Source organism: Chiroxiphia lanceolata, chromosome Z (genome assembly GCF_009829145.1).
Source record: "Chiroxiphia lanceolata isolate bChiLan1 chromosome Z, bChiLan1.pri, whole genome shotgun sequence".
NCBI lineage: Eukaryota > Metazoa > Chordata > Aves > Passeriformes > Pipridae > Chiroxiphia > Chiroxiphia lanceolata.
This window is the reverse complement of record NC_045671.1, coordinates 52,161,990-52,234,078: the sequence shown is the minus strand read 5'-3', so window position 1 is coordinate 52,234,078 and position 72,089 is coordinate 52,161,990. Positions and strand designations below refer to the sequence as shown.

At 38.5% G+C, this 72,089-nt stretch overlaps 1 long non-coding RNA gene across 1 annotated transcript; it reads left to right on the top strand.

Annotated features, from left to right (window-relative positions):
- Positions 1-13,067: 13,067 nt before the first annotated feature.
- Positions 13,068-63,561, top strand: LOC116780203. Its single transcript, XR_004354374.1, has 8 exons — positions 13,068-13,118; positions 14,574-14,653; positions 16,189-16,333; positions 17,747-17,848; positions 39,789-40,089; positions 45,342-45,429; positions 49,479-49,633; positions 61,806-63,561. It is a non-coding gene; the product is annotated as an uncharacterized LOC116780203 (long non-coding RNA).
- The last annotated feature ends 8,528 nt before the right edge of the window (positions 63,562-72,089 follow it).

The window sequence follows — 72,089 nt, the reverse complement described above, 5'->3', positions numbered from 1 at the left end:
TTCTGTCTAGTCAAGGACCTTGTGAAGCACCTCTCTTTTTATTCAGAATCATTGCTCATCTTCCTTACTGACCAAAAAAAAAAAAAAAAAGAAGATAGCTAAAATATAATGCATACCTCTGCAATATTTCTGTTCCAGAAAGCAGCTGTTTTATTGCTGACATGGAGGAGTGATTTTACAAAGTTATATGGCACTTGTATATGTCTTAATTTAGCATTTTTACACTGTAATTAAAATTCAGCCCTGGTAAAAAAAGAGAGGGAGAAGCATGATCTGACCACCCAGCTTGGAATGAAATGTTGGAGCCATTTCTGTAAGAGGCAATCCACAATAGTGAGGGTTTGATTTTCCACTATTAGTGTACTCTTACGTGCAACGGGAGCAAGCTGCCAACAAAGGTCTTTGCAGAATAGCAGTATACCAATAATGCAGTGAGAGAAATGGACAGCTATCAAATTCTCCATGTGTCATTTCATGAAGGCTGAGAATAAACCTTTCCCCTCCACTGTATTATTAGGTGCACAATGATGCTCGGAAAATCAGAGAGCACTTCAGGTCTGGGCTCTTCTTCCTCTCCCTGGACTCAGTTATTTAGAAATAAATAAGGACAGGCAGATCATAAAATGGCTGTCAAGGTTTTATAATTGGTTTTAGTGTCTGGGGGGCCAGACACTTTAAGGGAACACTAACTTACACATTAAATTAAGTCAATAGATATTTACTGTCTGTAGTAAATGTTGAATCAGAATTTAATTTTGATTTCTATAGTCTTTTCCTCTCTGATCTCTTTTTTGCTGGTCTCTTGGGCCATCTATATCTTCCCATTCCTGAGGAAGACTGCCCTTCTTGCCCCCTAACGTGACCCTAGGAGTGAGAAGACCCACTGGCTTTCTGTTTGGTGCTGAATATATTGTTTTACTGTTATGAAAACATGGAAAGGTCTTGCTTTGCTACCAGACTCACTATCTCACATTGTCAAATTCAGAGAAACAATCTCACCATCTTTATATCCACCACAAAGAATTGAGCATTGATTGGGCTCCTGAGTGTCCTTGTGCACTTAGGTATCATTAAAATTTTGCAGTCTAAAGGTATTCAGAGCCTTTAGTGATCAGGAATAAAGAAAGCATTTTGTGGTTAAAACTCTTTCTACAAATACAAAATTACCAGCTAAATTAATTTGTGAGTGATATTTAATAATTCCATAGTCCCTTTGCTCTTGGTTTACAATTTGTCACATTACTTTATAACTGTTCGCAAAAGCAACAAAAGGTATTGTAACAAGGATTCATTTGGGCAAATTAAATCTGCAGCGGGATTTCAAACGCAGGCATTTGTCCTCTGGGATTAGACATCAGCAGCTTGTGGAATTATTTCTGACGTTTCATCCATCATACACTCAGAATAACTAAACAAGTTGGTGCAGCTCTCTCCCTGCTCAAAGAACAACTTTCACAGAACCTTCCCAACCTATTAGTGTCAGGAAATTGTACTTGGAAAGTTCAGAGAAAAAAAAGTCTTCCTCAAGTTAAAGGTAGAGATGTTATTGCACGTCAATAATGTGCATTGGGAGGTCTACTCATAAACAGATCTTCAACTGGTGTAAAGCGGAATGACATAACAGGTGTAGGTATATTGATTTTGTTCAGAATTTTCACCATAGGAATGACTGGATTTTTAACTGTGAGAATCCAGACTTGCTCTTCTAAAAATAACACAAAACTGGTATTAGGTACCACGTGAGGAGGACTTTTTCTTTTCCTCTTCTTTGTTTGAAAAAGTGAATTTTAAAGCATAAAATTTTCAGCATAACCTCTCACAATCTGTGATTTTCAGCCTTCTCTTGAATCTCCTGGTTCATGCTTTGGTGTCCAAAATTTTAATTTCAGCCATCTCATTCGAGGCCAAGCATAGTTAAACTAGATCAATTATATTATGTAAATACCACAGCATGAGTGAACAAAAACTGTGGGCTACCTTATTATTAAGGGATAATAGCCTTTTAATCTATATTAAAAAAAAAAGACAAAAAGGAAAGACAAAGAGAAGTTTTCGAGTAGACCTTATATTTGCTTCCCATTCTTGAGAGACCTCCAAGGACATTTTGCATTACAGGAGTTTTCTTGACGTAACATGGTCTCACACTGAATTCTACAATGAAACACCTAAATTAATAGAAAAGGTAAAACCATCAAAAGCAATCTTTTAGAAACATAAGTTCAGAAATGTAAGTGCATAATCAGATAAATGAAAAGAAAGTTTTGAAAAGGATTGCAGAGGAGTAACAGGAGATACTGCTGGCCTGCTTCTTACTTCATTGTTGTTTTCCTTCAGTAAAAGTTCTATCAGCTGGGGATAGTTACTCGCTTTGAAGCTGGTCTAGTTTCTCTGAAATAATTTTCTTTATTCCCAGAACTCCACAATGCCAGCACAAACATACATCAAGCAGTCCCATGCAAATATATGAGAAAAGATAGGCTTTCCTGTTTACCCACGAGCTGTCTTTTGGCTTGTATGGCATTAGTTAATGCCAATGGAAATGCTACACTGAATAATCTGAGGAAAAAAGGGAAAAAAATACAGATATGATTTACCATGGTGAGGAAGTCAGAAAGTTTCAGGTCATAACTTCCTAATGCTTTACAGTTTTCTAAATTTTTAGCTACCTAAAACCCATTTCCTAGGTGAACATAAAAAATTTGACCATCTCCCACAGCTGTCACCCAAAGCAAAACTGTGGGACTGCAGAGAAAGAATCTTTCCTCTTTGCTTCCTTTCCTTCATCCCAAAGCAACGAGATGTACTTCTAGGTGAGAATGTTGTCTGAATCTCTGTACTTGTATCCCACTGGCAGAGATGGCCGGTGAAAGATCACTTAAACTCTGCCATTGATTTACAACTCTTTATCTGTCCTCCTTCATTAACCTATGTGTAAATGCATGCAACTGATTAGATGTCTCCAGTACTAGATTTTCAAAAAATTGTGCTGTAGTAGTAATAAATCCTTGTCCACCAGATCAATTTCTTAATTTAGCTGTGGGTGTAAGGAGTATGAGCAGGTCCATGAGCAGTCCTGGGAGCCAAGCTGACAATTAACTTTCTTTCTGTCTTTTCCATCTTGTCCTGGATCTGTTTAATTTCTCTGAGAGCATATTTTTTTTGAGCTGGGACAGAAAATAAGAGAAAAATGAGGCTGGGTGGGATGGATTGGTAATCCAGCCAGGCTTTGCATAAAATGGTAGTTCAGACATTCACCCAAAACATCAGAGGATCAGTCCTAATTCATGAGTCAGTTTTAAAACAGCATCAATATAGGAGACAGTACTGAGCATTTTTGAAGACACAGGGTTGAATGTCAGCTTCAGAGAGATACATACAGATCTGAGTTGCAGCAGAGCAGAGACAGGCATCAACTTAGGGCTAAGGATTTCCCAAGACACTTTAAAATTAGGTTACTTTATTTATTTTTTATCCCTCTAGACTTTTTTGAAAATCTAGTTCTGCTTGTAAAACATTCACAAGCAAAGAATTGTGGAAGATATATGTAACTGAGTACTTTGTAGCAGACAGCTTTTTTAATGAATGATCTATTTTTAATTTTTTCTGTCTAGAAAGAGTGAAATTATTTTTCAGCCTTGATATTGAGAGTGGGGTGTGTAATTTATGTGTGACCCCTATGTGGGGGCAACAACTTTTTTGATTTGCACAAGCAGACACAAATTGTTTGGCATGAACAGTTTTTGAACAATTGACTAGATGAAACTTGGTCACTTTGATTTCCAAAGTTGTTCTGAAGATGCTGAGAGAATAAGGCAACAAAGTTTGTGGTTAGTAGTCCAGTCTCCTGTACTGATCACATAGTTAGGATGTCAGCTAGACTTAATATCCCTTTCTTGCACAAGGGTGGAAGCCCAAAGAGGATCTGTGCTTCATGGTGACCCTTGTTCCCTCCATCTCCTACATAAAGCAAAATACAGCATTAAAGTTAGGTCATCCCTTGCCCTATATTCCTCAAACTGCCCTCTGTTCCTAAGCTGCCTACAACTGCAAACTTTGAAAAGAGCTAAAAACTCAAAACAATAAGGAGAGAAGGCAAGAAACCTGCAATACCTTGCAATAGTCCTGCCCACCATGAGAAATCTCTTTCAAATAAAGAGGAGTTGGTTGGGTACACAACCTGAAATGAAAACACTAACTCTTCTGTATCGTTCTTTGTTTCCTGACCTTTCATATCCATGGAGGGAAATAAATACTTCTAAATGAGAGGGACTAAATTTTAGACAATTACAGTTGGGTGAGTTGAGTCCCACATATTTTTTATAGCTAGATATTTCAATGAGTGATATTAAACACAGTCCCTGTCAAATAAAGATTAATTTTATAATGTCTTATGGTAGTACCTACACATATACTAAAAGACATTAAAAAGTTTCAAAAGGTTGTGATATCACTTCGTGTGTGACAGTAGCTGAAGAGACAGAACAAGACCTAGGCTGCAGACAGCAGTTTTATCCTATGTTCCCAAATAGGCCTAAAAATCTTCTGCCAAACAACTGGACATATTAAGAATACTAATGAGAGATACTAGGCTGGGCTCAGTATACAAAGATTTGGCTCAGGAGAGATACTATACTGACTAGGATTCTTTATAGCTTCTTTTAGGTTTTTGGCTTGTGGTCAAAGGTTAATAAATATATACTCAGTTGTGTTTTGCCACATGTACGTGCATTATGGAGGGAAAATCTGATGTTAACTATTTCTACACATCAATTACACAACGGTAGAAGGGTCAATTATGGCAAAACCAGGCAAAATTTTGGCCCTGTTGATAAGTGCGAACTTGCTTTGATGCAAGTTGGGCATGATTTCCAAGTAAAATTTGTAAATTTCTTCACTGGACACTATGTTCTTTGTCTTAAGCATCTCAAGTCATAAATGCCTCAAATCAATATGGCCCCAAAAGGCATATGAAAAGGTAAGTATTCAACCATTGTTGCTAAAACCATGGTTTTCTTACAAGAAAGGTTAGCCCTTACTACAAAGTCTATTGTGTGACGCAATCACAAAGACCAATTGATCACTCCAACAGCCAGGACCATACAAGGAATTTAGAGTAAAATGCTCATCCCTAACCTGCACTGAGATTCACCTCGCGGTTTGCAGTCACTATACGCATCTGTTGATATCAACAAGGTTGACAGAGAAGTATGTGTCAAGGTGACCTTGACTGCTGCTTTGATTAATTGACTTTGTAATGTGTCTCTTTGAAGGGGGGAAAAAAAGGCAACATATCCTTAACCTCTTTTGGAAGAACCGTACCTCAATTAAGTATAATTATTTTTCTAGATTAAACCATTACAACCTCCTCCTATGCTAACAAATATTATCTTAGCTCAAATTTGATATCAGCAAAAAGATACTTAATGTATTTACCTAAAACAAGTTGTGCTAGGGCTTGTTTGTTTGTGCACTGCATTCTGGAAATGTGCCTTCTCCATTGGAATAACCTACAACAAAGGCCATACATTACAAAGTATTGAATTCCTGAGCACCGTGGCTTTGTAAGACAATAAATTGCCACTAGTAAGTCACTGAATATTTACAAAGAGTTCTGAGCAACTCACAAATACTCAACTACTTTTTTCTAAATTTAGTTTTTAAAAAACTGAACAGACAAAAAGACAACAACAAAATTTAAGATGATGTATAAACTTAAGCTATGTGAATTGTCCAACTTTATTTATTTACATCCTAAGAACTGAGTGGTCTTACTTTATTATTATCTGTGTATCATTTTACCAAATCAGAACTTTAATGTTCCTTTCTTTTTCTAAGACCATGCTATTCACACTGTTTTCCAAGCATGACAGATTCCAGCCCAATCTGATACTGTAGTGACTGTTCATTTCCCAGTGGTGATCACTCCCTCATCTTATGGCTGCAAAGAGAAACACAGAGAGGGATCAGAAGACTCTCTCTAATAATAATGTACGTTTTACATGTACTCATATTCTAGCACTGAAGGTAAAATATGGTGCTCTGCTTCCTTATTTTGTCGTTTTGTTGGCAAATTTTAAAAATTAATTTGCGACCAGTATAATTTCTTGAGCTTTTTTTTTCAATGTCTTGCAAAGATAATTCGTGCAGATCACCCCATGCCAAATAGCAGGTACATCAAATAAACAGTGATATTTGCAGACAACACGTTGGCAAAGGATTGAAAATGCTATTCTTCAAAAATCCTGAGTACTTTCCTTATCACACACAATTTGGACTGTACTAATGCAATTGCTGATGCATGTGCTTTTTATATAGGCTCTTAGGACATTTAAATTTGCTAGAATATAGCTCTGCCAGGAGCATCTATCTACTGCTTTTCCACTACACTTCAAAATATTTTGGTGTTAGCCCTGGATGCCAAGCATGAGTTTCATTAAAAATCTGCAGATGTTTTCCATAGGCTGTATAGAATGGGATTTATGTTTTATAAATGAGTATACATTGGCTCTTACTTGAATATACACATGTACACTTCAAATGTACATGAGCAATGACTAGATCCTTTCTCAAAAAACCAAGAAAGTAACATCCAAGCACATACTTTCTATAACACTGAGAAATAAGACTTTGGCATTAGGGCTATCCCAGACCTGGCAGCTGTCATTTGTGCTGTAAACAGAGACAAGGGGGAATCTATAATATAAACACAGAGAAAACTCTCAGTTTTCATTTCAGTTCAATGATCCCACATGCTGAAAACAGGGATGCATCCTCTCTCAACCTGCAGACCAGGTAGCTAAAAAATTGGCAGCTGCCTGCAGAAAAGGCCCACCTTGCACTTAGTCCCAGGCAGGCAATGTTTTCATCACAGTCATGGTGATTAAAAGTCTGGGAAGACTCACTTGTTTTGCATTGACCTAGACAAACACAACACAACACCTCTACTGCAACTCAAGTCAGTTACTGCTTCAGCTTTCCCTACACACAGAATTGCAGAATTGGTCAGATTGGTCCAATCTCCCTGTTCAGGCAGGGTCATCCTAGAGCACATGGCACAGGATTACATTCAGATGGTTCTTGAATATCTCCAGTGAGGGAAACTCCACAACCTCTTTGGGCAATCTGCCCCAGTGCATGGTTACTTGCCCAGTAAAAACTTATTCCTCATGTTTAGATGGAATTTCCTGTGCATCACTTGCAGATGTCTGTTGCCTCTTGTTCTATTGGTTGGCTTCAGTGAGAAGAGCCTGCTCCATTCTCTTGGCACCCCCCCTTTTAGATATTTATACCCATTAATTAAATCTCCTCTCAGTCACCTCTTCTCGAGGCTGAACAGACCCAGATCGCTCAGCTTTTTGTCATAAGAGAGATTCTCCAGACCCTTTGACCAACTCCAAATGTGGCCTCATAAGGGTTCAGTGAAGGGGCAGGATCTTCTCCTTTGACCTGATGACAATGCTCTTTCTAGTGCATCCCAAGATTCTGTTGGCCTTCTTGGTCACAAGTGCACACAGTTGGCTGATGGACAGCTTGTTGTCCACCAGACCCCCCAGGTCCTTCTCCTCAGTGCTGCTTTCCAGCGGGTCAGCCCCCAACCTCTACTGGTGCATGAGGTTGAAGCTCCCCGTGTGCAGGACCCTTCATTTACCCTTATTAAATTTCAGAAGGTTCTTCCCTGCCCATCATTCCGAGGTCCCTCTGAAAGGCCACAGAACACTCTGGGATATTGGCCACTCCTCCCAGCTTTGTGTCTTCAGAGAACTTGCTGAGGAGGCATCTGCCCCTTCATCCAAGTCACTAAATGAACAAGTTAAGCAACACTGGGCCCAGTACAGAACGCCAGGGGACACCACTAGACTCTCCAACTAGACTCTGTATCTTTGGTCACAACTCTCTGGAATGTGCCACTCAGCTAGTTTTCCAACCATCCCACTGTCCACTCATCCAACTCACACTTCTTGAGTTTGCCTATGAGGATTTCAGGAGGGACAGTGTCAAAAGCCTTGCTGAAGTCAAGGCAGACAATATCCACTGCTATCACTTCATCCATCCAGGTTGTTGTTTCATCATAGAAGGGAATCAGGTTGGTCAAACATGATTTACATTTAGTGAACCCATGCTGACTGATCCTGATCATCTTCTTGTCCTTCATGTGGGTAGAGATGGCCTCCAGAATAAGATGCTTCATCACCTTTCCAGGGATTGAAGTGAGGTTAACTGGCCTGTAGTTCTCTGGGTCCTCTTGCACTTTCTGAAGACTGGAGTGACATTTGTTTTCTTCCAGTCCTCAGGTACCTCTCCTTTTCTCCATGACCTCTCAAAGGTGATCATGAGTAGCCTAGCTATAATGTCCACCAGCCCTCTCAGCACTCGTGGATGCATCTCATCAGGGTCGACGGACTTGCAGATGTCAAGTTTGTTTAGGTATTCTCTGACCCAATCCTCCTTCACTGAGGGAAAGTCTTCCTTATGACATTCACATACTCTGGTCTCCTTGGTCAGAGATACCTGAGGGCTTGTCTTATTGGTGAAGACTGATGCAAAGAAGACATTCAATAACTGCCTTCTCTGCATTCTCTGTTACCAGGTTCCACCTTCCATTTATTAATAGGTCAACATTATTCTTTTTTTCCTTTTGTCATTTATGTATTTGAAAAAAGCCTTTTCTGCTATTCTTGCCATCGATGGCCAGATTTAAGTCTAGATGGCCATATTTAAATCTAGCTCTCATTTCTGCTTATCCTGACTACCTCTCTATGTTCACTCTAAATGGCCTGACTTTGCTTTTATCTCCTGTGAACTTCTTGCTTATGCTTGAGTAATGACAGGAGTTCTTTATCATCCACAGAAGATTCTTGTTCCCTTGGCCTGCCTTCTTTCTCAATGGGATACATTGTTCTTGAGGCTGAAGGAACTGAGCCTTGAGAAGGAACTGAGCCTTGAGCATCCGCCAACTCTCCTGGACCCCTCTTCCACCCCCAGGGAAATAGAGGTCCCTGAACACATTATCTCACTGTGCACTCATAAAAATAACTCCTCTACATGCGCCTGTGTCACGGGATATGGCTGAGTTTTGCCTTTCAGAAACCTCAGGATAAGACCTCCCCATCACCCCAGCAAATCGTCATTTTGTGTTTACTGAAAAACAGGAAAAGGAACGAAATTAATTTCAAAACCCCTTTTGATACAAGAAGACAAAAAATTGTCTTTCTGTGTCCTGAAGACTAGTGTAAAATGTCACAGCTAGAGAGTTTCTTTCCAGTAAGTTATTTTCAGTAAACTTGGTCTACTAATTGCACGCGTACGTATATAGATGTATTGGATCTGTCTTTATATATGCTTTCTTCTCCTGAAAAGCATTCTGACTACTTAACAGGCATGTGAGATTCTGTATAAATTAAGCTGATTCTATACGGTTCAAACTATAAAATATAAAATGACATCTCATTTTCAATAAATATATACAAAACCTGTGTGGAGCATGAGAGATCAGACTGGAAATTCCTTGTTATCATTTGTGAATAATTTATTTTTTCATTCCACAGTCCCATTTATTTCAACTGGGCTGAGTAAGAGATGTCACATACAACCATCATCTGGCCTTGTTTTAACATCGCTTCAAGTCTCCAGTCTTGCAATCTGAACTGTTGTAGTGAGTTAACCCTGGCCGGATACCAGGTACCCACTAAAGCTGCTGTCTCACTTTCCCTCTGCAACTGGGCAGAGGAGAGAGAAGAAAAAATAACAGCTAAAGATTCATGAGTTGAGATAACAGCTGGGAGAGGTCACTTACTGATTACCTTCATGGGCAAAACAGGCTCAAAGTGGGCATAGTACTTAAATTTATTACTAACAGGGTAAGAGTCAAAGAGTGAGAAAAAAACCAATCCTAAAAACACTTTCCCTCCACCCCTCCTTCCTTCCATGTTCTCCCTCCTCCCCCCCAGCGGTGCAGGGGGACGGGGAATGGGGGTTATGGTCAGTTGTTGTTTCTGCTGCTGCTCAGGGAGAGGAATCCTTCCCTTGCTCCTGTGGGGTCCCTCCCATGGGAGACAGTCCTTGATGGACCTCTCAAATGTGAGTCCATCCCCGGGCAACAGTTCTTCCCAAACTGCTGTCCCATGGGTCACTTCTCCATGGGTTGCAGTCCTTCACCAATGAGCTGTACTGACGTGGGTCCCCCACAGGGGCCACAAGTCCTACCTGGGAAAAACCTGCTCCAGCGTGGGCTTCCCTCTCCATGGGAGGTCTCCAGCAGGACCCTGCTCCATCCTGGGCCTCCCATGGAGTCACAGCCTCCTTCATGCATCCCCCTGCTCCAACATGGGCTCCTCCATGGGCTGCAGGTGGGTCTCTGCACCCCGATGGTCCCCCATGGGCTGCAGGGGCACAGCTGCTCCACCATGGGCTGCACCACGGGCCACAGGGCCTCAGTTCTGGCACCTGGAGCATCTCCTGCCCCTCCTTCTGCACTGACCTTGGTGTCGACATTGTTCCCGTGTTCTCACTCCACTCTTCCCTGGTTGGAATTCTCTCTGTGCCACAACTTTCTGTTCTTAAATATGTTATCACAGAGGTGTTACTATTACTCCTGACTGGCTCAGCCTTGGCCAGTGCCAGGAAGTCCATCCTGGAGCTGGCTGACATTGGCTCCATGGGACAGGGGAAGCTTCTAGCAGCTTCTGAGAGAAGTCACCCCTGTAGCTACCCCCCCCCCCACTACAAAAACCCAGCCACAGAAACCCACTACAACTGTGCAAAGACAGTCACATACTTAACACTGGGCTGCTTTTTTGGCTTGGGAAGACATTTCATGGATCAAAGACATGATAGTTAACTACCCAAACAAGAACACGACAAAGCTCCACTGCAACATTTAATCTGGTCTTTGAGGTTACATTAATATTTACTTTGAAGATATGGGGTGTTTCTCCACCAAAAAAAGTGTAGTATTCTTTAAGTATTATCACAGCTTTAAGAAGATAGACAGCCATTACACATATGTTAGAGAATGGCAGTATTTAGTATTTCTGAAATAGACTACAGCAGTAAAATGGCAATACCGAGAAAAAAAAATGATCCTTTCAGGACACCCATGTTTGTTTTCCTTTGTCTTTGCTGTCTTACATTGGAGTTTCCAAATTTGCTTGTAAGTAACATGGGCATGAAAGCTTAATTAGCGACCCAAAACATTTAACAGACCATTAGACAGGGTCACTATTTCTGTGATAGTAGAACAAAGATATTTACATATTTTAGAGAGCTTTACAGTGCCAGTCTGCTTTCACTGCTATCTATTTTAATATTACTTGTCAGAAATATGGGTACTCTCTACAGGGTACTTTTCATATACTTTTACTGGACTTTGCCTGGCACATTTACTGTCTCTACAGCATTTCAGCATTTCAGCATTTCAAGGAAAGATGGTGGAGGACCCAGAAAAAAAATTGCTTTGGGGCTTCTGAGTATCTTAGCTCATAAATCAACACAGGAGTACTATGTGCCTACAGCTGGTTGTCTGGGTTAGAGCAGGACTGGAAGGTCTCAGAGTGAAGCCATGCACAATTGAATTCTTTCTGCATCTCTTTGACTTATAAAAACTCACATGGCTGGCCAAAACGGTGCTAAGGTTGAATAAAATTTCATGGCAGGTGGTATGAATTCAGTCCATCGCCAGATTTTGGATGATGATTTTGATAACTACCGGGAGTTGCAGAATGCTTTGAAGGGCATCCCAACAGGATTTCTCCTTGCTGGATATACAAGGAGCTGCAGAGACTAAATCAAAACAGGTACAGCCTTCCTTGCCTGCTACCACTTCTGCTCACCTCCCACTCAGCAACAGTTTCATCCATGCATGTGTTCAGCACAGTCTTCCCTGGTTGTGGACTCAGAATGACTTGAATACAGCTATCAAAATCTCAGTCAAGGTACGGTTCTAATTAGATTTCTCTGTCATAGTGGAAGGAAACATTCTTGGAAAGTTGCTCCATGCTGTGTTTTAACTACCAACAGCTAGTTGTTTTGGATGAAATTTCTCTTATAGTTAAAAAAAAATGTATGTATTTCTAGCTAACTTCATGCTTTCACTTAAAAAAGATCTCTTGGAGCAAATGTGAAGACCACAAAGATTAGCCCAAAATGTAAAGGCATAAAAGTAAAGGTTAGAAAAGCTTGAATACTTAAAATATAGGAGATTAAACTGATACTCCTTCTTAGTTATTTTCTGTACTGATCTATCCGTCTGAATGAAACAGAGGGATGCAGACACATTCTCAATCTTAAGTTGTTTTTGCAGTCAGTGAAGAGGATGACTTTAGCAAAATAATTATTGGCATGATAATATTAATAGTGCCAGACAAATGGATGCTACTGAGTACAAAATGCATGTGAAAAAAATAGGGGTCAGGATCGGGAACAGTGTAATGTGAATATTCAATTAACAGTAACAGAAAAGATGTGGGGCATGGTACATAAATGGAGGTTGCCTGGGGCCCAAAGTTCTCAATAGCAAAGCCAACAAGATATTTAAAACACCTCACATGACTTTATTTTTCAGCTCATTAGAAAATCCATGTTGAAAATATGTTTATCTGTTCTAAGAACAAAACCAAATGTATTCCATAATGCATGTATTAAGAGGATGTATAAATTGTACAGCATTTACAGCTAGGAAAATGTGACTACATACAGTAAGTGCTGTAGAAAGGGGGGAAAGAAGAAGGAAAAATGGTAAGAAGGAGAGATGTTTGAGACAAAAAAAACTTGCTAACCAGAGGTTTTTACATGGACCACAGCACCTCATGTCCCACTTGCTGGTTTCCCAAGCAAACCTGTTGCCAAGACAATTTTTTTCTTGGACTGTAAAATTCTTAAGATGTGCTTGGCTTGCATCAAGAACATGGCAGTTCATTCCCCACACAGACAGCTCTATCTAGCTAGGATGGATATAAACAGAAAGACTGCTTCCCCAATTATTTATACAAAGGCAGAGATAGCTGCATTCTGGAAGGCTAGTAGGAACTGGTAGTTGATTTTCTTTTGGGTCTTACTGTGTTTTTGACTTTCAGAGCTGTCAGACTCCACCGGAAACCATCTAGACCTTCATCCACAGGAAGGTAATTCACAAGATTACTACTCTGATTCACACAGTGGTTCCCCCCCCCCCCCCCCAGATTATTGCTACTCTTTATTTAATGATAATGATTATAATAGTAATAATGATAATAATAATAACAACTATTATTATTGTAATAATAATAGTAACAACAACAATAATAACAACAACAACAACAATAATAAAACATTTCTAGAAAGCACAATCTTTACTTGGACAAAGAACTTCTCTTCCTTCCTGCCCCACTGGTTTCTGAGATTACTTGTATGAGCAAGCAGTACCCCACAGCTACCAGCACCAACCTCATCAAACGCAAATGTTTACACTGTGGGAAGAATATTCTTACATGTCCTGGAAATGCGTTACACTTATGAGTTTCAGCAAACAGTAGCTTTTTCAAATCCATGTGCCTATTTTTATGAGTCAAGGGGAACTTATTCGTAACTGTTTTCAAATTCAAGTCAACTGGCTTTTACACTGTCTGACTCCTTCTTTCCCCTTTTCTCCCCAGTTTTAGACCAAGGAGTGGAAATACTGAAACAGGATTAGCAAGGGGAGTAAGAGGAAAACAATTTTCCTAGTGCTTCACATGCCATAATCCTCATCACCTCACTTGTTCATAAAATGCAGCCAAAATAGGAAATACATGAAATAGATTCCTAGCAGTTTACAGCAAAGCTACAGTGAAAGGAGAGAGAATAAAGCATAATGCATCCAGTGGAAAAAGAAGCAGCATTTTGTACAGGGAGAATACTGAGGATCAGCGATCACCCAGGACTGCAAACTGAACTTTGCAGGTAGTCTTAGTCTATTTTAAAAGAATTTTAACTACCTGTGGGATTAGGTCTCAGTTTAGGGTCTGGGATTAGCTTTCCACTTGTGCCAAGTACCATGGAATTTTAACAAATACAAACAGTTAGTGTTTCTGCTGTCTACCAAATATCGGTTTATTTGTTGATTTAGAGACACATTTCATGTCTGAGTTCAGTGTTGCATCTGTACCAGCACCATACTGAAGTTATGGTTAACAAATCTGATGCTGAGAAAGGTGGTGCCTGTGAGTGATATACAGTCCTAGATACACACATAAATGAATGTATCCCCAGCTTAGGTAATGAAATATTAAAATATTACAATGAACACAAAGATGTGGGATCAAAGAGTCCAGTCCACTTCGCTGTTGTGGGGGTCTTCTGCATTTAAAATAAAGGAAAAATTTAAGATATTATTTCAGTTTTTGTTGTAAAGGTATGAGTATTTTTCCTTAGGACATTGGGGTCCCTAGGACCTGATTATCTTAGCACCTGATTTTGTCTAATAGAATTATTATATTGAAATAAAACACCAGGCCATTTATTTTGTGTCCTCAAGGGGAGCTGGGTGTTTAACTCCATTTGGGAAAACCAAAGTCACTTTTTGAGATGACTACTTTAGCTACTCCTTTTCTTTATTGCAGGTTTTATGAAATATTTTTCCCTTCAAAATCTTCCTTTAGAGTTGCAGAGACCCACCAGCAGCACAAATGAGGGGAGTTGGGTAAGAAACTTCTTGGTCGCATAGTGACTATCTAAAAATCTTCATCTAGTCTAGGACTCAAGGGGCTTTACTCAAGTCTAAACCGTTGTGTAAGTGGTCTCTATGCTTTTAAGAAGGCTGATCAAGAAAGTTGTTCTTAGCCTTAAGATAAGGCACTGTGAGATGTATAGTAGGTGCTTTGGGACAAAGTTTAAAGTCTTTCACTGGCATTTGCTTTTGCAAAAAATTAAGTAGCTGCCTATATAAAATCTGGTCACACAGTCCCAAAAGTTTGGCTGTATTTTTTTGTTGATCAAAACCAGACAATAATATGCATTGTGGTAATTTTTATTTCAACAGTATGAAATGTTTTGGATATTAGCTGCTTCTTAAAATGACTATAAATTTCAACAAACAGCAGGAAAGACAGCATCTTCAAACAAAAGTGAAAAATAACATTTCACCACAATACCCAAATTTTCCCAGAGCATTTTATACAGTTTCTGAATCTTAGTTGCACTCTTTAGTGCAGTTTCTGGAGCTACAAAAATCTACTCTCTGTCACTTAATTTTGTCTCATAATGTCAGAGGTTAAAGTAAATTTTTATTTGCTGAATTTTAATATTTGTGAAAACAGATAAATATTTTTGTTATAATTTAAAAGAGTCACTTAAAAAAATGCTATAAGCTCCTGGAGCACAGTCATATTTTGGTAAAATCTGACTAGATAATATATTCTCTTTGTGAAACATTCAGCAGAGTGAATATTCATAGCTGAAGTTGTGTTCCATGAAATATAAAATTTATAATAGAAGTGAAATTGTGTCCTTAACAGCCTATATGATGCAATTTTTTTAAAAGCAGACATATAATTCCCTTTTAAGTCAATTACTCTGTCACCCCTGGTGACTCTACTCTCCCCAAAATGTATCAGATGAATTTTTCATTATTATTTCCCAAATAAGAAAATAAAAATTATGAAAAATCAAAAGCAAAGCTTAAATGAGAAGATGTCAATCTTCTGTATAGTTCACCATACATTCAGGGCAGCGTTCTTATTGGCATAGGGCCTGCAACTTTTAATGGTGCTTTTTTTAGTTAGTAAAGTCAGTAGCAGTAGAGCCTTGGAACTGGTAGCAAGAACACAACTGCACATTTGAATACTTAATTTTGTGGCTAAAAACAACTGCATCACATTTCCAGCAACAACAACTGGATTGTTTTCAGCACTGCTCTACCAAGGAGGCATGCTTTTTATTTTCTTCTTGTATACACAATTAAAACCATTCCCACCAGAGAACTCTGCCCTGCATTCACTTCTGAAAGAGCAGGAGAGATGTCACTCAAAAGTAAAATTCCTGCCTTTCCTTGGGCCAAATACTGGAAGAAAAGTCCAGCAGAAAACCATTGCTTATAAGACTTCTAGCAAAAATTTGAATTAATTCACTAATTGCCAATACTTGCCCCAGCACGCAATTAATAAGGAGATCTCTGGTTGTGAGAAAGGTCTTTTTTCCTTCTTTGTGGAAAATATAGAAGTATTACCTTTGTTCTAGTTTTGGCCAGGACCTGAAGGTTATTCTAAACCACCTCACATCGCTGCCAGGGGAAGGAACACTCTGGCTTTCGAGAAGTGTGTGGCTTCCAGTCCAAAAAATGTGGTGGCATTGTTTGCCATTGTTCATTGTCTCAGGGTCCTTGGTGAGTATTTTTGTTTGTGAATCATCCTTTCTTTTGCACACTTCTGTTATTGATATTGTTGCTGTTACTGTTAGTTTCCTTATCTTATTACTGTTCTCAGTGAATTGTTCTTACCTCAACCTTTGATCTTTACCTGTTGTGCCTCCAACTCTCAACTCCATCTCGCTGCAGAGGGAAGGGGGATGGGAATGGGGGAGTGATTGAACAGCATGTGGTTTGGGAGAGTCTCAGTGGGGGCACTGAATTGGGTAGTACCATTCCTAAACCATGACAACCTTTTATTGGGCAAGTGATAAGGAATTGCATGGAGAGAGTAGAGGCAAGTTCTCTTCTTGCTCTAGAGGTTATCCACCAGTGCCTGTATTCTTGTTGAGTAATAATAAGATATCATAATGAAACAGTTGAAGATGTATGTCAGATGGTTCTCCAACAACATCAGAAAAAAAGCAGCTGATGCTTGGGATATTGAAGGCAGATTAAGTTGTTAATGTATATTAGTATAGTCTTAATTTCCTTTTAATTGAAAAAGACATATTGACTTTAATTAGAACCATTTCACAGGAACTGTCAATTAGCACATGTCAAACTAGTTAATTCAGAACAGAATTCTTTTAATTAGGATCTGCTTTCCTTTAACTGTGGGGCGAATGAAATCAGCCTTTCCTTATCAAGACTTTAAATGTCTCTAAGAAATACAATACAAATCTCTAAAAACTTATCTATTATTAGAAGCCCATATGGATAACATTACAAAGACAGTGCTGGCATTGTTCACACAGCACAAATCAGAGTTTCCTTTACGACTGTTTGAAAAAAAAAGAAGGAAAAGATGGCTTTGAAGAAAGACTATTTTAAATACACAGATTTGTCCTACATTAAAAAGACTACAAAATTTGTGACATGGGTGTTCACATTTAAACTATTCTTTAATGCTTCTGCTTAAGTAAATGGGCCTATTTGAATGTTTTGTGTGTTCTATCAGCCAAATACACATAAAATATTTTCAAAGCATGCAGTATTATTTTTCCCTTAAATAAACTGCAATCAAAAGGAGAAAACACTCTTAACTATTTTTTTGGACAATATAAACCCAGCATTGTTAACTTTCATTGCATGTGATTGCTAATCTAGTGGCTGTGAACACCAGTGAGCTAATGTAACCTCAGTTATCAAGCAGCATAGAATCCCTGTTTTGACTTTCATATATATTTTCTGAATATATATTGAGTTTGCTGGTGGATCTCTGCTCTTCACTGATGTACGGGTGTAAAGACTTCACGGTTTCCGGGCATTGTCATATGAAACGTCTGTAATGCTGGTCACATCCCTTCAGGAGTAAAAACAGCTGAGAAAAATACAGCAAAAAATATAAAATGAATGATTGCAAAATCTAGACTTAGTTTTATCTTACAGGCTTTAGCCACTGTTTTACTGACCTCTATCAACATAGGATTACAGAGATTAGTGAAAGGAATACTTAAAAACTGAAGTGTGGATTCCAGAGAGGATTATCTGGTAAGATATTTCGTGTATCCTGATGGTTTGTTGAATATATTAGGAACCTGATTATTGGCCTGACTAACTCAACAATAAAAGAGGAATCCCAAAATGAAGTACAACTGGGGTTCATTAAAATTTAATGTGTCCTAGAGGTACACTTTACCTAGAATCCCATCCACACCATTTTTTCCCCCAGGGAACCTCCGGTATGTGGTGGGTTGTAGAGCTGTAAGAATGCCATGTGTTAAAATCTATGTTAAAATTTTCCACAAAACTTTGAAAAGTAGATGAACTTTACCTGGATGATCTGCAAAACTGAAATATTGTGTCCCAGGCAGCTCAAGCAAGAGGCTGTGCAGACACATCAGTTTACTGCCTAGTCTCCTGTGTGAAAGGTACCCCAAGTATAATTAACAGCTGTAGTTCTAGTTTTAAATGTGATTGTAAACAGGTAACATAAGACCCTGATATTTATTCATTAATCCCATTGTGATCCATATCAAATCTCTGCTCATTGGTTATATCTGCTTATCTGCCTACCATAACTTAGAACCCTTTCAGCAAATCTAAGTTACTTTGGTACTGAATTGCATAATTCAACTTTTATAACACAGCAGAAACAATATTTTGAATTTTGATCATATTGTTTGTTTCAAAATGGTAATTAACAACAGCCCTTCTTTTAAAATCATATCTACAGTGGTTGTGTATATGAAGTATGGATAAGTTTATTAGAAGGGTTTCAAAGCCCTAAGTGACTGACTTTATGATCACATATTATCTGTTGTACTGAACTCCAAATTGGGGAAATATTTGAATAATTTAAATTACATGAAAATTTAAGATTGTGGTTAAATTTTTAAACTTTACAGTATCCCAGCCAGGTGGGTGATTATTGATGTAGTCCATACATAACAGCAGGGAAAATGAAGAAACAGTTTTATGGAGGAAAAGTGACATACCCAACCCTTACACCAAGCCAGTTAAAAAGCTAATTAAAAGCAGAACGTCTTGATCCCCTGAAGTTGCATGATCCTCCCTGCAAATACACCAGTACACCTCTCAGCATAGCCCACTATGTGCCCTGCTCTCAAAGCAATGCAAAGTATTCTTTTTTTTTGTAGTTAATACTAAGGCAATTCATTGCTTAGCAGCAGCACTAATATTTACACACTTATGGATCTCATGATTTAGTAACAAGCTTTGACTTCAATTAAACCTGACAGTTTCTGATAGCAAGAAGTCGTTACAGAACTTCAAAAGCATTTGAACTGCAGCAAGATCTTTACAATTATCTATATAATATCTTTCAGCCTTTGTTGGCTCCTTGATCTTCTGTGGCAGCCTGAACTTCTCTGTCAACTTTGGTCTGTGAGAAGTTGAACCTTAAAGCATGCTATTAAAAAAGTATGAAAATGCTGCAGTATACAATAGATTTCATCCAGTCTGACATTCTTTTGAGGATAAGTGCTTAATAAAAATTGCCCATGTGAATCATGTACTGTTCATGTATTGTTCATGAATCAAACCAAGAGCCATTTAAAAACTACTAGCATTATGGAAACGTAATAGCTTTTTAAGAGATTATTTAAATGACTATAGCTCTGATTTCAAATCATTTTATCTAAACAGCTATGGCAGAACTATCCCTGAAAGGGAGAAACTTTCTGATTAAACTCTTTTGTTGTTGGATTTAAGAAATATTTTAGAAGAGAGAATTTCTCAATTATGTATTCATCTTTCAGAGCATGGGCATAGAAGGTGTAACAATACTATCAAATCCAGCTGAAAGCACTAAGGGTTTGGAGGATTCATTCTGTTCTTACAATCACAGTGAAGAAAGCCTTTAAATATATCCAGAGCAGAACAGACTGTTTGTTCAGACTGACCAGTGTGTAAATCATTTCGTCAGAAGCCCATGGTTTCCTTAGCTTGGCCTGCCTGGCTCTTCTGTAGCATGATGCAAAAGTGCTTGAGCAGTGCATCTGAGCAGTTTTGCAGCCAGATTATCAACCTCTCCAATTCCTTGGTTTTTGCTTAGTTGGTCAAATGCATCCCAGTGAAACTGAAAATCACAGATACCCTAATCTGCTCATGTGTTAAAGGCTCTTTGGCCTGATGTTGCCAGTGGCTGAACTCTCTGTTCCTCCTGTTCCACGGAGGGCTTTTAGCTGTGATGGTTGTGCTCCTGTTAAACCATTACAGTAATTGGTTTGCAACACTCAAAGATGGAGCTCACTCCCATTAAACTTGGAGAGTTCCTTAGTCTAAGTCTTCTAGACTGATGCCTTTCATTTACTGTTGTTGTTTTGAATCACAGACCAGATTTTTTCAAAACTCACGGTCTTTGGAACAACTCTGTGTTCCACTGCTATTTTCTGCATAACCTATGCATCTTTGTGTTAATGTTGAAAGCCACATAATGGAAAAATAGTGCTAAGTCACCTAATACATGCCTAAATATTTGCGATGTTGTTTAGTAGCTCTAAACAAGGACAGTGAGCTGGCTGTCTTGTCATCTTGAAGAAAGGACCTGTGGACCATCAGCAGTTTACTGATCATAGATGAGGAGTTACTGCTTTTGCTCCTGCTGTGCCTGTGGGCATATTCTTCCAGGTCACATTGCCTCACACTACAGTAGTGTTAACTGCTCCTTTATTAAACCATTCTCTGAGCATAACTAAAGCATTTGGGTTGTTAACATACATAATAAGCTATATTTAAGAATGTTTCAAATCAGCACATTGTACTCTGCAGTGAAGTCATAAAAATATGCTAACATGAACACATCTAATGAGGAAAATGTTGCATGCAGATGTCTGTTTGCCTATTATCCCATAAAATGACTGTGTATTTTTATTTATATAAGTAATGTTAGACACAAATATGTTACCAAAAAAAATTCATTTAGGAAATGTATAAACACAATGACTCTAATATAAGAAAATGTTTTAAAACATATTTTTAGTGTTTAAAAAAATGAAAAGAAGTTTGAAGAAATTGTTCCAAAGCACTTTTTTTTCTCCTTCATGATGAGAAAGAAATATAGGTTCTCAGATGGCATATTATTTGTGATGTGGTAGTGAAGTAAAACTTGTTCCTCACATCATCTATCCTTTACATGATGCAAAGGAGTATAATTTTTAAATTTTTTTTTATTTGAAGGCTCTCAATGGGCACATTGTCCACAATTTAATTTTGTTGCAGCGCATGGATAGCAAAGTCACATATCCTTATGTTATGCAAAGGACATAGGAAAGGAAAATTTTTGTTGTTGCTGTTGTCATTTAAAATTTTCATAGTGTCTGTGCACATTGGGTACCATTTAAGTTTTACTGCATTGCGCTGATAGCAATGTCACATATCATTAAATTAACAGCAAGCTAGGAAAAAAGGAAAAGCAGATTTTTCCCACCTCTGCTGTTTCCACTGTTTCAAATTTTTTATAGTGTGTGAATATAATTTCAGGACAGTGGTGTAAATATTGAAAAATCTTATCTCCAATGTAAAAAGGGTATAACAGTATATGTGTTTGCATTGCTCCATGTGAGAATGGATGGAAAATATAAAGGTTACTCACATTTCTTAGCAGTGGGATAAAAGTTTGTTCAATATCTAGAAGGGGTTAATGTGGAAACAGTAATTTTTCAGAAAACCCGGAATAATACGAGAATATAATTTCCCTAAATCAGTATATATTATTACAATGCTTGTCTTATGCATTCCAAAACAACTTCTGAGTAGAGAATATGACTCCCTCTTTGGGACACATAGGGTTGATCTGTAGTTGTGGTGGACTCACTCCTCATTGCTTACTTGTATAAGTAACAGCCACCAGGATGTGAGATTCATTAGGCAGCTGTGTGGCTGCTCACTTTTCCAGGTCAGCACAAACAGCAGACAGGAGTAACTTTGAGAAATTTGTGTGGTGAATCTATTGCAAACAATTGTCTCAGTTTTGGAGAGCAAAAGGGTCAGATTGTTTTATTTTATAATTATTAATAATTTGCGTATCATGCCAACACTGCTTCTTTGTCCTTGACCTTTGGAACAACTCTGTTGCGGTCCTGTAAATCAACTTCCATTTTTAAGGAGACACCCTTGGACAGACAGAAATAGGCCTACCAACATGAGATGACAAGTTCCACTACGGTCCTTCTTGGCCTAAGCTTGGGTAGTTGAGGAGCAGCTGAGCACTCTGGGTTTGTTTAGTTTGGAGAAAAGGTGGTTGTGGGGGTGAGCTCATTGCTATCTACAGCTTCCTGAGGAGGAGAAGTGGAGAGGGAGATCCTGGGGTCCAACAACAGGACTTGTGGGAACGGTTTAAACCTGTGTCAGGGAAGGTTTAGGCTTGTCATTTGGAAGCATTTCTTTATTGAAAGGGTGATTTCAAATACTGAAACACAAACCTGTCAACATTTAAGAGGCATTTAGACAAGTGCCAGTTTTGGTCAGATGCAAAGTGGTGAGGCAGGTGGATTAGATAAGTATTGTAGGTCTCTTCCAACTGAAACATTCTATTCTGTTCTATTCTATTCTGTTCTATTCTGTTCTATTCTGTTCTATTCTATTCTATTCTATTCTATTGACATAGCTAGTACTTGAATTAATGGCTCAAGGTAAGAAGGCTGCATCTAATGGACATTCCAAATGCTTTGTATTGCTCTTGTACTCCTGCAGTGTCCCACCGGATGCTCCTAGTGAAGATTGGGCCACTGAGGACAGTCTCAGACAAATATCCAGCAACTGTAATGTCCCTTTTTTTGCTGCACAATATTTTGAATATGAAGCTTTTCGGAGCATGTGGCTTGGCCCCTGCATGGACAGACACAAAGCTGTTCCAAGTTTGTCCATGGGCCTTTGGAGAGGCTGTTACTTGAAGGGGGATATAACATTTTCCAGGCTTTTCCACTCTTGATAAGGAGTAGGACAAGGAAGGAACTAGACTGAGCTTTGTGGTGTACATGGACCAACATGAATCTGAAAGGACAGGATAATCTTGGCCAACATGTGTTTGATGAAAACTGTATGACATTAAACAATGACAGATACATGTAATAGATTTTGTGGTGTTACAATAGGCTACATCTCAATAAGCCACCTGAACCCACACAGCTAGCATGGTTTTTAAATGCATTTTTAATACATTTCCTTGTGTAGGGCTTGGAAAAGTCTCTTCCTCACTTATTGCCACAGGCCACTCATGTGCAACAGTAGCAGCACTCCATCTTAGAAATATCACATACTATGACATAGAAAATCATAAAAGAAGGCTAACTAGGGGAATACCATGAGTCTTTTCATTCACACTGAATTTGAGGTATCAGCTCCTGTAGTGCTGCTGCTGTGCCTTGGATGATGCCTATGAAAAAGACACCTTTACCCACGTAACACAAAGACAGTAGAGACGGCTTGCTTTGGAAGAGTCAGTTACAGTGTTGGGCACAACTTTTGGTGGTGCCAGTGTCCTTTTCCTCCTGTACCTTGAGTGAGACAGAACAAGTATGAAATATTTTGTAGCAGGTGTTAGAGGAAGCAGGATAATACGGATAATGAAAGAAGTGCTCGATGGGAATAGGCTGCTGTGTTCTTCATCCGGAAAAAAAACCCAGAACCACCCTTTCCTCATAAGATGCAGGAAGAACAGGGGAGTATGTGTTTGGGGGTTTGTAGAAGACAAATTTTAGTTTTTTTTCCAGGGGTCTGCAGATGTTTTTATTTGTGTTTTTTATTTTCCTCTTGTATGTACTGGACCTCTTTTTTTTATACTGGCACCTCTCAGAACATTTTTAAGTTATAAAAAAGATACTTATCTTAGCGGTCCACAAATGAACTATGATTTTTTTCCCCCTTCATAGATGTTTATTAAGCTCAGTGGGATAATTCTGTATTTACTCTGCACCCTGTGTAGTCCTTTATACAGGTGCCAAAGGGGTGTAAAATGCTGGCTAAAACTACAGGCATATCTTTGACTGATTGAACTTGAGATTTGGGATCACACATCAGAAATCTGAGTCCAAATCTTACATCCCAGTGTAGGCTGAGCCTCTCCAGATGGTAGTGATACTGCAAGTATTAATAAGCCACTTTTTCTCTGTAACAAAATGCTGGCAAGCATTTTGCGTAACCCTTTAAATTAGGAGAGATCATATACTGATGCATACATATATAGGTATATATGCAATTTCTCACTCTTTAAGTCTAGGAGACTGTATATATTTATGGTTTCTCACTTTAACATGATGGGCTTTTAGAAAAAAAAAGATCAGTCTGGAGTACTGTTATAGAACATGAACTTAATTTTTGTGGAAACTGCTATCTAAAAGCAGTTTGATTTGCCGTGGAAGAAGAGGCAGGAGAAATGCTGTGTTGTAATCAGTTTAAAGCTCCATGTGTGCTGAACCTTGAGAACCAGGTGAAGGTTGTTTGCAAACAGTTTAACTCTTTGTCCATGAGGAATGGCAATACACCATCTTATATACCATTTTCCAGCAGTGACAGTTTACTTCTTTAAATGGACATATGTCCTGGCAAATTTTGACAGACAAGAGATGTACAAGTACTTGGATCTTGAGGACTGGCTGATACGCCCAGAGGGCCACAGTTGAAACATAAATTTCATATTTTTAAGGTCCAAGAGACACCTGGGTGGGGCTGCAAGTTGTTTGGGGTTGGAATGTGGGATGAGCTACCATGTCAACATAACCATTGTTCATTATAAACCCGTTGACATAGAAATGACCAAAGTCAGCTTTGGTAATGTCCAACCCACACTGCAGCAGCTGTGGAATGGGAGGAACAATACCGAACTGGACTCAGTATAAAATGTATTCGAATAAAATTTTTCATATGATTTGATTTCTAAAGCATATTTTATCAGTCTATTTCCTGGATTTTGGTTTTTCTTTGGTGACAGTCACCACAAACATTGGCATGAGACTAACTTAGAATGGCAAATAACAGCAGAAAAAAATGGGTTTTTCTCAATATGTTCAGTACACTGCCAAAATCCCTTTGCAGTCCACCTGTCCACCTGAGGACTTGCTTATTAGAGAAACTAGGGTTAAATAATCAACTGTGGACTTTATCTACTACTCATATGCTAAAAAAACTCCCCAAACACCCCACAAGACAAGAAAACAATTTAAAAATTATAATCAAACTTATATTCATAATAGAAGTTATTGATTATTTTCTGTGATAAAATTCATTCATGTAAATCTCTGGAATAACTGTACTGGATGGTGATAGATACTGGTACTCAAATAAATTTAGGTTTTCTTTTAGAAACTTATTTTTGGGTCCTTCTGATTAGCAACTCTTTTGATGTGGTATTGACCCACACCTCTCTTTTCAGAGGCTCTTCAATTGAAGACCTCTCCTCTTGTGAACTTCTTAAATACTAATTTCTTGCACAATCCACAGAGTAAAAAAAATTCCTGCTTCTACTAGTTTAATCATTTATGTGCCTAGTAGTTGAGACACAGAGAACCTGGTTTCATAACTTTTGGAAAGTAAAAATTAAAAAAAACCCAAGGAAACACTGAGTTATAGTAATGAAGAATTGGGTTTGCCCCTTTCTTTACAAATAGGAACAGTGGAGTACTGATAGTTTATAAACATTATCATGGTCAGGCAAAGCCAATTTAGTACAAAGTACAATGTTGAATGATAACTGTCTTCTTAGTAACAGCTGGAATACACAAAATTTTCTGGATGCTATATTTACCACAGTCTAATGCTTATTCATCTTATGCTTTACCACAGTCTAATGCTTATGTTGCTCAGGCAACACTACATTGAAAGGAAATTTCTCTGAATTGAAGAAATAAGAATTTGACCACATTTAGAAAGTTAATTTTTGCACTTTATGAACTCATACACTGATTAAAAAAGAAGCAATTATAATTTTCCGGCAAATTAACTCTAAGTTTATTAAAACCATTCTTTCTGATAATCTATATTATCAAGTTATGGTTAATACCTATTATGAGATTAAGCCACCAAAATATAACTAGTCTAAGAAAATATCTTCAAGCTTCAATCATAAAAGAACTGTATTAAAGCAAATATTCAGATTAATTGGTGATGGGATGATTTAATGTCTAACAGCAAAGAATAAACCTCAGACTAAATCCATCAGTTCTGGGAGAAATTTTGAAGTCATCACCTACTCTTTGCAACCGCTTCCCCAAGTGTTTATACATGTAAGTGCTGACTAAAAATGACTTACTAACTTCAAGACTTAATCTAATCAAAATTTTTTGCTGATTGTTTGACCAGCTTATGTAAATACTTTAAACTAATGTATCATCTGTAACTAGCTTGCGAGATGGGGCTATAGGCTAGTTAAAAGCCTATGTGTCTTGATTATAAAATGATCAGAATCATTCTAACTTATTTCAACATTGCTGTAAAAATGAATGTATCAAAGTACATTAAAGCATCTCGATTTTTATACACAAATGTTAAAATCATAAATATATAATAATTAACCAGTAATTTTGAAATAAGTAGTTTTATTCTATCTTTTATTAGATTTAATCAGCAAAATATGAAGGAATAAATGAAGAGGATGCTAGCACGTCCTACAGAAAACATGTAAATGTTTTGTGAAAATACAGAGAAAGCATGCTGGTGCTTGTTTGAAAGCAACTTTCAATGTGAAAACACTATTAACATGTTTGGTCTGTCACAAGGGGTAGCAGAATATGATTTGATGCAAATAAAAAGAAAAAGTTATTGAAATGGGTCAGAAATTAAAAAAAAAGTCTTGGATAAGGGTTATCTTTCCAGACATCTAGTACAAAAAGTGCAAATATTGGTAACATTCATATTTCCTTTCATTGATGAATATCTGAGTTATTAAAATGGTGGTTTATAGTCTGCTGAGGGTTTGTAATTTTCCTGGAATACCAAAGGAGCGGAAAGAAAATTATTTGGGAAGAAAATTATTGGTTTCTTGTCCTATGATGATTATATTCGTAATAAGAACTGATGTTCTGTTGTGCCATCAAGAGACTTTGTGTGTTACTCTACAACCTTCTACCTGTCTCAAGAATGTGCTCCGGAGATTGGTCCAGCAGGAGAAAAGTGTTCACTGAACCAAATACTTCTCTCATGTTCTCAAAACATGGACATCAGAGAGTTTATCAAAGGACACTGCATCCAGACATGGGGTACTCCTTGCAGCAGAACAAGACAATAAAGAAAAACCTGCAGATTTCCAGGGAGTTGTCTCCTGTTCACGTATGGTGCTGCAACTTGTGATCTGCAGGTGGAAGTTACTTTGCATTAATAATTGATGCTGCAATATGTCCTACTTTGTTTTAGCGACACATACCATCACTTAAAGAACTGCTGGCAGCAGCTTAAGAGCCATTGGTTTTGGTTAGCAGCAAACAGGCTAAGATCTGTCTCTATATTTTTTTAGAAACACTTACTGCCATGATCACCATGGAATAGCAATTCCTTTCCATAAATTCAATTTGTTTGTAACCTTTTGACATAGATCATAAATAACCTTCATATATTTCACACACATGGACACATGTAATAAATTACATGTACAATATATATAAATATTTACTTGACAAAAATACAAACTAAATGTTAAGTGCCATATGAACCACTCATCTATTAAAGAAGGCTTAATTTCCTTTTCCATTTGAAATCCAGATTGCATGCTTAGCTGCTCCATTTGCAATGCCACTGTAGTGGTTGCAGGTATAAAGTAGTAGCAAGGAAAATGTCAATCAGTTGGCAGTAGGGCTGTTTCTCCAAAAGTTACACAGGAGAAAAAAGAAAGGAGAGACTGTGATTTGGCTCATGGAAAAATTTGTAAAATTTTCTGGAGGAGATTATGAGGTCTGTAAATGAAAACATATTAAAAAAGAAGCAATTTTATTTTTGAAAATTATTCTTGGTGAATTTTTTTAATATGTTTAATTTGCACACATGATTAGTATGATGATAATAGCAAAAATGTTGAGAATATGTTAGAATTCCAAAGTGCTAAATCAGGAAAATCAGAAAATACTTATTGGAGAAAATAATTTTTCCTTAGCTTTATACCTAAACCCCAGGTGTCCTACAGGAAATAAAAACAGAATAACAGTTTGACTACTAAGTTTTTGAGTTTTTTACAAATTCCTCTTTGTGCTTTGAAAATTGAAAAACATATCCTGTCTGGGTGCTTTATTTTTAAAGTAATATAATTAAAAATGTTGGTGACATTTAGGATAGAAAAATAACTGAAAGTGGTATATGTAAGACATTTGTTACATGTTTCAATGTTATCACAACTTCTTGCCAAAGATTCAGGGAAAGAAAAAAGCAGATTGAATTTATAGAGTGTTTAATTTTTATTTTTGTTCCAATTAATAAAAAATATTTTTACCTGCCAAATGCAATTATGTTGATTTGCATTTTCAAAGAGAGAGAAAAAAATTGTTACAAAATAGGAATTAGAGAACCATTTCCCCTGCTGGAAAAGACCATTTTACTTTTTTCATCGTTATTAAGCATGCAACTTCTTCTATGACAAACTGTCAATTTTTCCTATTGCCATGAAATAACACAGGACTAAACAATAGATAGATTGAACAGTCACACAAGAAAAAGATGAGTATATTCTTGTATACATTTAGATGACCATGATCGTGACCTTAGGAAGAGCAAAATGGGCAGAAAACCTCCTCCTTCCCAGACATGAAGTAAGAAAACCTAATGGATAAAAGGACATTGCAAACTCAAACACATCCATCTGAAACAATGACCAAACCCATTAATCTTTTTTCATTAAAGAGACCAAATTTCCAGTGACACACACAGCACCAGAGGAGACACTGCTGCAGTTTTGTTGGTACCTGCCGAAAGCAAGTTGCCACCACTGAGTATTGAAAGTCTGAGAAGGAATCTGATCTGCCAGTTCAGATTGTGAACTTTGTGAGTTCACGTTGTGAGTTGCTTGGACCGGCTGAAGTTGAGAAGGAAAACTCTTTAAAACTATTAATCAAAAGAGTGGCATTTTGCAAATGCCTGTTTAATTGAAAAGTATGCTTTTAGAGAGTGATGCACGCTTTTGCAGCATAAACTAATTATCACTAGGTCATGACAAGTAGAGGAAACAATATTAGCACAAGGTATTCCCTTAATTAAATAATAAAATATAGAATCATAGAATAGTTTGTGTAGGAAGGGACCTTTAAAATTCATCTAATCTGACCTCAATCCAGATTGCTCAGAGCCCAATTTAACCTGGTCTTGAATATTTCCAGGGATGGAGTGGGCAACCATCACTTCTCCGGGCAACCTGGTCCAGTGTTCTCACTACTCTCGTCTTAAAACCTTTCTCCCTCATATCTAGTCTGAATCTACTCTCTTTCAGTTTAAAGTCACTACCCTTGTCCTATGATTCCGTACCCTTTTCAAAAGTCCCTCATCAGCTCTCTTGTTGCCCCTTTAGGTGCCCTAAGGTCTCCCTGGAGCCCCCTTTTATCCAGGCTGAGCAAAGCCCAACTCTTTCAACCTGCCTTCATAGGAGAGGTGTCCCAGAGCTGGATGCAGTACTCCAGGTGATCTTTTGCTAGAGCACAGTAGAGGGGCAGAATCCCCTCCCTTGGCCTGCTGGCCACAATGTTTTGGATACAGCCCACAACACAGTGGGCTTTCTGGGCTGTGAGTGCACATTGCTGGGTGATGTGCAATCTTTCATCCACCAGTATCCACAAGTCCTTCTACTAAGCCCACCTCTCAGTCCACTTATCCCCCAGTTTGTATTGATGCTGGGAGTTGCCTCAGCCCAGTTGCAGGACCTTGCACTTGACCTTGTTAACCAGATGAAATTCCCATGGGCCCATTTCTTGAGCTTGTCCAGGTCTCTCTGGGTGGCATCCTGTCCTTCAGGCCTGTCAAGCACTCCACAGAGATATATGCCATCGAAATATGAGTGCAAATAGAGAAATAGGAAATAAATACAAAGTCAGTAGACTTGAAACTTTTATATGACTCTCCACAGATATAATTATGGTTACTTGATCTCATTTGGTTCTACCTTTCAACAGAACTTTGAGTTTATAGCCAAATGAAGGCCATTCATGTGGAGTAACCCAGATATAATTCCTATGCCTACATGTTTCCCTTAAAACAGTTGGAAACAATTCTCCTTCAGCTTTATTTGTTTTCATAAGTGTTTAGAAAAGTATAAAATTAAGGCAGGGCCTCAAGAACTCAAAGAAATTTTGGAGTTGATACTCTATCAGGTAACAGAAATAGATGACACTGACAGGTCAGGAGCAGTTAAGAATGAAAGATGAAAGAATCTACAAGAACAGATACAATATTATTAAATTAATTATCAGTGCAAATGGTACATGTGTAGACAATATCATGTGCTAAAGAGAGGGGACAGATGGATTGAATGTCAGATTTCCCTGCTCTTTCATTTCTTCCTTTCTCCACTTCATTAATCCCCATGTCAAAGGAGTGCTATTTCTGTCCGTATATTTCACTGGACTTTTATCAAGCTAATGGGGATTCTGCAAATTAATCTGGGATGCTGCAGCATATGTTTTCAAATAAAATTTCCAGACATATCTCTCTATTTTCTTTTTCATATTTTCTGGTAATTGTGATTAAAGATTTAAAATCAAGACCAGTTTCCACACCACAGTGTCTGAAATACTGCTGTCATTTTCTACTATAAGGTAGATACATCAAGATAAATATTTCAATGACATAGCCAATAATTTTTTTTCTCAACTATTACTATTAAAAGCCCTCAAATATTTATAGGTTTTTGTTACATCTCATTGTTAACGCTTATCAATATTCAGATTTTCCAGTAAATCAACTCTCTCAGGCTTTTAATACATTTTTGTTTCGAAATTCTATTCCAGGTCATTTTTCACAGGAAATAAAAATATGTCCTTAACAGGCTTATGTGTGTCATGAAAACAGTGAAGCAATTAGAGAGATTCAGTAATAGCAAATTACCAGGACTGAATGATCTCCCTCCAAAATTCTGAAACTAGAAATATATTAAGTACAGTATGCATAGGTGGAAATATACTTTGCCTCTTTAAGATAGTAATAATAACATACAACAACCTCCCCATCATAGATTGAAAGGCACTAGCACTATTAACTTCAGTGTTTTGAGTTTCTTTTAAAAAATGGTGGGAAAATCCAAACTCATGCTGGTGCTGGGAAAACTGTCGAGCTCTCCTAAATAAGACAACACTGCAGGACTTGGAGAAGAATAATCTGGAAGGACTAAAATAATGCCTCTTCTAAAAAGAAATTGAATTAGGGCAAAAGAGACAAAAGTGAGCAAGGAATAAAAAACCCCTGGACTTCCCAGTGTCTTATGGTAAGGATAACTTAAAGAAAGTGTTTAAGAAAATAAATTGCTGTGTAAGAAGGAATTAACTCCTTACCTTGGACTAAACCAGGTATTGTTTATTATTTTTAGTGCATCAATCCTCTCCACAGCACAAAGGTAAATTAAAATCGTACTAACACATAGTTAGGATAGATGATCACCTCTACTGTATTTGTCTGGCCATGTCAATACATACTGACTTCAGATGGAAAAGGTAAGAACTAGCTATTGTCAATAAGTTGCTCTGAGGGTCTCTAAAACGGATATGGTCAGTGGGAGGCTGTTGGGTTAACTGAGATGTCTGCTGAGTCTAACTGCCTCTGCCAAATCCTTGCAGGGTCCCACACTACACAGCAACCTGTCTGTCTGTCCATGCCCAAGCTGTTACTCTGTCTGCTCCTCAAATCAAGTTTGACTCTCCAGATTTGTCCTGTGGGAGAATGCTACAGAGCCTGCAAGGATCTTGTCGTGCCAGTGGAGACTCATGCAAGATCTGGTTGTAAGCTAGTTTATGTTCAGTCAATACCATATTTAAAAGAACAGCAATAACTCAATCAGCAATTAAGTAAGGATGTGGTTTTTTTGGTGCTCTAAACCTGTAAATAATATAGGAATCAATGTCACATTATCATACTAAACATAACTTGTTGGGTGTAGGAGCACATCCAGGTTTGTTCACCTCACTTTGAGAAGGACACTCGGGGTCACTTGGGTGACACACTTTGGACATAGGTTTATTTAGTGTGTCAGATTGCAAAGCAAGCAGTTAGACCTCAGTCTAAGACTGACGTCATTACCTTGGATTTAGCCAAAATCTGTAGAAGAGAAGACTAGTTGAGTGGAGATAGGCAAACAACAAAGAGCATCTCTTCTGCTCTACGTAGACCCACAGACCAAAAGCAGGAGGGCATACTGATGGAAAAAATAAGATCAATTCCTTTATCTGGCTTGAAATCAAAATAGAATCCAGCACCATTCAGTCAAATATTTTGACTGAATTTTTAAACAAGGTTGGATTAGTTCATTGCTATTATTCACTGTAGCAAGTCATATAAACAGATAAACACATAACTCCTTAAGCTGAATGCTCTTTTCCAGCTTTGAAATTACATAACTGAGTGCAATGTTTGGCTATCTAAAAGTAATCAAAAGTAATGCTTCATGCTGTACAGTAACCTTTCTGCCTGAAGAGGTCAGGAAGGATATATTTTCCCATGGTAATGGATAACCACAGTTTTATTTTTTCAACATCTGACATGTTTTTGAGGTATTTGCTCATTAATGTTGAAGAAAAAACATACCACTGCCTAAATCTTTGTGACAGAGGTGCTAGTACTACAGTTAGGAGAAAACATTTAACAGCCCGGAAAGATGGAATTGTTCCCCTTGCTTCTCATGGATTTGGCTAAATCATTCCTTTGTTGTCCTCCAAATTTTGGTCTACTTCCTTATTTTTTCAGACAATTGAATGTAATTTTTAAACACATCTGGTAATCTTTATGCCCAGGCTTTTTTCCTGCACATGGGTAAAAAGGTTGTCAAGTACACCTCTGCCTAATGGGAAGGCACAGGCTTTCTGACAAGCAAGAACAACAAATTTTTTAAAAAGTCAAATAATGCATACCAAGGATCTGGAATGCAAAGCAGACTTAACAGCATTCACATTTTGAGCAGATTTTGCTTGAATGTAACACCTTCTCCCTCTAAAGTTTTGAGTGTGGTATCTTAAAGAAGATCGCACAAATTACTTATCCCAGGAACAAAGGTTCCTTTTGAAAGCTGTCATCTTGCTGGCAGATATGATGAGCATTTACTTTAGGCTTGTAAAACATATTAATCAAACTTGTTCCTATAGCTTTAGTCCAAGAAGAGTTACTGGTTTTTAATGGAAATGTTTTACATAATTGAGGAGCTCTGAATATGTGTACACCTTGAATGCAAACCATGGTCTATGCCATTCATTGGTTTGTAATGAATAAATACTAATCTATACCAGGCTTAAGGGAGATTGAAGCAGTACACAGAAATCTGTTTATTACAAGACTATTTGCCCCACACCTCTGAGCCACTTATTGGACCTTGAAAAACTTTTGAAAATATGGTTGCATTTACAAACTTCAAATGTACGACATGGAGAGCTGGCAAGCTGCCTGGTTTCTACTTAAAGGACTGTCATTCTGGGAAAAATAAATTTCTCTAACTAGACAAAAGTAAATGTTTTTATGTTTTACTGCAATCAAACTGATATGGCTGACAATTTAATGTCTCAACACTTAAAATATCTGTGGATAATCAGTTACTTCAATCAATCAGAACTACAAGATTTCTCTATTTTCAAAGACCATATACATATGACTAAGATATTCAAGAGTTTAGAGCAACCTGCCCATCCTTAATCTTTGTGATTTCTCTTGAGCTGTGAATTCTTTTTTTTTTCCCCACATGTGCAGTTTTATAATTACTGAAAAAAATCCAATCTTGCACTGTAATCATGTTTTTAAACCTTTGTGTTACTGTCCTGTTCTATTTAACTTTTATTTAATTTTATGTATATTTCATAGCCTGTTTGCCTGTCAAATAGATGTTGAAATGTGCTGGCATTCCAGCTGAAGAGATCTTTATGAGTGAGAAAATGTTCAAGGCTTTTTCAAAGTGGGTGCTGAAACATACGTTTCTCTTTGACTTCAGGGAATGCTAACAGCTGTCCCAGCAGACAGGTTAAAGGCTAACAGAGCTGTGTACCTTCATGATTTGACTGCCAGCAAAGTAGATGGGTAGTTCCTCAAAATTATTAATAGAAATGGCAACAATGATGAGAAGAAGAAGGAGCTGACAAAAAAAAAATTAAAAGGAATCTGCAAGTTAATTCTGGGGAGCACAACATTTGGCAGAGCTGATTTTAATATCTGTCAGGTTGAGTTCACTAATCTTTGCTATTCATATTGATGTGAAACTTCATAGAGTTTTAGAGATTTGTATCTATTAAGACATGCAGCATTGTTCTTACAACATGGGAACAAGTTTACTAGCACCTGCTGTTCTCCTTTCTCCATGATAAAAATTGACATGAACAGTTTTAAATACCTAACAAATAATTACCCTCAACTCTCAATAAGGAAAGCTACATTTTTAGAGCCACCTTTATCTTTAAAAAGTAATTTAAAAAAAATTAGCCACAAACTCACCAGCAAGGTAAAACAACGTTCTTCCCCCCACTTTCCTCCTCTCTTTTGTTTCTTGATTACTTGGAGCCTTATAATCAAACTAAGCTTAGTTTAAGAACCCTTGGAGCAGTATCTCTTAGTTCCCTGTCAGGCTGCGTTGGAAAACAATCAATCTTGCTCTTCCTCTGGCTTGGTGGAAGTGGTACGACATGAGGTGTGCAATGCTTTGCTCTTTCTGTGCAGCTTCAATGACAAAAGTTTTTATCAGAAGCTGACTGTATTTAGGATTATGAATATGCAATGACTCTCATTAGTATTGAAGCACAGGAACACGGTCTGACATCCCTCAACACTTTTAGCTGCTGCAGAATTGTCTAATGAATTGTCTTGCTCTTTCACTCTCACAGTCTTTGCTGTTATTGCTCCCTGTTCCAAGGGGAGTTGCCCAATTTGAGAGTACTATTGATGGCAGAAATTAATTGCCAAAACTGCTCTTGATTTTGTTAAACAGTGTTGAGTCACTGTTTAAATTGTCAAAACAAAAAACCATTAGACTCTATAAGAGACAAAAACATCACAAGTGAGAGGATCTGCATGTCCATATGCACACCCATGCATGAGTACAGGTGTATGGCACGGATATGCATATGGTCTTGCAATCATACTTATACATACAAAAATATGTGTGTGTATCAGTGATGGGATTCAGAAACCTAGTGTCCTGCAGATTTTTTTCTTTTATTATTTCTGTTAGAACAAATGGGGATAATGGAAAGTTTTCCAAATGAGCATGACTCCAGTGCATTGCTACTTGATCAACCCTTTCGTACTCTTTCTTTGCCTTTTGGGACCCTGCCAAACATATTTTAGTTCACACATCTGCGATTTTTATGAATAAGTTACTGATAAGGATGGTTACAACAAATGATTAAGATATCTGGCCTAATTTGTCATATTTGAGGAGATGTGTAGGCTTTTAGAAACAAGTGGATAAGACTCCTTTTTTCCCCAATTGGTTAAATTAAGTGTTTTTTTCTCTATTAATCTGAAATTTCTTCTGACACAAAAGAAGCTTTAGTGGCTCTCTGCAGATTGTGAAGCAGAAAGTGAACTGAAACAGATAATGTATTCCAAGAAGCTTAAGTAGCATTCTGAAAGGTGTGTGCCTATGGCAAATAATAAAGGATAGGATGTTCTTCCAAGATGTCAGTCCTGTGCATCTCTATATCCATTTAATCAGTAATGGAAATGGTTCCAGTGCAAGGAAGGAGGATCTGTTTAATTTTTAGTACAGTTTTTGGCACCATTGCTTTAGCATAAGCTTGGCTTACCTCTTGATCCAACCCCAGGACTATCTGTTCTTATCAACTGGAGAAAAATATAAAGAACATCTACATCTTGTGAGTATCAAATACAAGAGCAGTTTAAAATAAATGTAGTTCTGACAAAAGTGGCTCAAGTATTATACATCAAACACTTGTTACCTCTCTTTGCCTTTGTGACTGCCCGTGACTAAGAAAGAGTGAGTGATAAAATCTGAAGAAAGATGAAACCAATCTAGGCCTTTTTAAAGACCATCAATCATTCTGCACAGGCATGATATTATTAGTTCCAGTAAGTCTTGTTCTCCCATTTTATGGACATCATAAGCTCCCACCCCAAGACCATGGGAAATCATTTTCATAGGCAGCATCTTAGTATGGGCCAATCAGACCTAATCACATAACAAGCTACTGAATTATTCAATGTTCTCCCTAATTTTGTATTCTTCCTGCACTTTGCTGTCACTACAGGGTTTTAAAAGTATATATTTTTACAATATTTATTAAGAAGATAACCATATGCTGATTTTTTCTTTCTATACGTCTTTCAATGATTGTCATTCCCCTAGACTGTTGCAACATATACTTTACTATATACAGAATATGTTTTCTAAAAGGAATAACAATCCACAATGTGGCACTCAGCTTCAAACTCTCCCAGCTTTTAATATACCAAACGTAAGGAAAACAATAGTGAAACAATTGTGTTCAAACATAAAATATTCATATTTACTGAGGAAACTGTAACCAGCATGTCTCTTAGCTGTTGCTATGAATACAGGGTTCACATTGTATATGAAAATATTTCAGTTTTAATTGCAAATCTGTGCAGAGATGATTTGGGGTCTGTAATTAGCACATAAATTTCAGACTTTGCAACTGCTGTGAAAACACACATTATTTATGGAACTATTATCTAAATATAATTCAGTGTTTTTTGCTTTCAACAACTACTGTAAAAGTCTGATTTAATAAAATGTGAAAAATTTCCCATCTCTTGCACTTCTGTTTACCTTACGAAGCATTCATTCCTCTGCACTGCCATTTCCCGCTCGATCTGCAGTGGACACTTCTTTCAGTGGCTCCATTCTTCACCCATATATCAAGGAGGTTTCTTCAGAACCATAAAGCGCCAGGCATTTAATTTGTTTAAAATGAAAGCTTGGATGATTCAGATAGCTCTGAACTGCATGAACAGAGTAGTTTAGGTGACCTCCATCTTCATGCTTTTCATCCAGGCTAGAAGTAGGAATAGACAGGAGCCTAGTCTCAGCTGGATTTAAGCTACCGTATGAAGATTTCCAGTTATCTAGACAGGGTCGCTGGAAGGACAAAGTGGTCTCCCACTCATTGTAAGCTGCAGGCTGAATGTCTTCTATCTTCCATCAATGTAGGGTACAACCAGCACAAAATCTGCCTTTTTCCTTAGTAGCAATCTCATACATTTTCAAAGCTGGTTACTCGTAAAAACCTGATTTACAGCAATCATTTTTGATACCTTCTTCCATTCCTGGGTTTAAAAGTGTATTTTCTGGTCACATGGAACTGAGCATTTTCCTTGCCAGCTTTGTACTTGTCTCTAGGCCAAGCACAGTCCCTCAGGACTGGAACTGCAGATGAAGGGACGGAGCACCAGGTATGTAAAAGTACCACAATGGCAGGTTAATTATAAAAACAGAGCTTTCAGTAACAATGACAAAATCCATAATATGGGCCTAATTTACATCAGAATGTGACACACCTGAAACTTTCTCCACTCTTAATTCCCCACATGCTTTAGGGTCACTCTATACAGTTTCGTTCTCTTTAAAGGAAAATACCTGCCCACTCTCTGTTTGCACCCCAACTGCACGACACCTTGCCATCTCTGGTTACTCCAGCATCTCTGTGCAATGGCAACCTCAACAGCTACTGCAACAATAATTGCAATAATAATCACTGTCAGGGTTGTCTTGCCTCTTTCAGGGATGCCTGTCCTTTCACCAAAGGTTGTACCTGCAGAAGCATCCTCCAGCCCATCCTCTGGGTGGGCTGGATGCTGTATCTGTGCTAGGAATGTACAATTTTTTTTTATGAGGTTACCAGGATTGGCTCAGACCTGGGAGTGATACCTCCTCATGTGTCTGCCCACTTGCTGGCATTGGAGACAGGCAGGATCCCTGCATAGTGTACACAGATGTAATTTTTGATTTAAATGGCAATATCAATGTCACAGTGCACACGCTCTGGGAAGGGAGTTACAAAGGGTAATTGAGAGATTCAGTATGAAGCCACTGAAAACTGTAATTTAAAGTTCCAGTACTATTACCATTAAAATTTAAAGTGACAGAGGTCCAATTATGAATGAATATTTTCTTAAATAAAATTACTTTTTTGGTGTCATCTGAGAAGTACCCATTTCTGCCTTGTTGTTACTGTTACAGGACCTATCTTTATGGCTTCTAGTGCCAGTGAGATCCTGAGCCTCCTGCCCCTGACGAGGAATGTATTAAGAGGGTAGAAATCCTGGAAGCCTTGTGGGGGACAGCAGAGCAAACTCTACCAAAGGGCCCAGCCTGCTCTGCTGGTAAAATTAGGCACAACTTCAGCATCTGAAGGAGACCCTAGACTTCCTTTTGTATACTGAGAGAGACATCCAGGGACAAAGGAAACAGAGAGTGCATTCTCAGGAAGTAAAAAAGGATGGCTGATACTGGAGACCTTTTCTGACATACAAGGGAGTTGGTAATTGTTATCATTGCTTCCTTCATAATTTTAACTAAAAAATTTGCTGGTTGTTAACTTGACAAACCTTATAATGAACTACACCTTGTCAAACTGTCTACTCAAACAATAAAAAAATCTCCTGGATCTTCATTTTGCTGTACTACACCTAGAATCTCTTCAGATCAATAGGTTATACCATCTTTAAAACCTCAGGACCCAAGTGGCTGGTGTGGTCTTACAACATTGGTATATTTTTCTTAATACCTGGCATTATGAGATGCCTTGAGGACATGAACTTTCACAGGAGAAGGAAGGTACTGCTTTCTGGGAACACAGAAAGTTTTAATACAGAACTTCTCTCAAAAATGTCAGAGTGGTGAGCCTGTCAGACAAGGACATCCAAAAGTGAGGGTAGGATTTGGCTCACAGGTAGCAGAATTGTAGTCCAAAAATTTGGGGAAGTAGATCTGTCCTAAGAATCTCAGCCAGACCATTTAATGTACGTACATATACAATTCAGATCAGTTTGATTTTTTCACTTTATTATCAATGTAATTCCAGATGCAGAACAGTGACTCCAGTGTTTTCAGATTACATTAGTGACACAAGAACAATTTGGGAAAACCCTCATGAATACGCAGGTAGAAAGGAAAGCAGGGTGTGTTTTTCAAGCCAGATAGAATCAGTTATTTCTCCTTACAAGTGATATCAGAATATTAGCTTATTTTTCTAGTCACCTGTCAAGCAGCTGCACACAAAACTATGACATACCATTATCACCTTCAGTGATGTTGCTAAATAGAAGAATATGAGATTATTTCCATACACCGATCATCATCAGCCTGAACAGTTTTAAATTTTAGTCCCACATTTAACCAAAATAGGACTGATCAGAAGAAAACACCAGAGAAATTGCTCATACCACACTAGAGAGCATTCACCAGGAGGGATGTAAAGTAGACGCAAAAGGATACTCTCTTTGAAGGTACCTCTGGGCAGAGCATAAAATGATTCCAAGAGCAGAAGACAAAAATACACTCACCAGCTCACTTTTTTCGATAAGTATCTGTGTCATAAGTATCTGTTACAAAACAAAACTGCAATACAGAGCAGGGAGACAAATTGCTGATGCAGTGGAGCTTTTCCCTGGCTACTCTCCAAAGCAGAAATTTAAGCTGTCAGTGGAATAGGTTTTTAATTATGGACTGTAGGCCATTGTTAGGGATAGTTTTCCACAATACTGGCAAGTTCAGTATTGGGTGTTCATGCATTACTTTAAATATTTCAAGTGGGACACCGTACCACAGCCAGAGGACAGCATCCCTCTGTGTTCATTGTTGTACAAACACAGGATCAAGATTTCTGTTCTCTGTTTCTAGGAGATTACAACACAGGGAACTGACTGGAGGCACTTCACTGTCCTGTTAAGGCCAAGTTGGCAGTAACGTTTAACCCTAGAGGAAGAATTCATCACTTATGTCACTCCAACTGAACCTGTGGCATCATATCATCATGTATCCTGTTCTGAGCTTGACCTGGCCAGGGCTGGCCTCGCACTTGATGAAAGGCACCACCATACAGCATCACCAAAGCAGTTCCTCCCAGTACCATCCTTCCAGCTGGTTGGATACTGGGGCCAAGTAACCACTGGGATTCAGCAAGGCTTTCCTGCAGAAACAGGTAAAGATCAGTCCCAAAGAAGGTTATTTAGTGTTGGCCTAGCAATGGTGGTGAAATCGTTCATGTATCAGAGGGATACATGCTCTGTGCAGATGGACAAAGCTGTGATCTGCTGCCAGATAGAAATAAGAAACATAAATCTTATCTTATGCACTATAGACACTCTTCACCTGCTTTAATTTTTAATAGAAATGTTCCTTTTTAAGTACTAGGAGCAATACAAGTTTAATGTGACCTTAGAGGACCATGCAACATAAGCATAATTGACTCACTAACATCACTCCCTAGATATTTTTTCCCTTCTTTTTCCTAAGTCTTAATGTTTCATAAGTTCTTAATGGAATCAGAAAATGCTAGAGAGCCAGAATTTGACACAGAGCTTTCAGCCTGGCAGTCAATATTGAAATTGGATTTGAATTACTGTGTAACTAATTGCTGATAAGAAAACTGGAATAAAAGGGTCATGGGAAGACATAAACCACCTGCAACTTATAGACAAAGGAAATCCGAAATAATGTTTATAGTGGTCAAAAAGGTTTAAATTTTTAAGTATCAGTGCATGAGGGAACAGTGGCCATTTTTTATGTGTGGCTTTCCTCTTCAAAATTTGAGTTTGTCTTACATGGATGTTTGGTATCTTTTCACTGACCAGTGTTACGACTGAAAACCCAAACAGCCAAAGAGTATTTGCACTGAACCTTTGAACTGTTGGCTTGATACTATCACTCTTTTTCAGCGCAAAATAGTTCAGTGTTTAACTAACCTCACTTTCATCTTCTCTCTCTCTGCTTGTGCTACTTTACCCCATCTGCAATAAACAATGAGGAAAGTTGTAACATCCTGACTAGTAACTATAACATGTCCTCCCCTCAAAGACAGGTTTATGCAGTTTGTCAAAGCCCACCATTGGATCAGATAAGATTGAATTCAGTGACTGCTGAATTGGACATACTCTGAGATGAAATAAAAGCAGCAAGGTGTCTGCTTATTAGGTGCTTCCTAATAGGAGAAGTCCTGGTGTCTTACAGAAAGACAGTATTACTGTCATCTATGGTATTTTCTGGAAGATGAAACTATGAAAACAACTGAGAAGCAGTATTTGCTCTATTTACCGGACAAAACGTCATAATACTAATGTAGCTGGGCAAAGAACAATACTACTTAAAAAAAATCTGGATCCACTCCCAGTTTTAGGGGACAGATTAGGGGAGATAAACCATCACATCTTCACAAAGGAAAATGAATAATATTGAATACAAAGCTCCCAAGCAGTTTTCTATTAAATAGGTCTCAGAACCTGAACCTCTCAGATCTCTTAGAGCTTTTAGTTTCTCTTTCTGACCAAATTTCCTAGGAAAAAGCAATCCAGATAAAATAATCCTGTATTTTACATCTTTTTGCAGAGAAGGATGGCTTCACAGCTGTATCTTGATCCTGCAAACAGGTATTTAATACATAGGAACAGTATAACTCAGTGACCTTTGGATATTATTCTCTACCCATAACAGTACGAAACAGAAAAGGAGGGGATCTGTTTATCTGTAGTCTAGATCTGTTATTCAGCTCTAGCAACAACGCTTTGTTATTCTTGATAATGACTTTTTTTTTCTGCATTTCTGTGTACAAACCCTAAAACAAGTGTTTTAGTATACTTTTATATATTAATATACTTCAATAATACTTTTCCATTCCAGAATAAGGCTAGGACTCCTGATTTATGCAAGCAGAGTGTTTTGAGATCCTCTTAGGAAAGAAAGTATAGAAAAGAAGAGCTGTAAATGAAGATAGATGCCGAGTAACACCAGCTTCTGGTACCACCACCTTAGGGTGTTATCATCCTCTCACAGTATACCCTATTTCTCCTTCCCATTAACAGACCTTAGATCAAACCTTATAAAGATATTCTTTGCACAGACGCAGAGGTCAACATGTCCCTCAGAACTGTCTTAAAGACAATGGTTTTTTTAACAGCACATTAACTGTTGAAGCAATGATGGAATCAGCACTTGAGATAACTCCAAAACCACCTACTCAGACTGGCAAGGAAGAGAGTCAGAGAAAGATCCTGGTGTCAGGATTAATATGTCCCCTGTTTTGGCTCTTACGATTTATGTTCATGCCTACTGAAAGCAAAAGAAAGAAAGGTTTCAAGGCTGTGTTTTTGTTCCCTAGCAGAGCTGTTTGTGATTTCCATTTCGTAGGAGATTTTCGTTTCTCTTTTATCCATTACCAGACAGACAAAACTGAATGACTTTTATTAATTCTTATTCCCTTCTGTTGACATCATCACTAGATATAAATTCGGGAAATCTACTCACAGGATTTGGTTCAATCAATATGCTGATGCTATCCCTGGGCTGGAGAATGCATGTAGCTATGTATGTTTGCTACTTACTGACCCTTCAACAAAGGAACTGGAGAGGACAAGGGAAAGAAAGGAAATTTTTAACCTGTTCATCTACTTCTTTCTTTCTGTGCAGTGTGTTTTCTGACAGATAAAGGGAAAATTGGGGTGTGCGGCAGTTTATAAAAGGTCTGTATATATGCCATAAGGAAGTGGGCACTACTTAGGTTTTAAGTTTATGTTTTGTGTATGCTTCTTCTTGTCCCTATTCCTCCCTTTGTTCTTTAACTTTTATAAGCACACAACATACGAAAGGTGTTCATGCAGCTAGTCTCCCAGTGCATACAGTGTAGAAGAGAATGAAGCATTCATCACTAAAACACCCTTCATTTGGGGTAGTCATTTAGGACTACCTTGTTAGGCACACTGATGACAACATTGTCAGGTGCAAAAGGAACTTGCACAAATCCACTTCAGTTTGGCCCTAATTCCTGAGAATTAAGTGTATACTAAAGACTCAGAAAAGTCCTTACTTAAGCTTAATACAGGATTTCTCAGGATGGAAGACACCCTTTTAAATATGTTTAAGTATGCATCTGTTGTTGCTCATAAACAGATTTTGCATTTTGTAAATTTGATTTGCAACAATGAAGAACCACACGCTGCCATGTGACTTTCATTGTGGCACCAGTACCATACCCTCCTCTTCTCCAGGTACAAAAGGTAGTTTAGGCCGTTTTTGTAAACGTATGGGTGAGTAGTATCTGCACAGATATTTTGCTTAATGATGAGGCTGCTCTAATGAGCCTGAATTATACCAAGTACAGTTCCTGGCTGCTGCTGGGGCACTGTTGCCTACGCTGGATCTAACCATTCATGGCTTTCACTGGAGGAAGCAAAAAGCATCCCTGGGTCTCTGAATGGAGGACCAGGAATGGGACCATCCTTGCTCAGTGTTAAGAGGTCTAGGGTAGTGTCATGGTTTGAGATAGCCCAAAATCCAATTTTCTACCTCCATTCCCCCTCCCACATCTCAACCCAATGTGAGATGGGTTTTTCCAGACAAAACACAACCAGACTCAGAGTGGGGGAAAGGGAATATATTACAGTGACTGTACAAATAAACACTACAATACATTATATACAACCTTAGCTATCTCTACTATGACATATAGTGTTTACAATGGATCAGATCTCTTCTCCCCTCCAAATAAAAGTCCAGGAGGGAAAGAAGGACAGATCCCTTCCAGTCTCTCAGGGCAGCAGCTTCTTCAGAGTAGCAGTCACTAAGCAGCAGCATCTTCTAAGGCAGCATGCTCTCTCTCTCTCCTGTTTCTTGCAGCAGCTGATAGCTGGATCTCTGCCAGCACTCACGAGGGAGGTATCCAAACTCTCCCTTGCGGCCCCGTCGTCAACCAACCGAGGGGTCTTTCGTGGACTTCGTCACCCCAGACAAAGGTCGTTTCACCACGTCATATCACGAAGCGCAGGGGGTCTTCGTGACGGTCTGGTATCTCCAGGAGATTCAAGCTCCTTGCAGGGCCTCTGTGCCCTGTCTCAGGCTGCGAGCTTCTTTGTAGCTTGCAGCAAGGGAGGGCCCTCAAGGCCATCCTCCCACACTCCATCCTGGCTGAGCTCTCAGGACGATTGAGCTTCTTAGCTCCTTTACTCCATTTAGGACTTCTAATCAGTAAGAGTCCACCTCCCTCCATTTTTGGAGGGATCTCCAACGAGGTTTAGGGGAGTATTACAGTCCTTTCCCCCAAGCTTTCTCTCTGTAGAAACTTAGTTCTGTTCTCTGCTGCCGGTTCTCTACCTCGGCTTGAGCAGCTCTGAGTCTTCCTTGGCTGCATGCTGTTTCTGCTGCTTCCCTGGTTCAGGTCTTATCAGTTGGCTTTTAACCATAACCTCTGGATGCTGCTGCCGCTTCTGCTCTGTCTCTGCTCACATTGAAAAACCATTCCCCAGTTCATAGCTACAGATACATAGTCCAGCTCAACACTGTTCCAAGTCTCTGTAGCCTCCAACTGGGGCTGGGGGGGGGTAGAGGCCCCCTCAGAGGGCTCCTGCCCTCTCCTCGTGGCTTTTCACAACATGGCTACCTACTTCTAACCTAAAACTACCACTCTTCTCTTCCGTTTGGTTGTGGTATGTTTACATCTTCGCAGGAGTGCTCATTGGACAGAATTTCAAAACTTCCAGGGGTTTCCACCCCTTGGGGTCTACCACTTTTCTTATCCTCTGGGGGAAAACAAAGTCCAAACCACTACAGGTAGTCTAGTCTGACCTGAATTCTAATCACAAACCTAGACATGCTGCTTTGTAGGATCAGGCCCTTGATTTAAAGCAATAGTGGAAACCTTAAGGTAGGTTAAATTGTGAGATACAGTGACAAAATGACAGATCTCTCCACAGGCAGATCTGTCCAGATCTGTCCAGCTGAAGGTACGGGTGTTCCTCAGTAGCACTGAGGACTGTAATCATACACAGCAAGATGGACCTAATGGGGGAAAGGAAAACAAACCTCTCCTTCATCCCTCACTCTTTCAGCCCACCACTTTAAATAACCTCCTGTAGCTTGAAGCAAGACAAGAAAGTCAGCGTTTCGCACCCTCCAACAGTTTTGACATGACAGGTATGGTATTTTCTTACCCACAGAATTGCCAAGGATATCCGCCCTAGCAAAAGTGCAAAAGTTTTCAGTATAAGGAGGTGGGGTGCCAAAACTGGCTTGTAGGCAAAGGTTGAAATGACTCAATCTGAAACAAAATGTAAAGCAATTACTGCTTGGAAAAAAAAAGATCATGCTGACATTTAGAGGCTGCAGTGATAGTATCTGTCCCTTACTAGGCTGACATAAGCAGCCTTGATTTCATCCCAAAATGATTTTTTTTTGTTTGATATTTAGGATAGCCTTTATTTGGAGGTGGAGGACAGCAGGATCAATTGCCTTAACTTCAGTTGTTATGCAGAGATATAATTGCCATCCCAGAAAGGTAATTACATATGCCATTGTTTATACACATAATAAGCCTGGAAAAGTATGTTCTGCAGATAGAAAAAAAAGAAAATCTTGCTTTCACATCAGGGTGGAACACTATGCAAAGTGACAGATTGCCACAAATAGCATTCAAACCCTTGCACAGTAGTGGTTGATTTTTCTTCTGGGGAAGAGGGGGAAGGGATGAAGGCTATGGAACAGGATGGAAAGAAAAAAAAAAGACAATTTTATTCAACAGCCATAGTAACATACCCAGTGGTTTTTATTCTCCTGATTGCTGCTAAATGAACCTGATCTTTAAGCTGTTTTTAAAGTCACTGCCTCAAAGGGACATTTTCTGTTGTTGCCATCTTGTGCAAATACCACTTCTCCTAAAGTGGCCTTAATTTGAATTGCTTTGAAAGCAGACCAAATAATCTGCTAGAATATGGTGTGGCACGATGCATCTCTTCTTTGTGCCTTTAGTACAACGTAGAAAGTGAATTTAGCTCAGAAAAGGACAGTTAAAGTCTCTTTTCCCCTCTCCCATTGCAATATATCTAACAAAAAAGAATAAAACAGACAGTGTGCTGCAATGTCAAGCCCATTTCAGATTTTTTTAATGCAAAATATGCATTTCTTCAAAATATTGAAAGTATCAGGGCTGAACAAAGGAAAAAAATACATATGTATTTCGATATTGAACCAAGCATTGTTAGATGCAGAATAGCAGGGCTATTCTCTGCTGCAGTGTCCAACAAATTGCATGACCTGCTTGTTAGGCTTGACAACAGTATTTTACCTAACAAAGGCCTCAACAGCTCAGAGCAGCAGAGGAATGTCAAAATGAGCACATTTCACACACAGATGTGTGACCATTATAGTCTATAAGAAGATGCATGGGGTGGAGGGAAGGAGTGGGGTGCTGGGAAGGCTAACAGTTAGCAGTAAGGACATGGCCCTACTGGCCACATTTAATCAACCCTTCTGTAAACAATTCAACATTTTCACTGTTCTTTAAAAACTAATAAAGAGAAACAAGCACTTTTCATTCATCTTGAAGTAATTTTCTGTCAGGTTTGAGCCCCTTGTGACTTACAGCTCGTGCATTGCTAGCTGTGTGATACAACAACTATTTCAATTTATTTTACAAACTCTGGCCATTCACATGTCAGTTAGTGTTCACCAAGCCGGCATCTGAAATTGTGCAGTTAACGAGTTTTACAACATTTCTATCAAGAGAAACTGTTTAGCATAACTGACTCTTAAGGAGTTATTATACCTCTAAAAATCCATTTTAAGGGGCATTATTTAAATAAAATAGAAAAACGGTTCACTGCCTTTTAAAGGAGCTACAAAAAAGTCCATCAGATCCTGTGCAGTAATCCTCAGCTTAAAGCACTCTTGAGAGCACTTCTGGGAATTATCAGCATAATGAAATGTTTTGTGAAATGTCCAGATAGATTCCTCTACTCAACAATTTTACTGCACCATATTTATTTTCCTCCTAGTTTTTAAGGAATTGAATTAGTTTTTTGAGGTGATGACTCTACATTTTGTAGATTAACCGAACAGTTTTTTGTCAAGGCTGTAGTATAAATGAGGGGTTTAGACTGTGTGCAGTCTATATACATTTGCACAGAAAAAAAAAGTCAAGCCCTTTATGCTACTCTCAGTTCTAAAAGGGTTAAATCACAATGAGGCTTACGCAGATTTGCATTTCTCTTGTACCACATTTTTCCCATACTCTTAAACAACTTTCTTATAGAATGGCATATATAAAATGTTCTATTGAAAACAATTCTTAAATTACTCATAAAAGCATATAAAACTGAAATTTGTTTTGAAGTACTCTGAAAAGGAAAAATTTATGAGTGTTAACTTAAATAATAGACATCTATCTGTTAACTGTGGCAACTAATGATTCAAAACTGCTAATATCAGGAGTCTGTAATCGTAGTAAAAAAGCAGCATATACGTGAGTTAATCTCATCATTTTAAACAACCTAATGGGGTAAACCCCACATTTGCCATGTAAATTACCCAGTGTTTCTGCCTAAAATGAGCACTGGTAAGAGAAAATTTATATTACAGTACAATTACAGATACAGTAGGTACAATATGTGGGTGTACCTACACAACATGCACACAGTGGCAACACGTATGCAATGACCCACCTGGTATAATTTGTTCAGTATTAGCTGTATCTAGTTCTGTTAAAAGCCTTAGTATTATATGTCAGGAAAAGAAATTGGCACAAGTCTTTGGAGTTTTTAGTATCCATTCTGAGACAGCCCAATGCCATCAACCCTGGAGACTGTTGGCTAGATACTCAGTAACTTTCATCCACAGGACACCTAGACAATAATTTTTGGCCTTAGCACCATCCCAATGGAAAAGTATAACCTTCCCTAAAGATATAAGCTTTCCACAATCACTGCAGGTAATAGTGAATGCACAGCAGCATGCCAGATGAGCTGTCTCCTAGGATGTACCAAGAAATGCATGTAGGATGGTGTGCTGCCAGTGCGTGTAGGACTGGCAAATCTATGATTGATCAACTGTATTAAGTGAGATAGCAGACACTTCACTAACAGTTGAGCTACAGCTCAGTTTTGCAAGATGTTAAGTGTTTTGGCACTGCCTATATATATTAAGTTTTAAGCAGACAGGCACTGGCAGACCTGGATACTCCATGGTTAAAGTAGTGGGCTTTTTTACAACTGAAAGCTTTACTGGAGTGGTGTCATGCTTCCTAGCACTCTGTTTAAAGCCTTGGCATGGCAAAGCACATAAAACTGGAGAAAAAGGAGAGGGTTTTAGAAATATATTGCTCAAATTTATGTTAGCATCACTGCAAAACTTAACTACACTTTAATAATCATAGAATCACAGAACATGCTGAGTTGGAAGGCACACAGCAGGGTCATCGAGTCCAACTCCTGGCCCTGCACAAGATACCCCAAGATTCACACCATGTGCCTGAGGACGTTTTCAATCTAATCTATACTAAGGGTCATTGGGTGTAATTAAGTTTCGCTTGTTCCCCATTAACATGTATCTAACATACAAATTTCTTCAGATTGTGCTACTGAAAGGTAGAGTAGGATGAAGGCCATCAGATTTCTAGATACTAAATATTTTGGATGGTGAAGCTTGAAAACACCCACTGTACAAGGTAAAAGTGTATCTTGCTCCAGAAAGCAAAGCAGGGAGGGACAGACCAGAAGTTTATGCTCATTTTGTACAAGACTGATAACACAGGCAAAGCAATTAAAGGAAGAAAGGAGTGACCTGAGCTTAATTCTAATGACACTTTTCAATCATATACATTCATGCTTCGTTGTTTTTTGTTTTCTGCGTGGTCAACTAGTAGATGCTGCAACAGGAGTAGGAAAGGTCTACTGGAAGGAGGTGGAAATGTATCATTAGGATTGTCTACATGGTCCTCCCATATTTACAGAATAAGTCTTCTCCACTTTACAAATCCCAGTTCTTTCTGCTTCTTGGCCTGAAGAGGGGTTTAATAGGAAATTCAGAGCTGCATCTAAAATCAAGGGTAGCATCAGGAGGTCTGAAATGAAAAAGAATGGATAAGACCTCTTCTGCTGTGCTGCGCTGGGGAGATGCAAAAACACCTAAGTGGAAGGCCAGGACAGGAGGCTGCTTGAGTGCAGTCATGTATTTCAGCACAGTTAATTGCTGTCATATATTTGCCATGAATGTAAGTACTATGGGAACAGGATTTCTTTGTCCTCTGATTATTTATACATAATTTTGACCCAAATGGAAAGAAATATTTTTCAAACATGTACAGAATTCTGGAGTGAAGGTCTTTCCTTGTTGGGGAAACACCTATGTAAAACAGAAAAAGATAAGAAGAGACTGAGTTTTAGGTATGACAGGTTTATTTGCGACAAATGAAAGCACAACAGCCAATTTTTTGTGACCAAAGACTTGATGCTTGTTCCACTGCTTTTTTGTTTGTTCACACAGGTTCAACTTTTTACCCAGGAGTTGTTTCATTTTTCTTGTTTTCTAAAATGACTGGTTTTTCTCTTGCAGGTAAATGCACACCTAATTTACAGGCGACTGCAGTTTGTTCCAGAGGTACACAAGCTTGAAAGGGTCTAAGCTGAGGTGCAGACAAACTCTGAGTATTCCTTCCTGTGGTCCCATGTGGAGTAAAGACCCTACCAACAAGCTATGGGTGGGAAGCAGTTGGTTCCTTCATTATTCTACCGAAAACTAGCTTGGCTATATTTCAGCCCACACTGAAGTCTACAGTTTGGACATCTAAAAGCTCTAAAATACAAATGAATATTATTATTTTAATCCTGTCTCATACGAGCAGCCAATCTTTTGGTTCTGCGCTGTTGGGCTAGCTGTTTTCTATCCTTATTCCCAGAAAAACACTTCCGTTATAAGTATGGAACTATCAGGAACTATGGTCAATGGAAAGCTGCATAAGAGTATTCAACCTTTTTTGGGGATTTGTTGTCCTTGTTAAACCTTTTCCCCTTTAGAGAAGGCTTGTGAATGTTTTGCAACACCATGACTGAACAAAAAGAAGAACGTTAATGGCAATTGACATTATTTAAGGCATCATAATTTAGATTTAGGTAGAAGAGACTGTCTTGAAATTATAATTTAAAAATATTAGGTATCATAGAGAAATAAACCAAAACCTGAACAGCTGCAACATCAAAGCTGACACTGTGTAGTGAAAAAAACATTTCTATTCACAACCTCTGTCCCTGAGTTGGTGTCAATCTAAACACCAAAGTTCCTCACATTCAGCAGAGCTATGTATCACGATAATGAGGCGCAAGTCTGCACCAGTATGGTTCTCCTAGAAATAATGTCAAAAAGCCTTGTTCTGAAATACTCGTGACCTTTGATAGGAAGAAGTAAAACATGAAGAAAAACTACAATAAAAAATTACAAACTTTTCTTTTAGCTAGTCTTTTGTATACTGTCAAGTGACTTAGGCTGGTTTTCCTTGCCTTTTAGGATGTGATAACACAGTTATTTTCCACAAGTTCAAAATTCAGTCACAGTCTTTTAAACCAAGATCTTTTGCCAGTGAATTTGAGTCTGGTTGATGTAATCACATTTTTAAGAGCTGGACATGCAGCCTGCCTCTATTACTGCCACAGCTCCATATAAAAATTAAGGCACTACATCAAGATTATTTTTTGTTGCTTTGTTCTACCCTTCCAAGAAAGAGAGTTTTTTTCATCACAGAAAGGCTGTGTACATGTCTGAATAAGTTTTGAACTCATTAGCTAATTGCAGCTGAATTACTAAGGGACTGGAAAAGGTTGTAAACCTAGAAGCAGAGCAAGAAACTCTCTGCACTGTACCTCACAGTGGTCAGGTATATTCAAATGATGGATGGGGTAGCTTCTTTCCATCCTATTGATTTATTAATACCAATGTAACTTGCCACTTTCTGAGCCCTTTCTAATAACCAATAGTGTGAAACTAGGCTGCATTCTTGCACCAACCCTATTCACAATCTTCTTCAGCATGATGCTCCAAAAGGCCATGGCAGATCTTGATGGTGAAGATACTGTACTGATGGAAGCCTATTCAACCTAAGGCGACTGAAGGCCCACACTAAGACCTTAAACCATCTTGTCTGGGAGCTGCTTTATGCTGACAACGATGCCCTCATCGCCCACACAGAAGCAGCTCTGCAGCGTTTAACATCCTGTTTTAGAGAGGCTGCTGAGCTTTTTGGGCTGGAAGTCAGCTTAAAGAAGACAGAAGTTTTCTATCAACCCGCACCTCAGGAAGTCTTCCATCATCCCCATATCACCACTGGCGAATCAGAGCTCAAATCAGTCCAGCAGTTTAATTACCTAGGTAGCCTCCTCTCCTTGGACAGTAAGATGAGAGATAGACAACAGGTTAGCAAAGGCATATAGAGCTTTTGGAAAACTCCATAAAAGAGTTTGGCGAAATAAACACCTGAAGAAAAGTACCAAGATCAGTGTTTACGGAGCCATTGTGCTGTCTGTCTCCCTAAGATCTTGCTTTATGGTGAACTTGCCACTGGCTGCCGCAAGAGAGGAGCCCCGAAGAAAAGATACAAGGACTCCTGAAACAACATCTCAGCCTTGGCCATACTGATCAACATAACTGGTCTATTCTGGCCTCCAACCGGGACGTCTGGAGACACAATATCTATAACGCTGCTGCTCCTTTTGAGAATAAACACAGGATCACTCTTGAGGAGAAAAGACAACGCGGAAAGAATCATGTCTTGCTGATACCACCTGAGGAGTCTTTCTGCTGTGCCTTTTGCAACTGGACATGCCTGTCTCGTATTGGCCTTTTTAGCCACCAGGGCACTTGTAGCAAATGTGGGTAGAGCCCTTCCCAAATCTTCATTCGTGAAGCCCAGCCATGAAAAGTTGCCAATGTGTTTTCCTGTTTGTTTCTGGATCATTTCTGAATCACTGTTTTTGCCCATGGTCCCTTCATCTTCTCTTCCTCTTTCAGCCAAGTCAAGTTCCACTCTCAGCAAAAAGACTGGTTTCAGCCTTATGCTATTAGCTGCTGTAAAGTGCAAGACCAAGTTTGAATTCACTCAAGAACCTGCTACGTCATAAGCATGGAGATCTGTTTATTTTTAAAGGGTGGTAAAAAAAGAATAAGCAGCCCCCCCATATTTCTGTAACCAATTGCACCAACCATAGAAAAAAAAAAAGTGTGATTGCTGCTAAATAAAAAAAGTCCATGAACACAACTTACCACAATAGGCTGTCAAAACCACTCTATAAAACTGGCAACAAAAAGGCACAGTACATTCTGTGTTACAAAAGGGAGAGGTGAATGAGTAAAAGAAAGAAGAAACTTCAGAGTCTACCTCTTGAAACCTGAAGTTGGTTGGGTATACTGGAATCTGGGAAAGACCAACACCTTAGTTCACACAAGATGTGCAGACACATCCATTGCAAGAAACGTTAGGGCAGTTTTTCTGAGACTCAATCACAGGATCACAGAATATTCTGAGTTGGAAGGGATGCACAAGGACCATCAAGTCCAACCCTTAATCCTGCACACGACCATCCCCATGAGTCACATAATGTGTCTGAGAGTATCATCCAAATGCTTCTTGAACTCTGTCAGGCTTGGTGCTGTGACTGCTTACCTGGGGAGCCTGTTCCAGCACCCAACCACCCTCTGGGGGAAGAACCTTCTTATAAGATCCAGCCTAAGCCTCCCCTGACACAACTTCAGGCCTTTCCTCAAGTCCTGTCACTGGTCACCCCAGAGAAGAGATCAGTGCGTGCCCCTTCTCTTCCCCTCACAAGGAAGCTGTGGACTGCAATGAGGCCTCTCCTCAGTTTCCCCTTCTCCAGACTGAACACACAAAGTGATCTCAGCCACTCTTCATAAGGCTTCCCCTCAAGGCCCTTCACCATCTTTGTTGCCCTCCTTTGGACACTCTCTAACAGCTTGATAACTTTCTTACATTGTGGTGCCCCAAACTGCCACAATATTCAAGGTGAGGCCACCCCAGTGCAGAGCAGAGCGGAACAACCCTCTCCCTCGACTGGCTGGCGATGCTTTGCCTCATGGCCCCAGGACATGGCTGGCTCTCCTGGCTGCCGGGGCACTGCTGACTCCTATTCAACTGGCCACTGGCCAGGACTCCCAGGTCCTGCCATGGTCCGTGGGGGGAGGGGTGTAGGGTGGCGACACTGCACAAAAGGGTCTGAGCGAGGTTTGAGGTGCAATGGCTGTTTAATGAGGGTGTGCAGGGTTTATATAAGCTCTGGTGTGGAATGCACCAGAAAATGGGGTGGAGCATGAGACAGACAGCCAGGGAAATGAACAGGAGTAGGGACTCAGGCGAAGAGGGAGGAACTGGGGAGGAACTGGGGGAGGAAAGGACGAATGGTAGCTCTCTCCTCTCTGCAGCTTTTTCAGCCAGTCAGAGGGAGGAGCAGGGAAGCAGGGAATAGGCACCTTGAGACATGCTGGGACATGCCTGGGTATTACAACTGTAGGGGTATCATACAATGTACATATTTAAAACCACATAATAACTGTGAAGTCCATATAATAAAGTCCTTTCAATTGCTGTATATCTTTTTCCATGCCTGGAACCATTCCCATTCTGATTCCTGGTCCTCCACAGGTCCCTTTCCACAGACCTGTTTTCCAGCATCTTGTTCCCCATGCTGTTCACACATTCTGCCCCATTCCAGGTGCAGAATCTGGCACTTTCCCTTGTTGAACTTCATATAGTTGGTGATTGTCCAGTCCTTTAATTTGTCAAGGTCTCTCTGCAGGGACTCCCTGAGCTCCTCTCAGTTTTGTGTCATCTACAATCTTGCTTAGTATCTCTTCCAGTCCTGCATTCAAGTCATTAATGAAGATGTTGAAGAGCACAAAGCCCAAGATGGAGCCCTGTGGAATCAGGGCAGGTGACTCGCTAGTGACAGGTGACCAGTGTGATGTCACCCTATTCACTATTACTCTTGGTGCTCAACCTGGGAGCCAATTGCTCACCCATCACTTTATGTGTTTATCCAGCTGTGTGCTGGACAGTTTGTCCAGAGAATAATTCCCCAAAAAATCTTCTCCATAACTTTACTGGACACTGAAGTGAGACTAATAGGCCTGTAGCTTCCGGAGTCCTCCTTGATCCTCCTGAGAACTGGGACAATGTTTGCCAGCTTCCATTCAGCTGGGACCTCTTTGGATGCCCAAGACTGCTCAAAAATCACCGAGAGAGGTTTTGCTATTGACATCAGCCAGCTTTTTGAGGATTCTTAGATCAATCCCATCAGGCCCCATAGATTTTTAGGGATCCAGCTAGGTCAGCAGATCCCACATATTTTCAGGGGCCACTGGGACTAGGTCTTTTTTGCAGTCATGGTCCTCCAGCTCAGGGCACTGAGACCCCCTTCGTCCACCATCAGTTGAAGAGGGAGGCAAAGAAAGTGTTAAACACCTCTGCCTTGTCTCTGTCCCTGTTTGTGAAATGACCGCTGCCTACTGCCATTAACATATTTGAAAAAACTCTTTTTATTGTCCCCAACATTTCTGGCCAGCTGGAACTCCAGTTGAGCTTTGACTACAGGAATTTTCTCCCTGCAGTGGTGAGCAGCATCTCTGAAGTCTTCTCATGTCACCTAACCTTGATTCCACTGGGCATACTCCTTCCTTTTTTGACACCTGAGACAAACACTCCTCTGCCATTGACTGTGAGTCATTTGACAGTGGGTTGGGTATCATTGTGGCAGCTCTGGAGTGTAACCAGCCCCACAAGAGCTGTCAGAAACTGAGTTGGGTAGAGGAGGAAAACAGATGTTTACAATCCATGTGATTTAGTAGATTCCTATCATTAAAGTTGTGTGTGACCTGTTCGGGTACATGAGAAACTTTTGACAGCAAACTGACAAGAAGATTGAGCTACACATCCCTACGGTAGACCAAACCTTTATCATCTTGGCTGGCATCAGGACTGCTGAGATACATTTCCTCAGGGAGAAGAACACCCTGTTTGTTTGAACACAGCCATTTTCTTCAACTAAACCACTACTTCTGCTTTCACAGAGTGTAGGATTCACATGCTTTCATTTCTCTGTGGGGAATTTTCTTCATATGAATTACAATGGTGTCATTGATACGGTGATTTTCTTGGGAAGGTCTTGCAGTAGGTTTACAAGTCAGACAGAAGCTCTAGCTAGCAATTACTTGAGCAACAAATAATATCTTTAATGTCCTGGAATGTCAGTGCTTGATATTTCAGGAGTAGCTTTTATTTATCATTCTGTATGCCATCTACCTGCCTCAGATGATAGTATTAGCTGTTCTTTACAGATGAAAGGCAAAAATAAAAGTCTTGCTGTATTCTAGAGGCACTTCAAACAGATATTTTTGCATTGTGAATTCCATACCACCTTTAAAGAGAAGAGAGAATGGACCCTTGCTAACATCTGGTCACATCTCACAGTCAGTCAAAGCTTATAATCACAGTCACATTGCACCATACTCATGTGAAAAGCTCTGTTCTATGGGACCTAACCTAAAGCTGGGAAGGCGTCTGTTCCTCTGCTCCTGAAGACAGTATGATGTGAGCAGCATCAAAGAGAAGTGCAAGGGGATTTACCACTCACTGCCTGTTCTCAGTTACCAAAGTCCACACTAAATAATCAGATGTACTGAGTCAGATGTCTCAAGTGCTCTGATTACACCAAGGCCAGCACATGTTGACTTTAGTGGTTTTGGACCTAATTCCTTCTCTATCAGTGGAAATGTGAAACTGGATAATTTAGTAGCTTCCTAATGATCTATGATCTTTAGCCCTCCAAGAAAAGGGAAAGAAAGGGAGTGTGGAAAGATTTTCTCTTAATTGCCTCTGAGAGTGTTCCCTTCACTTTAACAAGACCTTGCAGTACTTTATGTGTTTTGGCACTAGTTTGGTTGAGGGTGAAACACATACTTGTAAGATTCATCTGTGGCCTACTAACATGGGAACTGAGTCTATGTGTTAGACCTTGAGCAACAGGTCAAATTTAGATTTCAAAATTTCAAAGATGTGAGGTAACCACAACATAAAAAGGAAAATTGCAGGAATCAGAAGAAATCAAACAGTGATTTGTTCTGTCAAAACAACTGTAAGTAGGAAAAGTGCAACTTGTAGGTTGTTTTTGTTGTGTAACTCCATTTGAAAGGCTAGAGGGGAAAAAATTGCCCCTTCAAATATAAGGACATAGATCTGTGACACAGGGCTCTCTAAATTCCCTTAGGTGTATTTGGCAACTGTACATCAAACTACTCACAGTTGCAAGCTATGCTACAAATTTATCACATCATTTTTTTCTGTGATGCAGTAAGTACCTACTAATGTAAGTTATTCTAAATGAGCTGTCGAAGAAAGAGCAGTAACTTTCTAAAACATCCTGGTGTATTTCTCCAGTACTGTAGTGCTGACAATGTCTAATATGTGTATCCATTAACCTAACTTATTTTACATTTATTTCATTAAAATGAAGCAAAAACTTCACATGGGCTTTTAAATAAATTAATTCTGGTTTTATACTAATTTATGAAGTTGGTTAGTTATTAAGTTTTGCTAGATCTTAGAAGAAGTTTTTCACACTTATAAAGGTGTGCTCTTATCAAGCTAATTAAATTAATAAATTAATTTTAAAATTAAAAAATTTTAACAGGCGCAATTGCAGCAGTGCACCTATTATTCAACTTAAGACAGGGACTAAGTTGGGATGCAATTAGAGAGTCAAGTGGTAGCAATGAAAAGCATATCCATAACCAAAGTATGCCTTTTTTTATCACAACTGTGTTTCAAACTGTTTCTGTGTTAGATGCTAAATATTCTTAGGTGTGATATTATATTGTTAGGTGATATTGTTTACTACAGAATAGGTTCATTCAGGATGTCAAAGGTGGAGGTTTGGCTTTCTCAAATTCCTGTGCAATAATTCATATACAAACTCTGAAAATGGAACTGATAAAACATCAATGATTACTATACAAAGAAGTTAAATATTACAGCTATTTTTCTCACTGAAATCTAATCCGGGGATTACCAACAATGGGGAATCTGTTTTATTTGCATTTAATTTGTACCTTCACACTATTATCTTCCATGTTTTAGTTTCAGGAAATGTGGTTCAGGCTATTATAACCACATTTCATGCTGCAGTTGCACTGTTATTTGAGCTCTATGCTTGGAAATGACTTACTGAAAAAATGAAGCCAGCATACCTTATTTTAATTATACTAGAGCTGTGTCTAAGTACGGAGAAATAGTACGACATATATTTAATATGGAGCACAGATTAACAGTTTTATGAGGCATAAAATCTATCTATATCATTTTCTATTTACAAATCAGTTATACATCTTTCAACAAAACAAATGCCTATAGTGTAAAAATGAATAAAGAGAGCATCAAACTAGCAATCATGTACGCAGTAAATAACATCTTAATTGGTCTAGAATTCTGGAGCTTGATTTTTTTGGAACTAGGTTTTATTTATTGATCTATATGGCATATTATTTTTCCAGTGATTTGTACAAGTCTATTCCCTTTCTTGAATATCAGATCCATGTATGGCTTTATACTGCAAATCCCATCTGGGGAAATAGCCAAGTAAGAGAAGAACAGTCGCTTCTGGAAAAGTCATCCATTTAAAAGCTTTCACTGAGGCAAGGATAACTTCATAGTTTTTACATTTTGTCTTCTGATAAAAAAGAAGGAGACAGAGGGTGAGGGAAGAAATGCTGCTATTATTCAGTTGCCACACGATGTGCACTTCAACAGGCCTTTACTCCTCACTGGTTTGGCGGCAGCAAGAAAACAAGGAAGGATCCCACGTACGCTGGGAAATGTCTATGTTCCTATGTTCCCTTTACCAGCAAGACTAGCAGACAGAATTGGGTATGGTGGGTTTTATACATGGTCCACGAGCTCTGGATTTAGTTCTTCTCAGGAGCATTTGTGCTTAATACCCCCACCGTATTTCAAGTCAAATGGCACTTCACCTCATGCTTTGCACACTGCCATGCAGCTGAGAACTGACAAATTCAATCTTCCTCTGCCAAGGCGTCTGGTGAGGAATTCTTCTCTTTGCTGAAACACAGGTGTCAACTGCTTAAGTCAGTACTAGAGGAAGAAGGAAATCTCTCAGTGACTCTCTTGTTCCCTATAAAAATGTAGGTGGAAATGTCACCCTGAAGATTGGTTTCTTTCCTTAGGATTGTGAAAGACTGGCCCTTAAAAGTGCTTCTGCTGTTGATGATGGAGAAAAAAGTTTACAAACAGCAGTGTTGCATCTGCTTGGCTTCTGCTTTTGTGAAAGTGATGTTCTAAACATGGAAAAGATGGTGTTCTGATAGCTGTCATTGCTCTGGTATAACCTTAGCTGTCTGGAAATGAGCTAATTAAATTTTTTGGTGTGTCTTTTAGAGAATACATTTGCATTTGACATAATTAGTGGTACGCAGACCCAGCTATATCCAGGGGGAATCTCAAGACAACTGCTTTGCTGACTATTAGTGCCTAATTTCTGAATGTCAAACCCTGCACATCTTAATTTCTAGAGAATAAGCTCAATTGAACTTTCTCCCAGTTATGTAAAAACTGCTCAGATAAAACCAAGTGGACACCAATGTAATGAATGTGGTTATTAAATTGTTTCAATTGAAAGAACCCTATTCTTACACCATCATAATGGGAACAATTTATCCCCACTGATCAGCCTGTCTCTTTTTTCTGAGCTCTCTTTGATCTTGAAGCATATTGCAGTGGTGTGTCCTATTGAAAAGCAAAACTGGGGCAATTTTAATGCTTTTGTACCTTACCAGTGCTCTAGTTTTTCGTTGTTTAAAAATAGCTGTTAATTATAAGTGCAGTTTAAATGTCTCAAGTGACCCAGAAATGCAGGTTGGAATGAGACAGATTGTGTGTCTCATATAAAACAGATGTACTTTCACAGAGCAGTCTGAATTCAGCCCTCAATATGTATCCTTCTCTAAGGTTATTTCAGTCACATATTGAGTTTGTCTAGCATTAAGCTATAAAATTCCACACATTTTGAACAATGAAGACAAAACTTCAGCTATATTTACCTCAAGAATAAAAAGCCTCTTTTTCTGTGTGCATGTATTTTGCTGGTAGTGTTTGATGGGATGAGGGCATTTCCCTTTGACTCCAGAGACTCAGGAGATCAGATATCTCATTTAATCTCCACCTCTTCTGTCTCTTGATGTAATAAGCCCATGCTTTTAAAGAACATTTAGTGGTAATAAACTTTCAGGACCTCCTCTTATTTTGGCTGGATTAAGCACTCTATGAGAAGGAGTCATATCTTGCAGATATAAAATTTCAAGCTTTTTCCCTTTTTTTTTTTTTTTTTTTGAGTGGCTCAAAGTAGTCTTTTTTTTTTCTCTTCTGCCAACAATACAGTTTAATTCCTGTCTGTGATGAAGTTCATCAAGACAAGTCTGAAAAATAGCATGCAAATTAAATTAAGGCAAGTTAATGATTTAACTGGAGGGCCTGAACAAATCAGTTATTTATATATCTATTTATTTGTATATTGTTAGACAACAATTTACAGACGTTTCAATTCAGCAAAAAGACTTGGTTTCAACTTTCCAATGAGAATAGGCTATGAGAAGTACAATGAGTTTGATTAGCTCTCCCCTGGCCCTGAAGATCAGTGGTACAAATTTAAAAGCCATCACCTCTTCATGAAACTGAAGGGGTTAACAGTGAAGGAAACCAAGGATCAACTGAGCTTGGATTATACATTCAGATCTCAGTCATTAAGAGAGACTGACACCCAGTCAAGGGCTGGATGTTTCAGAAAGAATTGGTCTGTGAGTGTGGAAGAACCTACCTGCTCTGCAGCTGAGCAGCAAACCTTATCTAAAAGAACATTTTAAACTTATTAAAAGTTATTATTAAAAGTTATAATTAAACAACACCTACATTTTGCTTCTTCATGTCACCTAAGAATAAGGCAAAAAAAAAGAAGAAGAAAAGAAGATAAAGATTCCTCTGCATATCTGATTCCTTGGCTCACAAAAACTTTTTCTTAAAAAACCAGAATTTTATAGTTTATATTCAGACACATCCTCACATAGTCAGATATACACATGATGAAGAGAGAAATACGTTCATTTGGTAGTGGAAGTATGCTATTTTGTTTTCCACTGTCCTGGAAATAATCTTCAATTCATTACTTAGAAAACTTCTCATGAATCTCAGAGGATGTTAAAAGAATAAATTGGCTATGATATACTGCTATTCTGAGTCCAACTTCAAGAGATGACACAGATCTCACTAGTTTGAAACATCAGTCCCTAACAGACCTCATTGATAATATCTGCCTCTGGGAACTTTCACTTTTATGGAAACTGAAGTGCTTCCTTTAACTACTCCCACTTTAGCACTTAACACTGTCACAATGGAAAACAATGGATTTGATAGTAGCTGAAACGTAGCACATCTACACTGGAAACAAGAAAAATAACATTTGGAAAAAAGGGTTTGTCAGCTGTCACTCTCTTTCCACCTTTTTAGGACTACGGTGGAAAACAAGATAGAGGTTTCTTGTTTTCTACTAAAACTGTGGGCTTTGTTTTAGCCTGTAAATTTTCGCATTTTTATTCTGTGAAGGACCAGGACTGAGCCTCAGTTTAAACATGTGCATGAGTTAACCGCTTCTTTGATGAAGAAGTGCAAACTCAAACTCAAACATGTATTTAGAATTGAGTGCTATGCTGATGTGGGATAGACACACACTTAGAAGTTCTCCAGCAGTGAGAACTTTAATTTAAATTTAGGTGAAAATACTTTAACTGCACTTAGTACCTCCTAAAATGTATTGATAGGGGAATTGTACTCAGTGCAAGAAAGCTTTATTTCAAGGATGGTTTGGGTTAACACTGTTTTTTGTGTTTTAATTTTAAATTTCCCTTCTCTAATAAGTGACAGTGATGATGTTACCATGATAAAATCAAAGCCATTTGATATATGATGCAATGACTGTTCTGTGGTGGCTTTTTGTTGGTTGTTTCCCCCCCACACCCCAAAGAATGGGCAATTAGCTTAGAAAAGGTTTTCATGTTTCACTTTTCATAGAAATTGGCAAACCAGAAAATTTGTGTCTCTGAAATGAACAAATATGAAAATAGAGCGAGTCACAACGTGTGAGGAGAAAACACTGGGAAACAACTCTCTAAGGAGGTAGAAGTCACAAAGACTTTTCTGAAATCCACGGGGAAGACTGCACAGATCATCTAAATAATAAATAGCTAACAGAGAAAAGTAGACTGCAAGGTTAACAGGCAGCAGTGATAGAGGACTCTGCTGCTTTACATCTACGTGCATGGCAACACTTCTCTGTGTATAGTCCTAAACTGGCCTCCATTGAATGGCTGAACTCGTTTTATGGACTAGTAGTTCTATTCAGGCTTGGCAAAGTTCGTGCAAACATGCTGAGTTTTTGTGTGGTAACATTAATTAGACTTTTTTTAAAAGTCTGTTAAACAATCTTTTAGTAAATTCCTATATGACAGGGAAAAAATCCCACTCTATTAGGGAATTCATTGTGATTGCTGGGACTAGTTCTGTTATGATTTCTTTGCTTATTTCAGACATAAAACAGAACAGTTGTATCTTGTGTATCAGAGACAACATATATATGCATATAAATGCTTTCTATATTCATCCTTTGAATTTGCTGTCATAAATTGTAATGAATGAACTTCAAATATTTGGAGACTTTTTGAGAGAGGGACCCAATGATTTAAATATCCATGATCCCTCCAATGAAGTCATCTTTCCACTCAGCATCAAAAAAACTTTTGCTGTCATCCTTTGTCTCATTTCAGACACTACGCATCTGAGGACCTTTGGAGAAGGTCCAGAGGAGTGGAGCAAGAACAAGGTCAGGGAAATATGATTCATGAAGAAACCCCGAACTGAGGCTGTTCAGCTCCTAGAAATGAAGACTGCCAACAGACGTGGTCACAGTGTCCCCCTGCTGAAAATCCTGGTACAAAAGAGCAAAGAGATTCATCCTCTGTAAACACAGAGAGTAGAAAAAATTAATTGTAGGCTTTAGCTGCAGAAAGGTGGAATTAGGCTGGATGTAGAAACTTTTTTTTCAGAGGTGGTTATGGGAAGATACTACAACTATGACAGAGTGAGATGTAAAGGGAGATTAGACAGAAATAGTTTTTCTACTTTGGGGATGCATTTGAAGTGTTTACACACCCTTTGACTCTATTGTCTCCTAAGAACTCTTTCCATTTCCCTTACCAGTAACTCATTGCATTTCTTCTCATTCTAACACTTCCAAATAAAGCTTTATTGCCTTCCATAAAAATGCATCTATCAGTGTGCTGCTCCTTTCCTATACTTCCACTTCCCTTTTGCAGTTTTAATCTCTCAACTGGAGCTATCCATGAAGATGTAATCAATAAATGAAAATAAATTGAAAAAATACAATGTGAAGAGGTGAATGGGATTTTTGGTGGCCTGCCAGCTGGTCTTTGTATTTCTATTTACAAGTGTCTCATAATCAGCAACTTCCTGATTTATCTTGTAGTTAAACCCAAACTGATGGTCCTGAACTTGCTGTCAATGTTTTAGCAGAGCGCATCTGAGTTTTGTAGTTGTAACTGCTTTATTTTATATTTTCCTAATAAGAATAACATTTTGCTTTCATTTTTGCCCACAAGTTCCTTGGCTTTTACAGTGATGAGGAGCTTGGAGACAATTTTATGCTTACATTATGGTAATTCCAAAACTGTTTCATGTAAACTAAATAAACTCTCCTTACAGGTGGTACAGAATAGGCATCCTTCCCGGAGAGTGTCCTAGTGGGCCAGCTTCTTTTGGTTCTCTCTAATTCCTTCCCTTTACTTTTTTTCATCATACTTTGCCTCTCACTCTCTAGTTTGATGAATTTTATTCTTGGTGATAAACCTGCTTCAAACAAAAGATAAGAAAATATTCTGAATAAGGGTTTGCATGGTAGATAAGGCATTTTTTTTTTGAGGAGGGCTTTCAATAGAAGAGGCAGAAGATAGACTTCAGATGCAGTGGGCTTCCCATCACCAAGCTATTGTAGAAATGAGAAGGAAAACCACCTCTCCTTTTCCCTGGAAGGAATGAACTCATATTATGCTTTTGTTGGTGGTTTGTTTATTTTTTGACCCAAAACTTGTGATAATAAATCACAGCCATAGAACTTTTAAGAACTATAGCTGTAACAAGTACCTGTTAGGAGAAATCAAGTCAATGATTAACTGTAACAGCACTCAGACATTGCTGTCTCAGGTTCTGGGTGGAGGCCAAGTCAATGAGTCTGTAACATGCTGTAATCTTGGAACATACTGAACAACATCTGGGGTTTGAATAAAAATGTATTTAGTTACATGCACACTTTCAAATTCTTCTCGGTAGTGTATTTATCATTACAGTTTTGTCCCATTTCCCAGGGCTCATGCTTCATGCTCCCACTCGTTGCATCCCATGGCTGCAACCAGCACTAGTACACAATTACAGTGCCATCATCCACAGGTTTGTCAGATGTTGTTTGTCACCATGAAGAGAGCTGTGGGCAGAACTGCCAAACAGATGCTGCTTATTACCTCTTTTACTGTTTTTGCTCTCTTTGAGAGCAAAACTAGATAAAAAAACTTCAGTAAGTTGCATAATGCTTCTGTAAATTACATCCTATTCAAAATGGCCAGGAAATTTTTACTGCCCATATTTTTTGCCATGCTACCCTTTGAGACAAACTGATGTAAAGCTCAGAATGTTTTCCCAGGTGTTAAATCCACACTAATCATTGAGGGGGTAGAAAAGAAGAAATCTAAATTTCTGTGAACTACAGATTCATTAATACACAGGGATTTAACATGATTCGACCTGCTGGTAACCAATTAATGGACTAACTCTGTAGCTAGTGATAAGGAAAATGATTCTACTATAATTCAAGCACTTCATTACATCCTGCCACAAGTCTGCACTGTACATATTTTCTAAATTTTGAAATGGAAAACATTCGTGCAGTCTAAAGACAAAAGCTTTATGCTCATCTTGTGTACAGGAGATTGTAATGCACTCCTTGATATTTTCCTGTACACTGAAATTAGAGGACAGTTTTGTTCTGTCACAATTTCTTGTTGCCACTGTATATTTGGTGGCAGGAGTCCATTCTCCAAGGTTAGTTTAGTTAATACATAATTGTAAATTAACTTAGTTGATTTAGTTATTTGTGTTACTTGTGACTTTTAGCCATCGAATGTGTGTGTGTAAATATTCAAGAAACAGTCCTGTTTCTAAAACAGTAGAGAAGATGTAAGCCTGATACAGTGGATTTGTTTCAGTTTGATTTGCTAACTTGAGAAGCTTGGGAAAACTTCGGATCAACAATATGACCTTCCTTTCTTTAAAATTATGATAATGGAAGAACAGAATATCTTGTAAGGGGGTTCAGGCAGAGATAAAAAACAAAAGCAAAGTGACAATACTTCCATAAAAGCAGTTGGAGTTGGATTACTGAGCTCCCACAAGATATAAATTAAGATTTTTTTACTTCTAATCACAGCAGTAGCTAATTGCAACAAGGCTGCGATGAAAGTAATAGGAAGGTTGGGAAGATTTGATGTGACAGTGTGAGGGGAGACTGAAAAGATCAAATAGATTAGAGGGAAAATGGAATTAAAATTTGACTTTGTTCTTCCTGTAGTCAATGGCAAAGCTCTCATTGACTTTATGAAGCATAAAAATCTAGATTCAGAGGATGACCAGAAAATATGAACACATATACACGAATAAATGGCATAAAGACAGTCAATATGCTAAGGTAAAGGAGTGTCCTGTCAGCAAAAATGCAGTGCAGGCTACTTACAGCAAACAGAGAAATTCCTGTCCTTATCTAAAACCTCTTACATTTCAGCACTGCACAAAGACCAAGAGATCAAAAAAGGAAGGAAAGTTCTAAAGGTCAGAATACACACAACACATAAAAAGTCCTAAAAGCTGAGAAAATTAGTGTGGCTTAAACCTAGAATTGTGCAGAAATTAAGCCAGAATTTTGTATAAATTATTCCCAAGGTAAATTTTCTATTTTGAGACTTAATGCAACTTTGGCTAATTTGCCACTATCAAGCTCTGAGAACATAATTTCACCTACCTTCTTTTCTCATGCAATCTTAAAGTCAGCAGGCAGTGTTCTTCTTTTTGTAATAGATTTATTCCAATAATGAAGAGCAGAAGGTATGGCAGATATCAGAGTTAGAAATGTAATAAAAGGAGTTATTTACTATTTCATTGTTTCCTATGCATCACTGTTTGGCTCTTACATAAACCTTTCATTTTTAGACTAACTCTTGAAAGCTGTTGGTTTGTGTTAACGTCATGTGAACTTGGATCTTACATGTATAACTGCTTGAAGTGTGTGGGACCGCCACACAGTCAGGTATTTCCATACAATCATTGTTGCAGCTTCTCTCTGCCAAGGGGATAACAGGATCTGAATCAGACACTTGGATTAGAGTCCAGGGAAACAGATGTGTCCTCCAATACATTGCATTATTGTCTTTGGATTTTTCCCATTTTAAGTTGCTTAAAAAAGTTTTAAAATATTTTTTTCCTACAGCATTTGACACAAAGAAATTCTTTTTAATTTGTACATTGAAGGGGATCAAAAAAAGACTTGTTTCAATGACACACAAAAAGGTGAAGATAATGCTTTGGAATTATATTTGTAAAAATCTTACAGTGAAAGTTTTCAAATTGTTTATGTGGGAGAAGAAAGGAAGAACAGTTAAACTAACAGTTAAAGTGAAACTACCCAAGAGTCTGACTATTACAATATTTTTCTTTACTACAGAACTGTGGAACACATTGCCACAGAGTGTTAAGTCCAAAGGTATAATGGAAAACAGATAGGAATTTGATAAAATTGCTGGGAATTGACTTGATAATTGAAGGTTGAAATATGCAGGTGTAGAGTCACCTAGGTGATTCTGGAGTTTGGATCCCATGTGCATGTGGTGAAGGATGTCCCTTCTTGTTCTGCTAGACTCTTTCCATAGCAGTCTGGCTGCAGACTACTCCTTCCGAACCTCTGACACTGCGCTGTCTCTAAGCTCATTGAAACCTGAATCCACACAGGGAGATAGGTGCAAGGACATCCTAGGGAGAGAGTGAGTAGTGGAAAGTAATATATGGTGTGTAATTTGGAGAAGGCAGAAATCAATATTCACTTCAAGAGTGTGTGGTACCTCAGATGAAGGAATAGGCTTGAAATGATAGAAGGGGCTTTAAATTACTTGCTCACTGATTTTGACCAAGGTGTCTCCTTCCTTCTTTCCTCTCCTCTCCATCAACTTATGGAACTTGACAAACTTTAAAAAATGGAATCAAGTGCACAAGGGAAAGAGGGTGAAGTCTCACTAAGTAAAGGATGGTAGGCAGAATTTTACAGATGAAACACAGTTGATGAGACACAAACATCTTTCAGCTGGAAATAATGACTACCATACTTTAAGTGAGTTCATCCAGTCCTAGAAAGTCTAAGACAAAAGCAAGGGCAAGATTTTTCAGAGAGCTGGGTACAACTGCCAGAACACTAGACCTCTGTGCAATCAGAAAGTAGAGGTGGAAAATAACTTCCCAGAATTTGCCTCATTTTAAGTAGCCATATATAAAATAATACTGATGGTCAGGAGGTTTTGATGAGTATAAGCAAATCACTGCCTTTCAATTGGTAGTTTTGGTAGAATGTTAGCTTAAATCCTCCTAAATATGCTGAGGTAACCAACTGAGCATCCAAGAAAACATGTCTGAAGGCAAGATACTGCTTAAAAGTGACTCTAGTATTTGGAATGCTAAATAATTTGTTTTACAGAACTCTGCTTATGAACAAAAAGAAAAGAGTGCAAAACCTATCTAGAAATAATAGGACATAGTAGGCTCTTAGAGACTGATTTTACAGTCTTTGTGAAACCCAGCTTCACTGAAGCCGTGTGAATATGCCAAAGATTGCTAGTCTGGGTCTGTAGGAAGAACATGAAAATTAATGGGAGATCCAGATATAAAGGGTCCTCAGTGCAATTCTCAGGCCAGAAAAAAGCTGGAAAAAAATAATAATATTTTACAAATCATACCATACCCATATGGGTTTTAATATTTAAACCCATAGCCAGCATGAATATATCAGTTGGCCCATATAAACCTGCTGAAGTTCTGCCTAGTCCAGTTACTAGCCATTACACCTGGCAAAGTCTCAGGAAAATGTATGGGCCCAAATCTGACCCACCTAAAGGGGAAGTTTCAGTGCTCTCAGGCTGCTTCTGAGGTTTATGCGTGGGAAGGATCTCTCCAAAACTGAAGGGAGAAAATAGGACTTATACAAGGCTATTCATGCCGTTTGTGAGAGAAGAGGCAGTAAAGCAAGAACTCATCACTCATCAAAACTCATGTAATTCCTATGTGTCATTTCTCTTCTTTCAAAAAAAAAAAAAAAAGTTTGATTGAAGTACGGGCTGTGACTCTCATGCACCCTGCTGCTGCACTGATTTTACAAAGGTGCAAGTCACCAGAGTTAGCCTGGGATTAAAGCTGGCTCCCTGACTGATCTTTGCTTCTGCTATGTCTATGAAAATGAGTTGTTTGCAGCTTAGACTTAAATATTGTAAGATTTGATAAATGAGCTTTAATCTCAGGTCTCTTGTTAATTGGGATATCTGAAACTTGTTGTTTCAGTTAAAACAGCCATCTTCTGAAGGTATTTGGGGGCCAAGTCTCATTCCAGGAAATATTAATTCATTCAGTGCCTATCTACTTAGAGGGTAGAGCCCACTGGCCATATGATGGAAGTACTACAACTCTTCTCATAAAACCTTCAGTCCCTTAGCATAATAAAACTGTCTCAAACTCCTAAAGAACATTTTTTTTAAATTTCTGCATTTCAAACTGTGTTATTACTCAAAAACACTTCATTTGGGGGCATTGTATTTCACAAAGGCTGCTGGGTGCTAGCTGGATCCGTGGTGGTATCCTACTGGATCACCATCTTTACCCAGCAGTAGATAGGTGACTGAAGAGTTCCTTTTCTTTGCTGGGAATGGAATAACTCAAATCACCCTGTATTTTATCCACACACACATAGCTATGATGTAGTCATTGCTGCATTGGAAGTTCATAGGAAAGTCTACTTGATGACAGTTGATTCGTACACTCAGGTTTTCAGCTGTTGGCATCCTGAAGGTGAAGATCAAAACAGCTTAATGCTGTAACATTTCAGTCAAGGTAAAGATGTATTTTGGGCTGTGTAAAGTCTTTGCTATATTTATTTGCTTGATTGCCTAGTCACTGTCATTAAGTATTATTAAAAAAATTAACAGATATAAATCAATAGAGAAGAAATTAAATGCTTCCGGAGAGATAGTAATTTAAACACAAATCACAACTAGAAATCAGACAAAGAGTTCATTCTTTTATTCCTTTCCAGGAAATTATAATTTTTTTTTGGCTGTTCAAATTGAAGCCAAAATAGAACTGCCTAAACCAATACAAAGCAGAGTAAACACAATTTCTTTCAAAGCTATACACTTTCAAAGACAGTATCCATCAGTTCTATGAGGAATCCTCCACTTCAGAGATCTTTCTTGATTTTGTCCAGAATTGTTGAACTTATTTCCAAGTGACCTGTAACTTTGTTAAGTATATGAAGGTAATTGGATAATACATTTACCACTCCATAAATTGAGAAATATATTTTAGCAGTGTAAGTATAGCTTACTCAGCACTTTCCTTCCCAGTTTAGTATCCTTTTCATTTTCAATAAAAAACATGAAGCCCTTGTTTCATACAACAGACTTCTTGCAATTGATTTAAAGACATGAGCAGGAGAGCCTGTTGCCAGAGGGGACCAGCCCTAGCCCCTCTGCCCTGGGAAGGCAGGAATGCCAACTGAGCAATGAACATGGTTTACTGAGCCAGACCTGCCCCCAAATTGCTGGCCACATGAAACACATCTGGAAGCCCACTCATTGGAAAGACAGGAATGGGCATTATTTAATGCCAGAGATTTTTTGGGAATGGGACCAAATACATCTTCTGTGGGATGAAATGAGAGAGGAAATGGCTTGTTATTCAGAAAAAGTGAGAAAGAGAGAGAAGTGAACTGTGAAGGTGAGGATATGGCTGGTGATGAGAAGAAGGTTTGTATACAGTACATGAGAGGAAAAGAGTTACTGGAGTAGGATGTATCAATGAGCCAGCACAGATAAGGAGGAAGTAAAGCCTGTGTGGAAGGTAAACAGTTCACAATTGAAAAGAGAGGCCTTGCCAATAATTTACAGATAATTAGGGAAAAAGGTTAGCATAAATATGGGAAAAACTACAAAAGGCTCAAAACAGACCTAAAAAACCCCATTAACCTTACAGTTCAACATATTACAGTTAACAGTGAACAGGAAGAGGAAAGATGGACGTTATATAATTAAGTCCCAGACAGTCTACTTTTTAATAAGTGTTATCAGTCAAAATTTTATGTTAACTTGGGCAGTAGAGGTTGCTTTCATCCCAGAATTATATCACAAATTGTTCAGTGTTGGAAATTGCCACTTATCAAGAAAAGCTGCTGAATACTACTGGTTCCAGGGACCTGTACTCAATGAATCAGCAAAGGACTTTAAACCCCTCACATTTGACATAAAGATTCAAAAACACAGAAATTCATTTAAGTATTAAAGGAAGACAAATCTTACACAAAAATACACATTCCAGGTCATTATTAAAATACTGGGAGAAGAATTATAATATTGTACCTGATCTGTAGATGAAACTGGTAAGATTTCATTTTCTAGTGTGTTGTCTCAAGTACTGAAAATTGCAAAAATTGCAAGCAGGTAAAAATAGGGCTTTATCAAAACAATTTCAAAACAGGCTGGAATGGAAGAGAGGAGTGTCAGGAAGTAAGCTAGAGGGCTTTGTACATATCTGTAAACTTTATACTGTGTAATAGCTGCTCTATAGGGAAAAAAATGTAGGAAGTGGCATAAAACACTGTGCTTGGACTCTGCTCTGCCCCTCTATCAATGTCCAGTGGAACCCCCACCCTTTTGCATGTAGAAAGTCTCCCAGAAGAAATAAATGTTATTATGCATGATTCCCTTAGGATGATAACAGAACTAAACAAAATTGTTTTCCTTTCTAGGAGAAGACTCTTCTGTTTTTCACTGAAATACCAGGAGATGAGCATCCTTACAGCATTTTAACAGGAAATAATGACAGAGGCAATTTCTGTTAATATTTCAATATACTGCAGAGTAACAAAAATCTACAAAAGTTTGTGTTGCTGAATATATACATACATATCTTCTTTTTTTTTTTAACACAACTTTTGACATGGAAAATATACTATCAGCAAATGGATCCTTCTTCCTACACTTTCAGATTTCATTGGTGCTTAAAGGAAGATTTAATTTTTTTATCTCTGGGGGATGAGGATAAAACCATTTTCTGACACACACATCACTTTTTTTTGGTGACATCTTAAAAAATGTATGGAAAAAAAATGAGAGTGTGGGCATGTCACTGTCTTACTGAACATGCCCCAAACCAAATACTATGGATAATTTTCTATTAAAATCATATGATAAAACTGCTTTTTTGTGTTGCAGAGGGAAGGTTTGGTTTCATTAACACTTATGGTGTATACATGCTTGAGTTGCTTCACAGCCCTCTTGCCTGTTTACTATGATAATAGCTAGAGGCAATCAAACGATGGACAGTTGTACAATGCTCCTTTGAATAATGTTTTACAGAAAAGACATCTGTTGTGCATACAACCCATCTTTCAAGGACTAAAAGAGGTCTTACCAACATTTCACTTCCTCATGAAAATCTCTAGGTTCCTTAAAGTCCGTATGTATTCCACCATAAATAGTATAGTTTTCTTTGTGAAGACATCCAGCTTGGATATTAAAGATATATTGAAATTCATACATCCGGACTAAGATATTTCTTCATCTGTAGGGCCTATATAAATATTGTTGTAGAGGAGATGCAGCTGAACCAGCAATTGGGAAAACTGAGTCTGTTGAAGGCAAATGTATTTCTTATTTCTTGGCTACAGTATTTGTAAGTGAGGTGTGAAATTCCCCTTTAATGGCATGTTATTTGCAAATAACTCACAGTAAAATATTTGTCCTACATTCTGTTCACCTTACTCACTCCATTAGTCTTACCACCTTCAAGGAGACTAATGTTGTGCATACAGCAAGTGAGATCTTTATTCTGCTTCAGTCCACTGCCATTTGGTTTCGCACAGTGACAGACCAGGGACTTACTGCATGCAGTCAGTTTAAACGACATTGACTTTCCCTGGTTCTAACTGCTGTTATTATTCACGTTGGTGCTGCAGTCTTGTACGACAATTTTGGCTCTGTAGCTGACCAGCTTTGGGTTTACACTGTTACGTACCTGAAGACAAAACGGCTGCCTCATTTTCTGTAGGGTCAGTGGTAAGATGATATGGCAATACTGAAGGGTTTGCAAACTGAACTAGACAGCAGTGCTGCAAGAGATGTCAGATAAGCACCTACATTTAAATGAGCAGGAGGGAAAATGTCAACCCCATACCCAGTCTGGTACCGACAAAGAAATGTGCATTTATAAATGTAATGGAGACCAGTGGCTCCCACTGCTAAAAAGCACCCGATACCAGCCATTACCAACCTTTTGTGGGGAAAGGCCAGTGTTATTGTGGAGATTGAGTGCACTTGTGAGGAGAGAGTACTTTCCTCAGAAAGGCTACAGCCTTCTTATTAAATAATAATTTACAAAAGTTTTTAACCCCTGTTGGTTTCTATAGCATCTTGACATAAGCTACTGAAGATTTCTTTTATAAGGCGCTTTCCAATATTAATCTACTTAGTCAATATCTTACAGTTCTGCATATGTATGTGAAGGTTTGTAATTTCAGCTTTAAATATGTATAAAATTTATTCTGACTTTCCTATCACAGTGCTTCTCCCTTCAATTTTCAGTGGAGTGACTCTGGTGGTTGACTGCTGGTAGCTCACACTGAGATAAGAGCAACTGCTGCTGTCTTTCAGTAGTAAGTGCTCTAAGCCAGAGGTGCACTG